The sequence below is a fragment of the Bactrocera tryoni genome, chromosome 3, assembly GCF_016617805.1.
Source record: "Bactrocera tryoni isolate S06 chromosome 3, CSIRO_BtryS06_freeze2, whole genome shotgun sequence".
Lineage (NCBI taxonomy): Eukaryota > Metazoa > Arthropoda > Insecta > Diptera > Tephritidae > Bactrocera > Bactrocera tryoni.
The window spans coordinates 13,210,023-13,282,111 of record NC_052501.1 but is presented as its reverse complement, the minus strand read 5'-3'; the positions used below and the strand labels follow the sequence as shown (position 1 = coordinate 13,282,111).

The 72,089-nt window shown below is 37.6% G+C and overlaps 4 protein-coding genes across 4 annotated transcripts; 3 read left to right on the top strand and 1 right to left on the bottom strand.

Moving 5' to 3' along the window:
• The first annotated feature begins 35,628 nt into the window (after nucleotides 1–35,628).
• LOC120773099 (odorant receptor 7a-like) lies at nucleotides 35,629–41,290 on the top strand. The gene is made up of 3 exons (XM_040102070.1): nucleotides 35,629–36,287; nucleotides 40,826–41,186; nucleotides 41,246–41,290. Exons 1-3 carry the CDS (start codon nucleotides 35,629–35,631, stop codon nucleotides 41,288–41,290), a joined length of 1,065 nt encoding a protein of 354 aa, XP_039958004.1.
• Nucleotides 41,291–43,402: 2,112 nt separating this feature from the next.
• Nucleotides 43,403–44,673, top strand: LOC120773098 (odorant receptor 2a-like). Its single transcript, XM_040102069.1, has 3 exons — nucleotides 43,403–44,151; nucleotides 44,214–44,565; nucleotides 44,620–44,673. The coding sequence occupies exons 1-3, from the start codon at nucleotides 43,403–43,405 to the stop codon at nucleotides 44,671–44,673; spliced, it is 1,155 nt and encodes a 384-aa protein (XP_039958003.1).
• A 2,312-nt stretch (nucleotides 44,674–46,985) lies between these two features.
• On the bottom strand, nucleotides 46,986–48,283 carry LOC120773096 (odorant receptor 33b-like). Its single transcript, XM_040102064.1, has 3 exons — nucleotides 47,532–48,283; nucleotides 47,103–47,463; nucleotides 46,986–47,039 (listed from the first exon to the last, which is right to left on the bottom strand). Exons 1-3 carry the CDS (start codon nucleotides 48,281–48,283, stop codon nucleotides 46,986–46,988), a joined length of 1,167 nt encoding a protein of 388 aa, XP_039957998.1.
• Nucleotides 48,284–50,264: 1,981 nt separating this feature from the next.
• On the top strand, nucleotides 50,265–60,848 carry LOC120773095 (odorant receptor 42a-like). The gene is made up of 3 exons (XM_040102063.1): nucleotides 50,265–51,025; nucleotides 51,084–51,207; nucleotides 60,801–60,848. The coding sequence occupies exons 1-3, from the start codon at nucleotides 50,265–50,267 to the stop codon at nucleotides 60,846–60,848; spliced, it is 933 nt and encodes a 310-aa protein (XP_039957997.1).
• The last annotated feature ends 11,241 nt before the right edge of the window (nucleotides 60,849–72,089 follow it).

The window sequence follows — 72,089 nt, the reverse complement described above, 5'->3', positions numbered from 1 at the left end:
CAAAGTGGCGTTCCATATTTCTCCTTTGAAGACTTACATGTGATTACCAGCGTCCAGGTCTATTTTTTTCTATGTAATTTTTCATGCGTTTATGTTTTTTCTTGTTTTGAATGATGACAGTTGTAATTTAGTTCGAACTCAGGGGACCGGCAAAGATCAGGTGCTGCTTTCGCTGTGGTTGCAAGCGTATGCATTGGAAACTCGATAAAAGATCAATATATCAAACTGTAAGCTGTAAGTAAATTTGAATCTCGGCAGATCCTATCAAACTTTCCGAATGTTCGAATATTATTTAGAAAGAAAATTGAAAATCCGATCGGTACAAGACTTGCCGAAGTCAAAGCTGGGATGACCTAAACAAACCTCTTCACGTTATACTCCAGCTCTTTCTGGATTATTGCTGGAAAGCTGAAGTCTCTACCAAATATCAGTTAGTAGCAATTACCAACATAATATTTCGATGATAATAATACACTCAGAGCCATTTCGATCTAAACAATTTACAACTTAGACTTCAGTAGAATAGGCCTAGACTGTAATTGCTCGAGATGAACAATGTCATTTACGATTGGGTATAGAAATACTTGTCTAATAAAACGATGATTGCAATCAAAAGACTAAATCTACATGGATAAGGTTAAATTTTTGGAAAAAATTGTATTTAAATGACATCCAAGAGATATGATAAACGGCGAAAAAAAATATACTGTCAAAACTTGCGACGCCTGCCACTATGTTTACGCCAATACGGCTCCTAAATATCTTGGTGTGAAAAAAGACTACGCCGAGTACCCGACACTGAGCTCCATTTATAGATTAGAGAAGCATAGAGAAGTATTTCAAAACAGAATTCCAAAAGGACCAAGATTTTTTCCTGCGATTTCTTCAAACCAAAATCGGAAAAGATAATTCTAGCAGCAGAAGGTATAGGCAACCAGAAAGTAAAATATTTCCTCGACAAATAAAAAAGGAAGCGACATAAGTATCGGAATAGCTTCGTATTCAGTAGAAAAAAGTCTCTTCAGCGCACAAAATTAAGCAAATTAAGTAAAATCAACTCATTGTCCATCAGAATGGAACCAAAGTTTCCAACCGTGAAAGTATACCATGATGTATTGATAATAGCTGACAAAAAGACAGGCCGCTTCTGAATTGGAGAAATCAAGAAGAAAGGAACATAGTTTGAAAGTCAACTGGGGAACAGAAGAAGTAATTTTTCGACTTGGTTTCAACCGCATTTCCTTCGCAAATGTATGTTATCACAACTTACTGAATTGCAACCTTTACAGAAAGGCGTTGTTACTACACTACTCCTGTTTTATCATATGATCAAATTTAACCCGGTATTAAAAATAAATACACTTACACATTGTTAATTTTCATTTTTCCTCAAAATTGTATCTTAAGCAATATAAACTTGGCAATGATTTATTCAAATTTCCTTATAAGGCTGGGATTACTTTAAATGCCTTCAGCGTACTATATTTTTTCGGTTCCCGATTGATCTCTCTGATGCCAACATGACAATTTTTAAGCACTGTTCCTTTAACTTTTTCGATGTTGTCGTCAATAACAGAAGTAAATGAAGGACTCGCGTGGAGCAAGTTTTCACTGACTTCAAGCCTTTCACCAAATTCTTTTAGCCACACAAAATCTTGACAATGCAGACACCCTAAAATTTGTCCTTAATATTTTCAACGATCTGGTTACCACAAATTCATTAGAGCCACAAAACTTCAAGCCATTTCTTTGTTCAATTTTATTCATGGTAAAAATCGCTTGACAAACCCTTCGCAAGATAAATCAACTTGGCAACTGTTAACATACTAATTGACCTATGGAGATCAAACACCGAGATCAAACACCGCAGTTAAAAACAGTCTTAAAAATCTATAAAAAAAATCTATCAGTTCGGTTTGCAGTTAATATGGGCCAAATAATGGGGAAATATTTTTTCATACAAGTATATGTGTATGCATTCTAACTTTTTTATTATTTAAAAATTTCATACTTGTTATCTACTCCAAATGTTTGATATCCGCTCCCGCATGACATCTTTATTAACCCGTCTCTTTAAGGCGCATCATTCATAATTTATGCTTCCTCGAAAGGTTGCAGCATCTACCAAATGAAACATTTTATCAGTTATTTTTATTCATGGTAACACCTGCAACATGCTGCTATGGAGTATAATAGTTTTGTACACACAACGGTTGTATATATCACCTAAAACTAATTGAGATAGATATTGGGTTATATGCTTATATAAATGATCTGATCAGGATGATGAGACGAGTTGAAATCCGGGTGATTTTGTGGCTGTGCGTTCGTTCAACCGTGAAAGCAATAACTTGGGTAAAAATTCAGTATGTGGGTCTAGTTAGTCTAAAAAAATTTCGAATTCGTAGATGGGCGTAATCGGATCACTGCCACGCCCATAAATCGCCATTAACTGAAAACATATAAAGTGCCATAACTAGGCACTAAATTAAGATATAAAATTGTAATTTGGTACAGAGTATCGTAGTAGCACGAGACATCTCTCGGCAAAATTTTTTGAAAAAGTGGCGTGCCTCCGCCCTCTAACAAGTTTAATGTTCATATGTATCTCCTAAACCACTTATGCTACAACAACCAAATTTGCTGAGTACAACTGAGTACCAACAGTGTGAAAATGGATGAAATGGGAAGATAGCCACACTCACTCCCCATATAACGGTACAGTTCAAAACCACTAAAAGCGGGATAAATCAATAACTAAGATGCCAAAGGCATCAAATTTTATCTCCGAAATGGTATGAGAAGACTTTATAGGAGCGGGTATGAAACTTGGAAAATGGGCCCACTTTTTGGTGAAATCTCATATCTCGGGACCCTCCCTACCGATTTAGACTAATTTTAGTTTGTGACATTTTCGGCCCTGGGTACCGAACATGTGGACCCCAGTAACTCTACTTGACCTTTTACCCCAAACATCGGTTAAGGTATGGGATATGGGTCAATTGAAATTCAGAGAGAATATTTTCCTGATAATAATATATTTGTGTATCAAAAGTGGGTTGAATCGGATCAATACATGCCTGATCTCCCTTATGCCAAATATAAAGATTGCTTAACTTCCGGCCAATATTTGAGTTATGAGAGGAACTTTATGAAATCCGAAAAATTTAATATAAAGTTTTGCCAGCACTTGAAAGAACTTCCTGGTCTTTGATCTTGCAAGAATAATGCACAGTTTCACCCGAACTTAGCCCTTCCCTACTTGTATTTCTTTTGTTTTTTGTTTTGTTTGTTCTCCCACCAACCATTCGCTAACCACAAATGCAAAGCATGCACAGTGAAGAGCTGATTAACATGGCAAAGCGGAAACTAACTCGCTTCCGTCGCAACTGAGCTGTGAGCAGTGTGAGTAGCTGCAAGTGGCAGCCAAAATGGGCAGTCATTGACTTTGTTGCAATTTCGCATGTAAATGAATAAAATAATATATGAGTGAGTGTGTGTGCATGCGGCTAGTTATGAGCTCGCAAAGTTATCAGTGGCGCTTTAGCGAATACATGTGGCATGCAGGTAGCCATCGGCAGCACATGCCCATGTGAGTCAATATTTTTGAAAATTGTGCGCGATTCAGAATAAAATGGCATGAAAATGAAATATTCAAAAGAGCAAATTATTTGAGATAAACTAAAAATTCATATTTTTTATACTTTTACAGAGCAATTTACCAGCGATTGCCGCTATGTTGCAGGATGTACTTACGTCTATCTCTTATCGCGCCACCCGCACAAGACACATACATGCGGCTTTAATGCAGCCGGAATTATGCGAACACAACACACACACACGTACGCATATAACTCAACCACACACACACACGCATGCCCGTACTTTACCACTACTTTTCCACATGTGTGCCTTGTGGCATGATTACAAAATAATAACTATGCAAATATAGCATCGCAAAGCAGACAAAAGTCGAAAATTGAGCGGTACGAGATGGAGCGCCGCTCATCTGCGCGTTATGTTGCATGAGTTCGGCGGTCAAAAGCCAGGCCAATGCCGCAATGGTCTACCGTTTTGGGCTAAACAAACAGCAAAGCGAAAAGTGAATAAGCGAGTTGTTGCATGAGTTGTTGCACGCTTTTTCTCGACCGCAGAGAATTGTCCTTTTCTGGTGGGGGTCGGCTGCCACGTGAGGCTAGTAAACAGTGGTCTGCCTGTGACCGGATATGCTGCAATTTTCGGGAGTTTAGTTGAGTTTTTCTTCTCCCAACTGCTTTTCTGGCTTGCTGCGCTCGGAACTTAGTTCTCATCGCTGAGTTATTTGAGCTTTTTTGATATTATTTGTGTTTTTCTTTTCATATAATATGAGCGTGTGTGTGTTTGGCCACTGAAGAGTTTAGTAGCTTCATTTGCAGACGAACCGCAACACATTGGCCATTGGCCATTGACCGCCTCCAGTGCAGACTTCTATCTGATCGGCCGCAGTACCACGCCATGCAGTTGGATTAATTTATGTAAGTAGCTGCGGCTTAGACCCTCAATGCGTTCCGTGGTAGTGTAGTTGGGCGCGTGGAGTTGTTGGCTATTCAGCCGCTATGATATCGCTAGCTGTCTGTGGCTGCCGCTGAAGATTGGCTGCCCGGTTTTGAGGTTTTTTGAGGCAAATAACATTAATTTTTTTCAGTCAAGTTCGTTGGCCACATTTACAGCAAATTAAAATTGTTATTAAATTATTTCAGTTCGCAAAAAAAATTCTAAAAGTGCAACACATGAATATTTCTCTTTGCGGCTTGGGCATATTGCATGTTTTCCTCAATTTATTTGCTGATGGAAGATTTAAATACAATTTCTTCTAATTCAGAACTTGAAAAGGGTAGTTGACCTTAAAAATAATCAGATAAATTTTTTTCAGAAAAATCTTTATAGGTTTTTTTCCTATTTCCAGAGTTGTTATTGTAGTTTATCTATCCAAGATTACATTGAGTGATATAATAAAAAGAAACATCTCACAAATAGAAAATTAATTTCTCCAATCCTCGGTCTCAAACATGTAAAAATGGCAAAACTTATGCACAAAAATCCCTTGTAGCAATAAAAAAAAATCCATCGATATTAGAAAACGTAGCACCTTCAAGTTGGTTTGTGCATTAGTTGTACTTATGTACTTGGTATTTTTCTGCAATAGAATACTATTCATCGACCTAACTAAACTTGACGGGCGGCGCTCATCAGCATGTGTGGTGCACTACGTTTCACTGCAGCAATGACACTTAACACCATCTTGCACATAGTGCTCGTAGACATCATTGGAAGGTGTTTGGCTGCGAAAGTTGGTATCAGATTCAGAGAATCTGGGTTCTTAAAAGTCACGTGTCTAGACACATGGATATCTTTACACACTTAAACTTCACTCAGATAGCCGGGCGGCGATACTAGCCTTGCTCTCATTAACAGTGTGTTATGGGTTGGTCGAGAAGTGTTTAACTTCGCTATCAATAGCATATAGTGTCTTTGTGATAAACCTGGTATGGGTACCCTAGAACCTCTTGTGTTCTACTACTAGATAGCTGGGCTGGCCAGCGATGGGATATCGGTACATGCGCTGTCGCAAAATCCTTTTAGCCTAAGATCGATCGCAAGAGACCTAGTGAGTTACGAGGCTGTTAGTAGGCCATTGCCATAGAAGCTGTTTAGAAGAAGATAAGGTATAAACAACTTAACGCTTCCTTCATGACTGCACGGGTTTGGGATGACAATACTTAGACACTTGAGAACGCATACTTTCAATTATCCCACCGAACTAGCGGGAGTGAATTTTAAACACGTGTTCAAATTTATATTGGCTCCTAACCGTTTTGCTAATTTATAACTAATCTTGAAGCATTTTCTGTAAAGCATCGTCGACAGATCCTGTCCTAGAGCAAGTCGCCAGGGAAACAATATAGCATCTTTTGAGCACTTGTCCAGCATTGGCAAGGCTACGCTGTAAGTATCAAGGGTACCCACGCTATTATACACGGAAAGTGGTATAGATAATGAGGCCGCAGAATCTGTTGAAATTTGTGTCAAGCACCGACATCCTAAAGGATGACTACTCCTCATGAACGTTGCTAGGTTCATCCTTCATCCGGTATCGCTAAGGACCAAAACTGGTCCATGCGTGGACCTTACCCAACCCTTATTCAAATTTTTAAAAACTAATTTGCTTATCATACGAGTATAAACAAATAAGTTGAGCCACCCAAATTTACGAAAGCTCTTTAACGCCCGCGTTAATCGAGCACATTTAGTAAATCAAAATTAAAGTAAAAAAGTTTGGTAAAAAAAATTAAAATCGAATGCAATTTGTTCTTTGTTAATGTAAATTGAATGCCATTATCCTGGCAAATCCTGTTCGGTTGACTGCCTGCATGGTGCGGTGACGATTGGCAGATTCTTCCGCTGGACGCACGAACGGCGGCGCGGCTATTTGGTTGCGTGGTTCACTGAGCGCCGACAAACAAATCGGAGCCTGTGCGCTCAGGCAGCGCTGGAGGGGTGTGGGTGTTGCGGCAGATAATTGTACATATACATATATATAGTATAGACTACAAGTAGGTATGCTAACTGTTTATATGCGTTTGCATTGGCATTTGCTATTGTTATTGCTGTCGTGGCGCCAATGTGGCTGCTGTTGCTGCAGACAAACAGATAGCAGCGCAAAAGGGCAGTATTGTTGCAGAAAAAATAAGGTGTGAGGGGACAATTCGATGGCGCTGCTATTGCATATATGCTCACAAATATATGTACATGTAATGTATGTGCATACTTATATACATGTAAATATGTATGTAAGAGACAGACAGCTGGCATTAAAATATGTTAGAGCTCAAGGCTTAAAGCAATCAAACGGAAAATAAATTTATTGTTGTTGTTGTTTTTTGACAATTGATATTTTTTTACAATTGCCACATGTGGCAAGTGCTTGAGGGTGTGAAAATATGCTAAATAAACACACACTTTTGTACATGCACACACACATTTTTCAAAAACTCACACACATACACACACAAACACAATCAAGCAAATGAAATGAAATAAAATTGCACGAAAATGGTTTGTGGCAAATTCATTTCCGGAAATGCGCATACAAATGAACGCCATTATGCGAACATTTATTTATGTATGTGTGTACCACACATGCCACTGCCACCGCTACTAATGCGCGCCACTTAATAAAGTGATTATGCCACAGCCTGCCTGCCGCAGCGTCTGCCGTCGGCTTGTCAGTCAGTCAGCCAATATGCAACAACAACAACAATAGCAAGGCATTTAATGAGCCATTAAGCACCGCAAGTCCACCACACCACGGGCAATCGAATGTTGGTTGTCATTAATTTTTTGTTTTAGCATTTTGTCAAATACACACACACATATACATGCAAACAAGTAAAAATTCAAGACTGCAACGAAAATGTGTAAAGCAAACTTTGCTACAGTCGCAAACATCTGGCAACTCTGCCAACATTTCAATCGCCTCAATGCCACAAATCCTTTTTACCACATACGGTTCTTCTATGAGCTTTGTGTCGTTGCATGCCACATTGTCATTGATCAATTAGCCGGCAGCTTTATGGGCAATAAGGCATTGCTCAACCCTGCAGCGCCGCCGCACTCACCTCAATGCTGCCGAAACCGAAAATCGTACAATGAAAATGCATTCGTCTAATTTGCTTTTTGCGGTTGCAGGCGTCTAATTCAGCCAATTCAGCTTTGGTTGCCTGCTAATTGTACATTTGCTGTCACATGTGGCTTAGTTAAGCTTTTAAGTGTTGCAGGTGGATTTGGGCGCATTTGTTGCTACTGTTGTTGCACTTTTACAAAAAGCCTGCCTTGTCTGTAGTTTGAACATATTGCGGTCGGTAGAATGAGGTCAGAATACTGATCATTTTTGAAGGCAAAAGGAACGAAAAGCTGTCGAGTTTGAAACCAAAGTAAAGTCATATTTAGAAACATCAAAGAAATGCCTCCTATAACTAAGTTTACCTCATACACAGTGTAACTAAATAGATTCCAAAAGAATACGATCATACATATATACATATGTATATTCTGATGGTCCTAGTTTTACAACTCAATAGCGTAAATAAGTTTGCCACAAAGTTTGCAGCATCCAGAAAAATACTTTGAAATCCCCACAGGTATTTATTAATAAATGATCGCCGTGATGTGCTGAGTAACTAAGCCATCTTTGGCCGTCGTTCTGCACACACACGGAATATTGAACTCAAGATCTTGAGATTGTAACTCATTTGCACTTATTTCTTTCTTACTTCGCTACAAATTATTGACTTTGATAATTCCAATTTCAAAGGATTACTTTACTTAACAAATGTGAAGAAAACATGTACGACTGTTGTGTTAAGAAGTAATATACAGGTATATGTGGTGTGCCTCGTGTACGAATTTTACAGCTTTTTTTTATCATTTTAGTAAATTGTGAAGATTTGACCCCTAAACTTCTTCGATAGAACATAAAAATTGCTACGTGTTAGCAGTAGTAAAATACTTTCGGTTTTAGTAACCAAAAATTAGCAAGAAGCAGCAGCTAACATCACAGTGGCAAAATGACTATAAACTAATCTTTTGTTTTTAGCATAATATATTTAAAATACAAATGTACAAGCGAGGAAAACTGAAATTTGATTTTTGAAAAAATACTTATACATTTATTATGTTGTCGCCTTCAAAATGCGGACTCGATCTCGAAACACTTCTCAAACTCGATTTTTGGGATAGCTATTAGCTCTTTCGGTGAATTTCATCTTAATTGTAAAATCGCGACCCCTTAAGGTTCACTTTATTTTTTTTTGGAAATATGTAAGGTCACATGGAATCATATCTGATGATTTTTACGAACAAGCAACGAGGTGAGAGCTTTTAACAAACGAAAATCGCATAACATCACCTTACTAATAAAAGCAATGAATATAGCTGGAAATTGTGTCGTGCTTCAGGGGCATATACCATATATTAGAGCGTTTTGATTTCTTTTTACAAAATTTCGTATGCGCGAAATCTTCTACAGACCATTGTGAACAACTTTGTCTTAGAGACTATAGGTCTCAAACTGGTTTCGATTCAGCGATTTTTAAGCCAAATTCTTATATTTTTTTGGTAGGGGCAGTATACAAAAACAAGTTGAAAAGAAATTTTTATGAATTATCATGACTAGAAAATGTTATACCAAAGTATATATAGCGAGGCACTACAAAAATAGACCGTTAGCAGAGTTAGTAGTCTTGACTTAAGAGCGAGTTTTTCAATAACAACGCTAAAAAAGTTTTTTTTTAATAAAACAAAAACGGTTTGAAATATCAATGAAATTCTTTATTCCTGTGAAAGTACATTTGATGCCATTGTGTCATGATGCCATGCTCTTATTGAAAAACCTTGTATTTATTCAAGATACAGTAGACCCTTCAAGGTTAGTGTTTTCAGACTTCTGATATCGTAAATACCGTATAGAGAGATTAACTAAGTGCTTTGAATAATTACATAATCATTGGAATATCAAAATGTGTGTAGCTCTATTTGTTCCTTTTAGCTCTACCACGATAAAAAATCGACGGTAAAACCTGGCCAAGGCTAAAAACTGGTACAAGCGGATTTTATATGGAATTAGTTAGACTCTAAATCAAGAATTTGAAAAGCAGAGATAAAAGTATTTAAGTGTATTTTTGTAAAAATATTGTAATACAAAATATTTCCTTTAAGAACTTTGTTCGGCCAGTTTGTATGGCAGATATATGCCATAGTGTTCCGATCCGGAGTTGCATTGTTATCTTAGACTATGACTCTTGCCAAATTTCGTAGAGCTATCTCGTTAAATGAGAAAGTTTGCCAAGCCAGCACTTTATACCGATCGTGCAGTTTGTATGACAGCTATATGCTTTAGTGGCCCGGTAGTGGCTAAGTCGACTGTCATTATCAAGATGATTTTCGAATTTGCATTAGTCGAGATCTGGAATCGAGTCGGCAATATCAAAAATGATTTCAAAGGTTGCGTAAAAAATGGCATTGATGCGATTCCCGAATTTAATGCACAGTTAATCAAAGTAAAGTCATTATTTTAGTGGAAAGAAATATATCTCAAGCTAACCTTTTGCTTAAATATGAAGAGAGAGTTTGAAAGATATTGAAGATGACAACCGCTTGCTCAGATTTGAGAAGTTTTATTCAGATATAAAAAGTTCTAGTCAAAATATCTGATTACTTTAAAGGCAATTTTCGAACAGGAAAAAACGTAATCAACACAGCACCACTACAAAATAAATCGAAAAGCGAACGCAGACCTTTCCAAATTTCGGTTGAAAACTTCACATGTTAGTACCTAAAAGCCACCATTTACAGTTATGGATGACAAATTGCGTATTTCATTAAATTACAGGCAAAAAACAAAAACCAAAAAAAAGCAAATATATATCTGCAGCGCCATGCTGCAGCGCCTCGCTTGCCATTAAGTCAGAATGTGGCACAGTGTGAGTTTATATTTGTGTAAGGAGACAATATGTGTGCACACACACATTTAAATGCACTTTGTATGCGTTGCAATCAAATAGCAGCTGCATGTTGCAACAACAACGGTACATTGCATTGTATTGCTGCACATTTGTGGCACAGCTTAATTATCCTGCATATTGTGTTGCGGTGGTTTGTTGCACACGTTGCTACAGCCAACATTGCCGGTCGCTCATTGCCGATGCGTTACCGTTACCAACGCATTGCACGCATCAGCGGCACAATGCAAGTGGCAAGTATGTTGTGCGTCTGTGTGTGTGTGGGTGTGTGTGGCGGTGACTGCCGCGTAGACAATGAAATAATTTCTGCGAATGTGACAAATTGAAATGGCAAACTCCAGTAGCATGGCAACTCTAAAGGTGAGTGGAGTGAAGGTGGAGGCGCTTGTGGAGTCGGAATCAACGCATGAATGTGTAATAAGCGAAGTTGCGCATACAAAATATGCAATTTCAATTATAATTTATTTCAAGTAGAAAAAAAGTTCTGTTTTGTTGAGATTAAACCAAATTTGTATTGCTTGGCAGAAATATAAGCTTGAATGTTTATGAAATCTAATGAAGTCAGAGGTTGAAAGGCCAAATGCCAAAAGTTATGGAAGTCCGCCAAGGATTTGCGCTTATAAATTCAAAAGGATTTCATTGCATATTTAATGCTAAGCCGCGGAAATTCACTTAAAAGCTTTTCGAATGCGTGTAGACAACAACAAGGGCTAAGCAATAAGCGGTAGCTTGAAGGCGGCCGAAAAAAGTTGAAGAAAAATACGCAAATCCCTTGGATTTTTATTTCAGGCGAGGCCGAGAATGGCTTCAGCAGATGCTAAGGAAACGCAAAAATGTGCTTGGCTGCGACAATGCAACAATAAGCAGGAAAGTTTCGAGTTCGTAACAGAATTAAGTATCTGGAGTTAATTCAAAAATATTTAAAACAAAAAAGAAATGAAGACTTCGGTTGTCAGAAATCTATAATGCCATTCACAGATACATTTCATATAGAATGGGCATAGGGTATTTCATACGAAAAAAATAATAGAGCATGAGGAGATCTATCTTGAATTTGATCAGCCAGGTTCTCAGATTTCAACATTATATTCGAAGATTGTAGCGCTATCTTGGACAATAGTCTAAGCCGAATTTCGTGAAGATATCTTGTCAAAAAGTAAAGTTTTTCACACAAGAACTTGATTTTGAACGCTTACTTTGTAGGGCAGCTATATGCTATAGTCGTCCGATCTGAACCGTTACTTTGCACATTATGCCGCTACTTTTAAATATATTTCATGCCGAACTTCGTGAAGATATCTCGTAAAATAAACAAATTTTTAATGCAATAACTTGATTCCGATCGGTCAGTTTGTATGGCAACTATATACTATAGTGGTCTGATCTGCACAATAAATTCAGATATTATAGCGTTGTCTTAGGAAATAATCTGTACAAAATTTCGTGGGGATATCTTTTCAAATGAAAAAGTCGTCCATACAAGCACTGGATTCCGATCGGTCAGTTTGTATGGCAAGTATAAACTAGAGCGATCCGATATCGATGTTTCGGGCAAATAAGTAGCTTCTTGCTTGATAAGATGTATGCCATTACTTTGTGTCAAATTTTATATACCTTATTCTGGGTTTAAAAATTTGTATAATATTATTATTCTAAAAATGAGCAAAACTTTCTCAATATTTCTGACCACCAAAGACTTGTCACTTAAAAACCGAATGCGCCTAAACAATCCCGGCCTTCAGTTACCGCAAGTTACTCACCACTTAGTATCACTTCCAAATCGCCACCACTTTTGTTCAACAAAGTGCGATTTCAAAGTATTTGGTCCGCCATGGCGGCTGAGCAACTTATTACTTAGGCACATAATGCAATGATACGCCTGGCTAAATTGTCCAAAGAAAAGGGAGTAACAAAGTCATGCAAGATAAGGAAATAAGCATAAGCGAGTGCAAGGAGGCGTGGGTGCGCATAAGCAGGACTTTCGTCTGTATTCCGCTGCCGTTGCAAGGTTAAGCGTAGTCTGCTTTTGGGGTGGTGCGTGTGTTTGGTTGCAGCACACGGTTCGTTTGACAATGTCTGCGGCTTTAGGACTTTCTTGATAAATTAAATAAAATCCTTGACTGCGTGAAGTTATAAATAATGACACAAATGGAAATGTTGCATGAGATAAAAGGGCTTTTGAAAATTTGGTGAATATTCAAGTTTAAATGATGTCGTGGAAAATAATGGCAGTTGTGAGCGTGTACACTTATGCAGACAAATACATATACACATATAATTTTTAGAATGTTACAATTGATTTTTAAGGGAATCGGTGATAAGTAACGGTAATTTCACAAGAAAACAAATTATAATGAAATTTCATGTTGGTAGTATTAGAAAATTTTTTTGTTTTATTTTTAGGAAAGACAAATCGAAGCTTTTATATTAATAAAGAATTACCTTGCAATAAGGCAATACATTGTACTAATTCTATTTTGACCAAAACATAGTAAGATTTCTTGATTCGTACAAATAATTCAAAAAAGGACGAGAACGCGTTGACGACGAACCACGTCCATAAAAAAAAACGAATTAAATAAATATAAAGAGTCGACGATTAAAAGTCAGAGATCTTACTGGCATCGTTGGAATATCGGAAGGATTACTGAAAATCATTCAGAATGATCATTTGGGCCTAAGAAAAGTGAAATATTTTTGAAAAACAGAGACGCGTTAATGCCTTGTTTCATAGGCTCTGACTATCATGATGTCATGAAACGTATTGTTACTGACGATGAGTCTTTTATCTATGCTTATGACCCTAAAACAGACGATAAAACGGTAAAATATCGTGGCAAAGCGGATCCGAAGCCGAAAAAAGCATGCTGAAGCAGGTCAAAAATCAAGATTTTTCTGTGTCTTTCGATTATTGAGGTGAGATGCACTATGAACTCCTTTCGACTGGCCAAACTGTTAACAAGGAATAATATTGTGTCGCAAACACAGTATTCGACTGACTTAGCACAGTGTGACTTTTGACTATTCAGCAAACTCAAAAGACCGATCCGAAGAAACCATTTTGAATGTGAATCGCTATGCGAATTGAAGACAATTCCTGAAATTGACTGTTACAAAGATAGGAACAAGTATATTGGATCCAAAGGGAATTTCTTTGAAGGGGACAATATAGATTTTAAAGAAAAAATATGAATTATAAAATTATGAATAAAGTCTTACTATTTTTTGCTTATAGTAGTAATTTTTAAAGCATATTTTTCCAACAGATGATTTTAGTATTTTGTATGTCGTGTTGCATAAACGTTAACGTTACCTTATATGGCATTAGAAAGACAATATTTTGGTCTTTGGAACCTTTTCAGATGACTTTGGCATACCTTGACTTCCAGCAAAGATTGGATAAAGGTGTGAACGTAAGTTTTATAAGAACGGTAATATTGATGTCAAAGATGGACTACGCTCTGGAAGACTAAATATCGAATAGTCGAAAAAATCGATGAAACAATAAAAAATTTAAAGAAGGATAACACGCAGTCTTGAGACAGACGGAATGTTTCTAGCTATGAAAATCAATAAAGTGCCTGATCATAATCACGAAATATCAGAGCTATCAAAAAACCATTTAGCGCACAAAGAAATGTGATGTAGAGATAATGAAGACCTTATCTTCTGTATCTTCTTTATTGGCGTGGACAGCGCTTACGCGGTTACAGGCGGAAGATGCTCTATTATCCGGTGCTGTTGTGTCCATTTCATTGGAGTTTTTTTTTACGTGGCGGGTGTCAAACCCAGCGCACAACACTGGAGAGGGATGATTCGCTTTTCTACTTTAGCTCACTTTCAAATGGATGTTTTTTGGTAATCCAAAGAATAATCTAAGACTGGAAGTCGTGAGCTGCTTAAGCAATACATAGAAGAATCGTTTCCTCTACTCGCAAGTGAATTGCGCTCAGAGAGCTTTCCTCGCTTGCGTGAACTTCTACACATGGCTCCATCCTTAATCTAGGGCAAACAAATAATATCATAGGTCTACATTTAAGCAAATAGACCGATCTGAAGTCATAAGCTCTGCAAAGACACCCTTTCCCCAATTTCAACGGATTGGAAGCGATTCGACTTGCTCCGAACAGCTCAAAACTCTTCATCGTTCGACGAGGATCTGGTGATCCAACTTTAAGAGTTTATGGGTAACACAAAGAGGAATATCTGTCCAAGTGAGATTAATCGATTTTGGATCAACCCTACCATTAAGTTGGTGATCTTCCCATAAAATGAATTTTTTAAATATTGAAAGAAATATTGGGTAGTCGAAAAAGTTTTTCGTATTTTGTCAATAGATGTCGTTGCAGTCGTACAAGTTGTGTATCTCCAGCTCAATCAATCACATTGTGTCACTCAATTATTTAAAAAAACGAAATTCGGGGAAGTTGAAAGCGAAAGTTACAGCTGTTCAAAAATTAATGAAAATAATGAAGAAATTCGCTTTATTTTGAAATTTTTGTAAAAAAAAAGCAAAAATGCCACACAAGCCAATAATGAAATTTGCGAAGTTTACTAAGACGATGCTGTATCAGTTCGTGTAGCGCAAAAATGGTTCACTCGCTTTCGTTCTGGATATTTCAGTATGAAAGTTTCACTTAATTTGATTAGAAATACGAAAAGACTTTTTCAACTAACCAATATTTATAAATTATATCTTATGAGCATTAAACGACTACTGATCTGAGAGGAGATTTTCTTGCAAAAATTATATACTCAACTAGTGAGCCAGGAAATGGATTTGGTGTACCAAAATTGGATTATTACGTCATACGTTGATCATAATAAATTAGAAGCCACTTGTGAAAACGGCAGACTCCCTACCACTTTGAGATTTATGGAGTAGTTTGTAACAACAGATGCGCGGCTAAATCTTTCACTCTCAAAATATAGCAACAGATGTAACTCCAGAAAGCTGAAGAAGAAGCAAACTTGCCTATATTTGGCAAATTACGCCTGGTTAAGACTCAATTTAAGGAGAATGTGAAGAAAAAAATCAATTAAATCACGAAAAGCACAATTGTTTGCCAAAATTATAGAGAAAAAATTGTTTATTCATTATAGTTGAAAATATTCTCTGTATTTCTAGGTTACCAATATATAAAGAAACACAAATTTTATGAAAATTCCATTTAAAAGCTGCAAGCCAATACCTTTTTCAGCGAATGCTTGACGCCGTGCTTATGCAAAATATTTCGCATTCTCCACTACTCAACTGGCCGCTGGCCGCTACACTACTCAACTGTCATATTACTAGCAACTGAAGAGCTACAGTCAAATGAGGAAAGAAGAGAAGAAGCAGAAAAGCAAAAGACTTGCGGGCCAACAGTCAACGGCAGCATCGCTCAGTTGGCAACAGAATGAAAGCTTATGATTTATTAAAATTTCGCATTTCCTGGCAGTAAACCGCACTTCAGCAACCCAACTCGACAAACCGTTATGCCGCGCACGCCCCGCAACAACACGCGTAACGAGACGGTGGAGGGAAAAGGGAGCATATTGCTCGCAATAAAGAGACACAAAGTAAATATGAAATAATAATACAAAAAAACACAACAAAAAAAAATTATGCATAATGCCGGAAGCGAAAATATAAATAGGCGCATAACTGTACACCAACAAACACACACATACATGTGTAAGAGCAACTGTTGCATATTGCCTACTTTTAGGGTGTGTCGGTATGAAAAGAATTGAGGAGCACAGCAAATGAGCGGAAAAAAGTGAAAAAATAAAATAGAAATAATAATAAAAGACGCCAAATAGTGAAGCACAAAACGATTAGAAAGAAATAAAAACAAAAACAAACATACTTGAGAGCAATATTAAAAAACGGTTTTATATGAAAAAGTGCTAGCGTGTGCAACATGCAAGAAAAGTTGCTCGCGGCCACGTTGGCAACATTAGAAGTCATTATAAAAAATGTACAGCTGCAACAACAACAACTCTATATTTGCACGTATACACATATACATTTTCTAGTGTTGCACATATAGTGGCGCACTTATAGTGTTGCACATAGAAACATAATATTGGACTGTATGTTGCATGTTGTACGCTTCCAGCTTGTTGTAAAAAATCTCAACAGATCATGTTTTCTGTTTCGCTGGAATTGCTATAAGCGCCGCTTAAAACTACTGAGCAAATTTTAATATGGAATACTAAGTGCTTTTAATGTGAAATCTCTGCATTTTATTTGCAGGAATTTCGATATTTTTAAAGCATTAATCTCGCTCTTAATGCTGAGCTCGGAAAAGCTGCTTAGATTGTGCATTTCGGATTTGGCTTTAATGCCGTCACTTTTCGCGCAGGTAATGCATTTTTTCTTTCTACAGCTCTTAACAGCGCTAACGTTGTCTTAAACATGTCAGCATTTAGGTGGCAGTACACTGTAAAAAATAGCAATTCTTCGTGGATTGAATTTATAAAAATTTCAAAAAAAAGTACACTTACAATTACGCGATATTGGGAAATTTTTTGAAATCAAGACGAAATTTCTTTATAAACGGTTTTTCTAAAAGTAATCGCTCGTTGATAAGTATTTTTGAGTTTTAAGCTAACTTGCATTCCTATAATACGGTTGAGAAGTGCAGCTATGCAATACTTAAGTGAATGAAAATAATATTAAACCTTTATTTTTATTTTTTATGGTAAAGGAAGCATCGATAAATGGAGTGCTGAACTTTAACCTAACTAACAACCAACTCTAGATTCCCAAGCGGAACCACTGGTTAAGTATTACTTTGTGGGAGGGACAGGACATTTAAGGAGGAGAGGGGGTGGTTGTTGACACCTCTAGTATCGTCAAAAAAGGTAAGTTTCCCACTTTTATTATGGGAGAATAAAAACCGATCACATCCTAATTTTTGCTTATATAGTCGAAGGTATTATTGAACTACAAAATAAAAATTATTTTATGTAAAAAAAGACAAAATGGCGGAAATATCAAAGATCACGTTGATTGACATTTTTTGCGGTCGTCAACTTACTTACTAAGCTACTTGTCTGAAATGTAGAAATTTTTTTTTAATCAAGAAGGTTATATGCTGCATAGTAGAGGGGTTTTGACAATTTCGATTTTATTCCTTGTTTTTCGCCACGAAAATAGTTAAACCACTGTCAAAATCACATTTTTCTCGGAAAAGCGCTCTATCGCGCACTTGAGTAAAAAATTGTTTATAAAATACGCTTTAGTTCAAGTAAAGCGAGTGTCGGTTAAATAACTCGCTCGCAATTTGACGGCCGGATAGAAAAAGTTCGAGGAAACGAGCCTCAAAGTTTTGTTACGTATACAGCCGCTACATGAAGTGCGTTGGTTTTGTGGCCTATTTCTTCGAAAATATTCGGAGTATACCGATGAAACTTCGAGAATATTTTTTTGAATATGTTTTCAATAAATTAGAGAGACAAAAATAATGTTTTCAATTTTTTGAGAATTCTTCTCTATTGTGCGGACTGACGGATTCCTAATTTGTTGAAAAATTTTCAGTTTTATCATTATGGAAGCTGACGCTTCGGTAACAGCGTATTTCATCCACGGCTTTGACTAAATGTGCCCATTTTACCGTTTTGAGAGTATAAGAGAGCTTTATCTTAATTTTTATCAGTTTGCACGGCAGTTATTAGCCAAAATGTCTCGGCTAAACAATATATTTAGGGATTCTATACGTGAAGATCCCGCGTCAAATGAAGCTATTTCCACACAAAGACTTGATTATAATCGGTATGCTATAGGTATAACTAATTAACTCTGCATATATGTAGTATAATGATGCGTTGTCAGCGACTTCAACAAATAAGCAGCTTCTTGGAGAGAAAAAAGCGTGTCAAAATACCGTTCGATATCTCAAAACCTTAGAAACGAATAACAATGATACAGATAGATATATCGACAGACAGACGTGTAAAATTTAAAGTTCATAAAGTTTCTCTTTCTTAGTCAATTTCGGGAATATTGAACTCATTCTCAATTTTTTTTAATATGATTGAGAAGTTCAGATATGCAATGCTTAGACGAATGAGACTGTAAATTTACAGTGCTGGTCTCCTGTTATATGAAAGCAAAATTAATATACTTTCGGAGCTGATACTCTATGCTAAAGTAAGATTATTTTTTCCATTGGAAGTTTGTTTCAGGAAAACTTTGCCATGATGACAATTTAGCCGGATAAAAGCTTTGCTTCTTCTTCAATTACTTAGTGCCTATTTTAGTGAGAATGGCAATCCATATTAGCCTTGATACAGTGAGGCAACGAAGAGAGAATGATGAGAGAACTAGCTTCAAGTCCAACAGTGTGTATCTGCCGTTAAATTTTTTTTAACATAGACTATTATATAAACAAAAAGGAACAAAGGTAAAAGGTTGCGAAGAGGAAACTCTGTACTTCGACTAACCTCGAGTTAAATTTTTACTTTTGGACACTAGATTTATGCCTAAATGCCCTTATAATGAGTACAAAGCAACATATAAATACTTTCTCAAGCCATCAAAAATTTTTAAAAATGTTCTCGCAGTGTATGACCTGCAACCTCACACCATTATTACCGTCCGGTTGAGATTTAACTTTGCTTGTTGACGTATTCGCTCTCTCCCATTCCAAGTACTCTATTTATATCTCATATTTACGATGAATTTCGAGCAACACTGCAACAACATACATCCAGCCAAAGAGCACCTATTTGCAGCACCGTTTATCCTCTCATTACGGAGCTGCTCTGATTTTTATCTTGCTTAGTAACTGTCACTGTGCACTTAAAAAAGCGAGTACGATCCACGCACAGGCGTTAGTATGAAAATACAAAAACAACAGCAATACGAATGTTGCAAAAATAATGGGGAAAATGGTGGCACGTCATTTCAATGTTTAGATTTTTTCCCAGAAAGCGTTGAAGCTCAAAGAGAAATTCATAATAATAATAATTTTTTCCTCCTCAGGCCAAAAGTGTTTTGTCAACGCACTTACACACCCATGCACACAAACATTCAGCTGATCCCCACCCAGCTCGTACACTTTTAGCCGCTGCATTCGTCAGCTGCTCAGCTTGTCATCAGCTTGTTTGTTTTTACCTTCGTACTCCTGTTTCTTGTTGGACCCATACTGGCTTTTGTATGTTGCTTTTGTTGTTGTTGCTTTTATTTTTATTCCAGCTTAAATGACATTTTCCTTAGGAATTCTAAAGTCTGTCGACTTTTCATGCACTTTAACCCTGCCTCAGGTTCACCGGCTTACGCCCCTTTGCAATTTGACAGGCATTGCAGCATAAAATCTTCGCCTGATTCCTGTTGCAATTTAGATTATCCGGTTTTTTGTTTGCATTTATGCTTGTTTGTCTTGCTGTACACAAATACGTTAGTATGTGTGTATGCGTCCATGTTCATTTATTAATGAATTTTTGCAGTATTTTACAAGTAAGAGTGGATATACAAGAGATGACGAGAAGTGTTACATGTTATTCTGAATGCATTGATACACAAGTCCGAGATCTCAAAGGCGGTATTCTTTTGCTTTTGGTGTTTATCTTTCTTTGATGATCATTATTTGTTCTTTTACTCTCACTTTCATACTTTGGAGAAGTGAGCCAACTTAATATACTGTGGAGTTTATTCAAATTCCTGTATTTATATTCCCACCCCCGATTAAGCTTCAATCCACTGAAGTAAGGAATTTAAACTTCGAGAAACACCAACAACTTGAGTCGTGTGCGCAAAGGTGTGAACTCAGACCATCCACTAAGTGTTCGTTTAATTGCCCAGATGTTAAATTTATCAAAATCTGTGGTTCATGACATTGTAACGGAGCACGGTGCACTTGCGCGAAGATGGTCCCAAAAGTGCGCACTGAAGCCAAATTTTAAAATGCGTGAAAGTGACCCCCAATTTTTGAATATCGTAATCACAGATGACGAGTCATAGACCTTTGATAATGATCCCGAGGCATCTTCCGAGTAGCACACGCCGGCAGAGGGGATCAAAGCAGTATGCACCTCGGCTCTCAAGGCTATTCCGGCGAATGCCTTTCGTGACGCCTGCAATGCTTGTAAATCGCGTTGGCAGCGCTGCATCAGCGCAGAAGGTGGCTATTTTGAAAATTTTTAAAGAATCGTAACGATTGATTCAATAAAATTTTTTAAATCGACTCAGTCCTATTACTTTCCGGACAAACCCTGTATATTCTAATCTTTACCGGTGGTCTGTGGACACCGCATTCAAGTCGAACTACTACGATAAACTCTGTTAAAGATTCTGCCAGCTCTCTAGATACTAAAATACCCTAAACACATCGTGTTGGCATCATATAGATAGAAGCGGGCTCCATCATCTCCTATGGATCGACTGGTATGAGGTATATCGATGCTTGACTCGTGCCAAAGCGCCTGACTCTTTTTTTGCAAAATGGTGTCGAGTAGTGGTCGCAAAAGGGGTGCTTGAAAACGCTGCTGAGGACCATATATTCAGTCTACGCAGCAGTACAGGTGACGAGACGTGGACTTATGTGTATAACATCGGAACTATCAACAATCTAGCGAATGGCGCGCCAAAAATACCCGAAACCGAACAAACCAAAATACACTGAAGGCAGTAAAGGAAGTAAAGGCCAAACAAGCCAAGACTTATGAAGGTATATGAAAACTTAGATTAATCGTTAGCGTGATTGTTTTGGCTAAAAAAGTGTCAATTTTGAAGGCGGTTATAAAGATTTGTATTTAAATAACGGAAAATATAATTTTTTGCCAGTGTAAGTCAAATTGGGTAAAACGGGATCAGAGAAGAACTAGATGAATAATTTCTCATCACCAACAATTGTCTCGTAGAATATCTGCATCTTTTTATTCAAAATTTTTTGTTCAGTCTGAGTCTTGCTAAAAGTTCGGGAATATTTTATCTCGCTAAGATAACAGTACTTAAGCGTAGTATTAAGTTTTTCCGCCAATTCCGCTTCCATTCAGGCTTTTGAGCAAAACATCACGTGTGTCATTCGCCAGTTACTAGTTGAAATGCTCGAACGAGTCATTGAAAACTGAACTCAACGGATGAAGCATCTGAGACATAGCCGCGGACAACATTTAATCTTCAAAAAGTAAATATCAAAGGATGTTCTTTCGAATGATAATAAACATTTCTATTAAACTTGAGGTTTCCGTGTTTTTTCTTTAAAAAATTGGGGAACCTCGAAATGGATCACCTTTAAGTTCGGCTAGCCGCTACCATAAAGATATTCATCTTACTTCAAATTGGGAAAGACCAAAACCTTCAGAATAGTACACTATTCACCATAAAAAATCCGGTGCCTCTGTACTCACCTAGAGAAGACATAGGAGGACACTCAGTATTCTCAAGCAGTTTAATGGAGCAAATTGATTTCGCATATAAATATTTCTCGACAAATTGGTGATTTTCTCAAAACCAATAGGTACTACATACATACATACTATATATATATGTGTGCGTGTGGGCTTTATACATCCAATGATCATCTGTGTGCTCATCCTGGTGCTCACCAAAGCACTCATCAATGCAATCAACACAAAATTTTATTACTCGATCAACCAAAATGCAATTTACGTCACAGTGGTCATTCGTGTTTTCGTATTTAATCCACCAAAACAATTTGGACAAATTAAAATTGCAACACACACAAAACCAATTGCGACAGAACGAACTATAACAACAACAACAGCGAAAAATCAAAACGGAATTGGGTTGTGATTGCCACAAAAAGCAAACAGAAAGAAATCCGAAAAATTTTAGTACAAAATACAAAATTGTTTGGAATATGAATGTTGCCATTTGCAGCTGCAATTGTGTGTGTGTGTTTGTGCTGGCATTTGTGAGTGTTATTATGATGTTGCGCTGGACTGCTGCACAGTGTCGGCGATAATCTGTTTCCAATCAAGTCATTACATTCCATTAAAATGGTCGCTCGCAAGCACAAACACACACACAGCGCAACATAACATACAAACATATGGCACAAACACATACAAGCAAGCGCAGCTGTGTGTTTGTAGAGACGTAGCCGCAACATAGTTAGACTCGCTGGACGATAGCTGTACAATTTAATTTCCGTGCGACGCGAAAAACTCACACACACATACATACATATATACCTGCAACCGGTAGACAGCACATGCAACTTACCGCACATTGCACGTTTGTGCGCTTATAAGCATTTGGGCGGGCGAAAGTGAGGCGTGAGGCAAGCGAGTGCGCCAAAAACTGTACCGAGGTCCATTTTTGTTGCTGCTGTTATTGTCGTTACGGCCACACAGACTGCTGCAACTTCATCAGATAGTGGTATGGCAGACAAAAAGAGTAACAACAACAACTATGCAAGCACTGCTAGCGACGAAGACAATAAAAATAATAACAACGGTGAAAAATAACTCGACGCGACCGTAAAAGTGCAACTCAATTTGAGTTCCCGAAGGGTGAGAGGGTGCGCGGAAATGGAGCAGCGGAAGCATGCCGGCCAGGCAAAGCAGCCAAAACGCAGCGTGGCAGTGGCAAAGCAAAACAAAGCGCTGTAAAATTTCATGAAATGCCACAACAGCGCTGCTAAAAGGCCAGCGAAGCAGAAGCGAAGCCAAAATGCGAAGAAAAACAATAACTAAAAGGACAATAAATCCGATGAGCGAACGAGTTAAGGAAGACAGCAGCGGTGGCGACCGCGGTACGTGTGTGGCAGCAGCAGTTTTTCCATAAAATTTTAATTAAAAAGGGGACACCATGAAGCGCCAACACACACACATACGCATACAAACAAGGTGATGTATGTAAGGAAGAGCAGCGGCGAGATAAGGGCACTCACGCTCAAAAATGCATAGAAAAAACAGCATTACATTGGATCTAGGCGCATATGTGAGTGTGTGCGTGCTTGTTAGCCCCGCCAGTTCACACTGTAAATGGTATGTATGTGTATGCATCCATGTGATTATTACTTTTTTGTGACTACGTGCAAATATTTGCGCCAAACAGTTAACCAAGCGTGGCAAGTCACAATGCGAAAGCCTTGATAACAATTTTTTTCAAGTGAGTGTGTGTGTTTGTGCGATTTGTAAAAAAACAGAGTCGTTAACTTGGAAACGTGGCTTCTGCTAATGACCAACACTGGAACAGCTGTGAACAAAACCCTCTGGCAACCTCGTAGTACCTCCTTTTTTCGCACTCAAGGACTTTGGGCACAAGCGACACTGTAACTTTGTGTTACAATCAGCGTAGTCCAGAAAAATTTACATCCTTTCTTCGCGCGGAAGTGTTACAACACCTGTGGTGTAAACGTAGAGTGTGAAAGCAGAGAGACGATTCTTTCAATTATTAAAAGTGATCAAAATCAACCGAAGCAAATGTGCGGCTTTGAGTTAATATTTAAATAGTCAAAGTCTTTAACCGAAATGGATTTAAATATAATACAAAAACAAAAAAAACTTAACTTCGGCAGAAACGAAGCTATAATACCCTTCACAGGTCCTTTTTTTATAGCTCAAAAGGGTTTATATAAGAGCTTTTTTATTTTGATCGATAAGTTTATATAGCAGCTATAATGGTCCGGTATTGAGAAATGAGCAAATGTGTAAAATTTTAAGACGATAAGGGTCTAGTTCACATATATGCAAAACAAGAGATGAACGTGGCTAAACCGATTCAGCCTTTGACTTCTGCTTTTGTATGTGTTCTAACATTTGGACAAACTTCATATACCCTATTCAGGCTGCAAATACAATTTTTGTGGTTACCATAACATCACACATATTCATATACGCGTAACAGAAAAAAAAACTTTATCTTAGGTTGCACATAAGCAATAATATCCTTCACAAATATAAAAGTTTGCTAAAAGAACTTGATTTTGACAGGTCAGTTTGCATGGCAACTATATGCTATAGTGACTCGATTTGTATACTTTTTTGGAGTTCTCATTATTGCCTTAGATAATAGCATGTGCCAAGTTTGCTGAACATATCTCGTCAATTGAAGAAACTATCTATTCAAGTATTTGAAACCAAACGTTCAGTTTGTAAGGCAACTACATATGTATTCCGTGAAATGAGCAACTGATTGGTGAGGAAAGAACTTATATAAAATTTCAGGACGATATCCCAAACACTAAAGGACAAAATCGCATATAGTCAAACACACAATCGAACGTGGCTAAATCGACACAACTCGCCACGCTACTCGTTTATACATTAAAATATATTGGGTGGTCGAAAAAGTCTTTTCATATTTCTAATCAAACTTCAACTTATTTTTTTTATGTTTATAAAAAATTTTAATGCACGAAATATGTACCATTTGGATCCATCACTTTTTGCCATTTTTCCACTAGAGACATTATTCCATCAGTGTAAAACTATTCTGGTTTCTCTGCGAAAAGCTACGACAAGTAATTTTCATTGAAGCCAACCTTAGTCCATTAAGGGAGTTCTGCATTTACCGAAACAAATGGTAGTCTGATGCCGAGTCATCACAGATGTGTGTGATCTAGCGTTGTCCTGATGGAAAACGAAACCCTTTCTGTTGATCAGTTCTGGAGGTTTTATTTTCGATTGCTTGCTTCAATCTCATCACTTGTTGACAGTAAAATGTAGAATCAATCGTTTGACCAGGCTGCAGCAGCTCATAGTGGAAGATTCCTTTCCAATCACACCAAACACTCAGGTTATGCTCGAGGCGTCAATCCTGGCTTTGCAACTATTTGTTTAGCTTCATCACGGACCATAATTTTTTTTAGCACATTACTGTCGTATTTGATCCTCTTTTCGTCTCCTGACACCATTCACTTCAGAAATGGTTTGATTTCATTTCGTTTCAGCAAAGAATCGCAGATATTAATTCTGTCCATTAAATCTTTCACAGACAATTCATGTGGTACTCAAACATCGAGCTCCTTTTTATTGTCAGCCTTTTTTAACCGTTGATGGTGAATGTTAAGTTCTTTAGCGATGTTATACTTATGTGACGGTCCTGGTCAATCTTTTCCTTCATTTCATCGACTTTCTTTCACATCGAAATTTCCCGAACGAAAGCGAGCGAACCATTGTTGTAATACACGAACTGAAACAGCGTCGTATACTTCACAAATTTCATTGATGGCTTGTGTGGCATTTTTCCCTTTTTGATACAAAAACTTCAAAATATGGAGAATTTCTTCATTATTTTCATTCATTTTTGAACAGCTGTAATTTTTTTTCAACTTCCCGAATTTAGTTTTTTTTGGAATAAATGAAGCTTAAAATTTCACCTTTCCAACATTATATGGGACGATTGGTAGCACTGCAACGACATCTATGGACAAAATACGAAAAAACTTTTTCGACAACCAAATATATGGTATACTTCATAAGGTTTTTGATTTTTGTTTTTTCGTGTTACAAATTTCGTGGAAAAATATACCCTATTTAGGGTATAATAATACATATTATTATATACGGATTTACGCTAAATGACGCTTACAGTTCAATATGCATAAATTTTGTGTTTATTAACCGATTTAGTGTGGAGTTTTACCTGTTTCTGTTATATAATGCTCTTTCCGAAAATATTACAATATTGTTTTGGTTTATAGAGATTTCAAAACAATCTTTCATTCCTGTTTATTATTAGTATATTCGCTAGGGTGAGATACATACTTTCAGAAACCAATACATACAAATTAGTATTCAAGGAAATCTGATTTGAGTATTAAAATTTTGTAGTTAGTTTTTAGATATGTAAAGAGATATTTATATTTTAGCAAAGGACTATATTTAAAGTAATTATATCCAAAAATCGATTTATATTTTAGCTTGTTTACGGTATCACGGTCAAATTAAAAATGTTCTCCGAAAATTTCATGCGTCAAGGCGTTTTGGAGATATGAGCGTATTTAAGTTAGTATAATGTGCTGCCAAAAGGTGTTTTCATAGTCGGTGACCAAAATTTCTCTGATACGTTCAGACCGTTCGGATTGGAGTTTCATATTTATATTTACAGGTAATGGTCGAAGGAATAAGATTTGGACAATAATTTCGATTTTTCAACAGGCACTCTACGCTTTAAGTTTTTTACTACAAACTTTTTTATAGAAACCTCAGTTTTACCAAAAATCAAAATTTTGACTAGTTGTTCCAGCATTACCTGTATTCATCTATAGTATTACTATTAATTCGGTTTCAGTATTTCAAACAATGTTAAGCTGAAGATATGTGTTCATCGCCAAACATCTTTTTTTAGAGGATTGACGCGGTGATTTAAAAATAACTTATAAGAAAACCATTTCCAATTTTGCTTCGAGCTTACACTCCATTAGTTTTTTGTTCTTTTAATGTATTAATTTCTGCTATTCTCTGGATATTCCATATTTTCCACATATATGTATATATACAATACGGTCGCTTGCTTATGCAATCAACTGCGTTTTCCATTTGTTTGTTCCATATTTCACTCGCATTGTTGCTTTCTATTTTCGATTACAGCGAGTGTCATATGTTACGGATTTAGCAATAAAAGTCATAAATTTTCAATATGAACTGCATTCATTTATGCAGAGCATTTCACTAAAAAAGAGGACAATTTCCGAGTGAACTGAAATTTATGAAAATGGCGCAGAAAATGAAAAAAGCTTAGACTTTTTACAATTAAATTGCAATCGACGCTCGTATGTTATGACTTTTTATGAAAATATTATCAAATAGTTGAAAAGTAGTTCTGACTTCTTTTTGTATTTATCTGTATATTGTAATCGACTGTAATGAAGCATGAGGTGGAGTGCAAATAAGATTTTATTACTAAATTTTGAATTTTTTTAAAATTATGAATGCTATCATTTGATTTTTATTTCGAAAGAGGTTTCATCTCCTCTGTCACTTAATTTTCTTGAAATCCGAACAAAAAAAGTCGTTGAGGGCAGATGGGCAGAAGAAGTACATATCTTCTCAAACCCAAGAAAAGTCGGGTACTATCTTCAGTGAAGCAGTAGTGACACATTATATAGTCTGTAAACTAAATCTATCACATTCTACCCGAAAACCAATTTCAGGATAGCTTTTATATGCTGCCACTTTTTAAGTAGAGGCTCTAAATACGATAAGGAAATATCCCACGTCTGTCGGGTCTACGTAACCAAAACGGACCCAGATCTTTATCCGGACCTGGACTGTGAACACGGCACCATGCCTCGAAATTACCTCAGAAATTTTTTTTTTCTCTAAATATATATTATCCAAAAATCATATAGTTCTAAGTTGAAATATGAAGAATTTTGCATTTATTTTTATTTTGCCAATCGCTGGAGATTATTAAATTTTTTTATGTCATAATTTGTGGTTAACGCAATTTTATATATTAAAAAGTTGGAAAAATAAATTTATATAGTATAAATGTTAATAATCGAATATGTATTACAACAAAAGAACGCCTAAAATCTTTAAAAGTTAAAAGGTTAAAACACACATGCACACTAGCTTTAATTTAAATATTTTTCTTTCTTCAAAAACGAACTGCTACGGCGAGATACTATTGAGTCGTTGCATGGGTATCATATGTTATTTCTTTAGTCCTTGTATGTTCATCATCCGTTGTCCAATTGCAAATGAGTTTCAATTATTTATTCAAAACACATCTACGTCTTCTGCGCCTGCTGTGATGGGCATAATTTACGCTTATGTCGTCACAGTCAAACCGAATTGTTAATTCTGCTTCCAGCTTCTCGACTTTTGTTTTATTCGTTGTAAGGAGATCATCTTTAGTTTCTACAGTCCTTGCATGGGCATCACCAGTAATTTTTAGAGTGCTTAGATTCGTATCATCCGCTGGATTTTTAATATTCGTTTGAATATCAACCATATACAGTTTCAGCACGTTCGGCGTTTTAGGATCAAAGGAGGCGCTAGTAAACAAATCCTTGCGTACCCAGATTTTCGCCATCTTCTTATGAAATAGTTTTCTCAGAAGAATTTCTAATTTTTGAAGAGCTTCAGTCGCTTAAACAGATAATGTTCAACTGATGAAAAAGTGAACTGACGGATCCTTTTATACTCTAAAAGACGCTATCGCGCTAGGCAGGTATTAATCCCTTTTTTTTAATTAGCGATACCGGTTTTTACCTAAGTGTGATTAGTTTTGCATTGTTTGAAATAATTACCTGCAATATTACTTAAATGCTTAGCTTTCAAAAATTTTTACCTGACCTTCATCACTTTCCAATGAAAGGTTTAAATTAATAAATATTGAAACTTAGGTGATAATTAGTAGTGCACATAGAATAAGGACATGAAAGATGAATTAACTCATAAAAAATTAGTTTTCAAACATTTGTGCATTTTTATTGCCAGAATTTAGTCACATTTTTTGTGTGGCGTGCTCAAGGCTGTCGAGCCTACGCAATTATAAAATACCAGTTTTTACAATCAGGCTTTCGGTTGCATTCGTCACAATTATTTGTGGAAGGTTTTCTTCGCTACGACTGCCAAAAAAAAATATTTAAAAAATAACCTATAGTCTCCTTTAGGCAGTTTTAGACAGGCTTATGGTCAAATCATTGCAGATAGGTCATATCTAAGATCTAGTGAAAGGAAATCAATAAGCTTTGCAAATTGCTGCAATTTTGTAAAATTTTTCGATAATGTCACTTTTGTACATACTAGACGTCTTTGTTTAAACCTGGAACAATCAATTTCTACCAGCAACTTTTGAGGCGAATCTTTCACCGGCAAACTCCTTCGCCTTAGTCAGAAAAAAAGGAAGCAATCACTTTGTATCACATTTGTATTTCAGAATACGCCAACTAAGCTTTCGAGAATTTTGGCGCGTCACTGTGAACTGCGCGACGTGTATGAACTGTCGTTATTATAAGGGAAACATTTCCTCTTTATTGGCCAGAGCTGCAAGCAAGAATATTACCTTCAGTGTCCCATTGCTTATAATACTGGTCCGAGTTAAGAGCTTGGTCGTAGGAGAGCAGCTCATAATGGATGATTCCCTAGCGATTTCACCACACATAACGAAACCGTTTTAACCGTGATTCCTGGCTTGGCTATCGCTTGCGCCGGCTCACTGCGATTCGACTACTTCCGTTTTCGTTTGATGTGTCGTGAACCACTTTTCATCAATAGTAATCATCAGCTTCGGAAATGGATTCAGCAGAGTTTCAAAAATGTTAGACGTTATCTGGTGTGACACTCATATTTTTTGTTATATTATACACATCATCCTAAATTTCATATTTAGACTGATTGAAAAGATGTGCAATGTTTAGTTTCTAGAAAATTAAAACAGCGCTTAAATGACTATTCTATCTATTATTTTGTTGATATTTTCGAAACTTGGCGGTATTGAGGTTGACACTTCTTTCATGCCAAAATCATCGGAACACAATCGAAGATAGGAAAACTTAAGAGGTCAATTGAACATTCCTAAAGGGCGATAACCTGATTATAGCGATCCTCCAACTTTTCGATACCATTTTTGTACATAGTACGACTTGTCCTTTGGGCCAAAATGGGCCTCACTTTAGACGATCGTCTCTTCATTTGAACAAAATTTCTTCACAGCGAGCATTATTTTGAGATGTGAGAGCAGGAAATAGCCGCGGGGGGTCAGATTTGGAAAATAAGGTCGATGCAAAAGCAATTCAAAGCCCAACTCATGAACTTTTGCCATCGTTTTCACTGACTTGTGACACGGTGCATTGTCTTGGTGAAACAGCACTTTATTTTTCTTCAAATAATGGTCGCTGTTGATGGTCCCTCTTTTTTCAAAATAGTTAATAAAAATTATTCCATACGCATTCCTATAAAGAGAGGTGTTTTTCAGCACTTTGAGACGGGTTCTCCGTGCACTTCAAAGTGAAATTATTGAGCCCTGATTCATCCGTGGTTATAAGGCTTGAATATCTTCAAACTCGGTTCCCAAAACATCAACTCGTCGTTGTTTTTGGTCATCTTATCATCTTACGGTAATTCAAAATTATTTTGTGGACTTTTTGATGTCGTACTTTTTTTGGACCTCCACTGCGTTCACCGTCTTTCGTGCACATTTTACCACCTCTAAACTTAGCTTACCAGTCATTGAAGGTTCATTTTTCTGGAGGATTTTTGAAGGTATGCACTCACAAGTGCTTAAGTTTTTACCTCCCAGACCCGGGACAGTCATGAAGGAAGGGTCGAGTTCTTTCGACCTCGTCATCTTCCATACAGCGTCTGGTAAGATTGCCAGCCTTACAGCATGGGCGTCAATAGAGCAATGGCCTATTAAAACCTCCACGACTAGGGAGAGGCTAGCCATGCTGAGAACAAAGAGATCACTAAATCTCTTGCGATCGATCTTGGGACAGCGCAAGTACGGATGGTGGGTGCTGGTGTAGCGCCGTCTACTTTTCAATTGACCTGCTATCTTTCTAATAACATATAGCATTACTTAAATCATATTTTGGAAAAGTAATGGATATTTTTTGCCAGACCTTATATATCCGATAACTGATATATAGGCGTATATAATTTACCTAAACCTAAAACCCATACTAAATATGCACATTCATATGTGTCTGCCACAACTCAAGCGGTAAGCACTCCACTCTAAAATCGGTAACTCAATAGCGACTTACCTATTTGTCCAGCACTCAGCACAACGCAATGTCCGCTTTGTATTTAGAACAAGCAGCGAGGATGAGTGCACGCACACACGCCGACACAAAGCCGTGTATATGTGTGGGTATTGTGTCTGCGACGTTTGTGTTGCGCGTAAACCTGTTGTCTCAGCACTTCTCAAATCGATGCCTACTAAATAAGTACAGTTATGTATGTAGTAACAAAGGCAAAGCAATCAACAACTGCACTCTGGCCGTCAACGAGACATGTACGGGTGTACGCTTGCGTGTGTGAGTGCGCATTCTACGCTGATGACTCCATTAGGCGTCTCCGCAAGCCGACAGCTTCATTTCCATTTCAGTTCAATTGTCGTTGTGCAAATGCAATTACGCGCCCATAATTGAGGCCTCAACCTATGCGACACAGCGCGCCGCACAACTCACCTCACCATACCATATTTCACCACACCGTGAGCCGCACTCAACTCAATCGAACTTCACTTAACTGTACCGGTTCTGCGCTTTGGTTGTGTCTGCTTGTGGGTGTATTAACGGTATTGTGTACTGCGTCCACTTGCTGGCCGGCCCTTGTTGTTATTGTTATGTGGCAATTGCATTGCCAGCAGAATTTCCAGCGTAATGAAGCGTGGCGCTTAAATGAGTTAAGTTGCCGTAGTCGTTCAGTCCCGTGCTTACCTTTTCTTTGCTTTTCTCGTTTTGTTGGCATAGTTCAGAGCAACTCTTCGTCTCCGCTTAAGCCAGCACCACCTTTGCCACCTTCCCATTCTCTGGTTTTGCTCTTACACCTGCATTTTTTTGTAACTGTTCGCAATTACTTTTAACCGTTTCTCTCAACTCACACAGCGCTTTTCTTGTTTGGTCTCTCGTAATGCCGTAATAAATTCGATTTGATCTCCGTTCATCGTTTTGGCGCTTTTACATTTCCACTTGTTCTTCTTTTTTTTACTATTATTTTTGGGATTTGCTTTTGTAGACTTTCCCTGGATATTATGACGACGGTGTAATTTCTTTCTTACGCCATTTGTGTTGCTTGCCTCCGTTGGAAGGTGCAACATTTTCCTGCGCTCTAATTGAGTTTTTGCAATAATTTCGCCATTTTTGCTGATTTCTGTTTTACTGTTATTGTGGCTATTGTATTGCTTATTGCATTTGCTTGCTTATGTCCTTTTTATGTACCCGTGTTTAGTATGGCAATAGGGTATTTTAAACCCGTTCTTGAAGTAATTGTTTATAATGGCGGCGTGTTTTTTAATTTAATGGAAATATTTTCGAGTCCATTTTCTAAATACCAATCTGCATTGAATAGCTTTTATAACTATATAGAAATTGTTCCACGAATTGTAAGTTCAAATAGCAACCATTTCTATCACATGCAGACAACTTGCGAGATGTTTCCTTCTATAGGTCATAAAGAAATGTGGACTTCCGAACGTAGAGTAAAATATTTTTAAATAATTCTCCCAAGTTTGATACAGTTTCTTATCCAAGATACTAAATCTTTGATTTCTAGATTTGAAAACCAAATTAATGTTGATGTAGCGGCAGAAAATATACCTCAAATGGTTTTGAGAAACGAGTGAGCGGCCGAGTTTGCAGTGCTGGAATCTACAAAATTCTCGCTCTGGTTACGGAAACCCATCCGTACTGTACTAGAATCGACACAAATTTTGGAAAAATACACTTCATAGTTGAGCATTGCGTGGTGCAAAATTAGAACATAGAAAGATTAACTTACAATCTTGATTGTCAAGCACTACATGCGGCCGTCGAAATTTAGAATTTGTTATTAAGTAGAAATTTGATGCTCATGAGGTTTGGGAAAGACCTTCGACAACAAGTCCCGGACGACCACAATCAACCTAGAGAATTAGTATTGGGGGAGCTAACTGATATCAAGGTAATTTGGAAAAGTCTGAGTTAAAAAGCGAATGAAAAAACAACAAAATACGTAAACTATAAGGGCATTTCTTATGCCATAAAAGGGTAAAAAAGCTCTTTATCTTGATTGTGATCAGTCAATTTGCATGAAAGCTTAATGTTTTAGTGTTCCGATATCAGCGATTCCGAATTCCGGAACAGTGCAAAATTTCTGATCAATTTCGCAAAAGTTGTCTCTGTGGTCGCGTATATATAGACAGCCAAATACCCAAACCTGGATAAATCGAAACAGCTCGTTATATTGATCATTTATATATATATATGTACATACTTTACAGCATCTCCAATTTTTCCGTTAGGGTGTTACATACCTCGTAGCAGACTTAATTTACCTTTCTGAGGAATACAAAAGTTTCTTGACTGTAGATGGAAGATTCAGGCTGCTATTACTTCAAAAAAGTCTTTGAAATCAATGAAGGACTCCTCCCCATTTCGCTTTAAGTAGTGAAATAGAGCCAACAACTTTTTTCGAATCCACAAAAACTTGATTTTCTTTCCTGATGTGACAGCCGAAGTAAATGCCAATTTTGATAATTAAAAAAAACTGCTGTATCTATTATTTTAAAAAATTCATGGTTTATATAAATGTGTTTCGAAAATACACAGTGAAATTTCTTAAAAGAAAATTTGTATATGTACATATATCTTTTAAGTTATACGAGATCTCCGCCAATGCTAGAAAAACGACCTCCACTGTTGCAATAATTCCAGGCTTCTCCGTAGATCAAACCTAATTCAAAACATGTTTTAAGTTAAATTTTACACAAAATATTAGTTTGGCTTGCCGGAATTCGAATTTTTATCAGTACAGAATCAGATCGATAAGTTATTGCATGCGTAATTATATACAGAACAGGCAAAAAACGATGCTCGGAATATTTGTGTTCGAGTTATCACTTCAGAAAATTCAAAAAGTGCGGTTTCGAGAAAACCACGATTGAACTGGACAACTACCCTAGAAATGGTTGTAACTCAAAATCTATTTGAGATATCAATTTGAAATTTTAGTATGTTATTCATTGTGCAGGACTATTCTTAACTGCTGCTATAGCAGCTGCTTAAGTCGGTACACCTCAGTAGTGCGTTGCGATTTTTGCAATGAATATAAATATCGAACAAAAAATTTGTCTTAAATTCTGTATTTACAACCAAATTTCGTGTGTGGGATCACTACGAATGTCGGAAAAGTCTTACAGTGATACAGTGATTCAGTTTTATCACAAACACAATCTTACGAATGGTACAAAGCCTTCAAAGACGGTCGAGAGATCGTTGAAAACACGCTTCGTTCTCGAAGACCTTCGACCTCTTCAACTGTTGAAAATACTAAAAAAAAGTGAAGGATATGGTGCCTGAAAATCATCAGGCAAGTATTAGAGAGCATTATATCTGCCAATGTCCATGTCTGTTTATGAGTTCGACATGCAAACAGATCAACATTCAACAGAATGGATCTCGCTTCCAGTCTATCAAAGAGATAAAAAAAAAATCGCTGAAGGAAATGAAGGTCATGCCAAAAAGTGCTTATAAAAAATGTTTCGAGGACTGGAAAAATTGTGGGCGTAAGTGTATTATATCTGGTGGGGATTACTTTGAAGGCGATAAAATAATTATTGAGGAATAATTAAATATTTTGCATTTTATTTACAATTTCCAGATACTCCTTTGTCAGAATATATGAGCTATCGAAATATGAAAACCGTTATTAATTCAAAATTTTACAGATTAAAAAACAATAGATATATTCATTATGGTTCCAAAATTTGGTTCCGCACGCGACTAGTGCCTTCCTTACTAAACATTTTATTTTCATTCCCGCTATTGTGTTTCCTATTGCATTTGACTGTTGCCCCAACCTGTTTTTGTTTTATTATTGCATTTGCGATTTATTTTTTTATTTCCACTGTTGTATTTTACCGTTATTTTTTTGTGTGTTTCCAGCTCGTTGCACAAGTCAGACATTTGTTGGAATTGAATTGTTGCACGCGCAACATACGCCGCCTGCGCGCCACCGGGTGGCACATAGACGACCGCACACCACGTTGCAGGACAGTGGCCAACGTCATTTGTGCGCTTAATCAATGAACTTGTCTATAATCAAGTCGATAATAAATTGCCGCCGCGGCATGGACAGCCGCAAAGCAAGAGCAAAAATAGGAATTATAACGGTAAAATTAAAACAAAAAAACATAACAGTAATTATTGTCTGCAAAGTTTTTTGAAAAACTCAAGCAACTTTCGTTTTAAGCAGTTGTGTGCAGAGGCGGACATTTTTCACAGCTCAAAGCGTTTTATAAAAGCGCCGCATTTGCAATGATTTAGTTTAGTTGCGCATACGCCACGTCCGACACTTTAGATAACTTAATAGCTGATTCATTTTATTACATATATGTGCCGTTAGTCGCTCCAGCATGTCTGTACAACCGCAAAAACAATCACAACAACAACAACAACTTGACTCCGCTCACGCCTTCCGTTATCTCTGGCTGAATTGGCGTTTGATTGGCATGCATCCGACACGTCACCATCGCTTGCCTTACTACATCTACTCCGCCTGCATTAACATCTCACTTGGCGTATTTCTGCCTGCCACAATGATTGCTAAATTGTTTTTCATTGAAAATTTGTCACAACTTATTGGCCTGCTCTATTTGGGCGTCACCCTGACCATGGCCACGGCCAAGCAGTGGTCGCTCTGGTTGCATCGTCCGAAACTGCTGGCCGTGAACTATTATCTGGCCAAGTTGGATGTGCGTTGCATGCGGCATGCAGTGGATCGCCAGCACATACTCACCGCCATACGTATCTGCCATCTCTACTACGCCGGCTATATGTTTGTGTATGAGTTGAGTAGCAGCGGTTTTGCTTATATTGGTTTCTCGCTGCGTCAACTGGTCTACGACGGCTGGTTTCCTCAGCTCTATGCAGATGCGGCGCAAAATTTGACTGTGACACTGATTTATCAGAATTTTGCGGTAATGACATTTTTCGTGCTGCAGAATGTCAACAACGATATGTATCCGCAATGCTATTTGGCCGTGATGATCGGACATTTGCGTGCGCTGACTGCGCGCATCAGTCGCATTGGCAAGGACGGCGTGCTGAGTGTGGAGGAGAATATTGCAGAGTTGGTTGATTGTATAGAGGATCATAAGAACTTGCTGGGGTGAGTTGTTGAATAGTAAATTTCAAAATTTAAGCATGCAGATACAAAAAATTTTAGTATTTGGATATTTGTGTCATACTTCAAGGGTTATGAAAAATGTAATCTATTCATTAAATTCTACTTTGTTTTCGTTTCAAGAAATTGGTAATTTTGACTAACTGTAACATCGGATTCTTAGCTTATTTCTACAACCATCATCCCAAGAAAATTTAAAAATGGTGATTTATATAACTGTTAAATCAGGTGGTAACATCATAAGCTCCAAACTTCATTAAAATGAAAATATCATTAATTTCTTACAACTTTTTTTAATTTTTCTGTTCTTATGGAAAATTTTGTATTGGTGGCAACTCTGTTGCTAATTTTATCAATATCAAAACAACCGAAAACTTTTACTATTGGAAACGTTAATAACTATTTATTTGCCAAAAATATTTTTATGTGAAGGTGGCAACTCTCCAAACTCAATTCGCTTTTAAGATTATCAACATAGCTTCTGTTGGATTTAAGTTTGTAAAGTAACTTTTTAAAAAACTTAAAATTATTTTTACATTAAGATGGCAACTCTGCAAACAATTTCGCAATTTGAAGATAATTAAGACTGCTTTAAATTGCTTTAACTTTCCAAAGTAACTTTTCTTGTTAACCATCAGTTAAAGATTTTGAACTTATAATTTAAATCAGATGGCAACGCCAAAAAGCTTTATTTTTAAAACCATATTATCTTATATGTATATAATTAAATTTCTAAAGTAACTTTTCGTTTCAACCATCAGTGCAAAAAAAAATTAAAATTATAATATGAATCAGCTGGCAACCTCAAACACTTTTAAAATCATATTGTCATAAATATAATGTTTACCATATAATTTGAATATGAAATAAAATATTAATAATATGAAATTTATTTTAGCTGGCAACGTTGTTTATAATTTTATTAAATATATTTTTAATTTAATTCAATTTACAAATTCAATGTTACAAATTTTTAACTTTATTAATTTATCAAAAATACTTTTTAAGGGAAGCGGCAACTCTGCAGAAGTATTATTTTTTTAGAACTGTTAAGTTTCAAAGATTTTATAAAATAAATTGACATTGCTAGCCATAAATTCTGGAAAATTTAAAAATAATATCTAAATCAAATCATATGGCAACGTCACAAAGACTTATTTTTTTCATATTTTTTAAGCACACGTTTTATGCAATTTTTTTTTATTTTATTTATTTTAAAATTATTAAGTATTATAAAAAATTTTAATGTATGGCAACCCTATTTTTATTATTTTTAAAATTATGTAAAATTTTCTTAATTTATTTATCTTCAAATTATGAAATAATATGCAATTTTTGAATGTATGGCAACCCTAGTTACCATGTTTTTAAAATAAAACCAATCGCAAGTGTTTCCAGTCTTGTATATACCCTCAATTTTTCAGCAAAATACTCGAACTTATTTACCAACAACTTTTATTTTCATTCAGGTGACAACTAACCTCAGCATATGCTTTTCAAGATTGTAAAGATATTAATATCGGGCTTTTCTTGGGTATTCGAAGTATTGATTTTCACTAAATTTGTATATTTAAGGACTTCTTTATGGTATAAAGGAGCAGAAAAGAGAGAATAAAATAAGTTGTGGGAGAGCCATTCGCTAGATTGCTGCACTTCTTCTTCTTAATTGGCGTAGACACCGCTTACGCGATTATAGCCGAGTTAACAACAGCGCGCCAGTCGTTTCTTCTTTTGGCTACGTGGCGCCAATTGTTGGTGGTGTTTACGCTGGTTCCAAGATAGACGAAATTATCTACAACTTCATAGTTATGACTATCAACAGTGACGTGAGAGCCAAGTCGCAAGTGCGACGACTGTTTGTTTGATGACAAGAGATATTTCGTTTTGCCCTCGTTCACTGCCAGACCCATTTTCTGTGCTTCCTTGTCCAGCCTGGAGAAAGCAGAACTAACGGCGCGGGTGTTAAGGCCGATGACATCAATATGATCGGCATACGCCAGCAGCTGTACACTCTTATAGAAGATGTTACCTTCTCTATTTAGTTAAATTGCTGCACAGTTCGATATAAACCAGTAACTTTGCACTCCATAAGTTATGGATCCTCAGCTACGTTGGCAAATCTTTAGACCTCGACAACGTTTTTGCAAAAGATTCAGGTTAGCATTGTGACGCTTCTTACCCAAAACATTAACCAAAACTCTTTAATTCATTCCAAAAGAAATGTTGAGACCTCTGCTATTTTCATAATGTCAGCAAGAAAATTTCTAAGTTCTGCTTATTTAACTTTTTTGATGTTATCATCATGGAAAGACGTGGATTGATGACTCGCAGAGGCAATTTTCGAAGACTTCATAACTGCTATAGAATGCTTTGTATCACTTAAGCCTTTGTGTAAATGATAAAATGGACTCACCAAAACACTTCTGCAATATTTTCAACAATTCCGTAAACCTAATTCTATTGAAAATAGAAAATTTCAAGAAACTTGTTATTCTTCCATTTTTCTTAAAAAAGTGCCAAACACACAAAATGACATGTGGAGAATAAACTTCTCTGAAGCCTAAGAAAAGACCGTACCAATATAGGAACAATTTTTTCATCGCTTAGCCTGGCGCAGGCAATTTAAAAGGGCCAGGCCTGTACAAATTTGAACTGATCGTTAAGCGGAGGGTATATTTTTTCAAACTTTAAAAATAAAACTTATTTGCCAATGGGGAAAAAAATAACCCAGTAATAAAACACACACATCGAGAAAAAAATAGAATGTGAAAAAATAAGAATTTTCAAAAGAAGCCAAGTAATCTCCAGAATATCTTTTATTCTTCATATCTATTGATTTAGCTCTGCGTCAACACCAAAGCCAATGCAACACTTATTTATATAATACGAATTTTGACTGAAAAAATGGATTTCACTCAGCTTTTCCACAAAGAGCACTACTTCCATTGGTGAACTTAGTCTCATACGTGAACAAGACTTTAAAATTCAACCATTTTTATCTACACCGAATATCCTAGGGAAACTGAAAAAAATTCCTGTCAAGTAGAAGCTTTGAGCTTGAAAAACTGTTGATAAAAATAGAAAAATCGATAAATTATTTTATGACCAAAAATTTAAGTTTATTAAACAGGCTTTATATTACAAGCTAATATTGATAATCTCGTCTACTTTTTACTACTTTAGTCCGGAAGTTTTAAGAAACTTTCAAACTGTCCCACTATGCTTTTGTTGCTTTTCGCTCATAAAAAATCAATTCGCTTGCAGAAAACCAATTTCGAAAATTCGGAAATTTGTTTTATTTTTCGCAGACGCGAAAGTCCCAAATACAACCACGCACAACTCGCTTAACTCTCGCAACCATAAACCGTTAGTTATAAGTGAATTAGCATGCTCGCGTGGGAGCAGCCGAAAGTCGATAACACAAATCACTAAAGCAAATTCTATAGAGCATTTTGGTATTTATTGAAAATTCCAGCAACCAAAGAATGCGGCAAGTACGGGTTGCATGCCACAAACTAGCAGAATACCTGCAATACCAGTAGCATCGTTACAAATAAAGTACGAATTAAGCGTGAATGTCATGCATGAAACTTTTAAGTAAAATGAAAAATAACAACAACAAAAACAACAAAATTAGCAGCAACAATATTACAAACAATACACTAAATCACCGCACAACTAAAGACGGCACCGCAACACTAAGAGTATTGTGGTTGCCAATGAAACCGCTACCTAAAAACAACAACAAAAACAATCCAGTATTTCGAAAATCGCTCATTGATGCTGCCACGACAACTGTTAGTTGCGCAGTTAGCTCATTTCACTGGCTGTTGTCTTCATCGGCGTCCACCTTAATTGCATGTTGCACGAGCGGGCGCCTGTGGCACGCTGCAGGTCTCACGCGAAATAACAGAAAACTTTTCGGCTGCAGAGGTACTTAGCATATCATCAGCATTTGTATCAGGTACCCACAAAACTTTTAACGGCGCTTTTAAGCGCATTTTAGTCTTTTTTAGCACGTCGCATGGCATCAACGCAAACTACAGCAACAACAACAATAAACTACTTTTCACCTACAAATAACAGCGTTGCAGTGTGTGGCAAAAGTTTCCGAATATTTGTTGTCACAAGATATTGTTGCTGCTGCTAACAAAACTTGTACTAAACTAAGCGCCCGAAAGTATCAACTCAACTCCCAAAGATCGCTAAGACACACAGGTCTGATGAGCAAGCCGCATTGCATGCCGGCAACGCTATGGATAGACATGTTGAGGGCAAACACACACATATGTACATAAAATATTTAAAGTACACGCACACAAGTACAACCACATACTCACACGCATTTATTATGAAAATGTTTAAAAAATCAGCTTTACCTGAAACTACAGGGTGTTACACAAATTTTCAATTAAAAAATATTTTTTTTTTTAAATAAAATAATAATAAAAAAGTGTGTTTGCAACCAAACAATTTTTTGTTTCATTTTCAATATAAAAAATTTTCATCTCTCCTCTTTACAGCTACTTCGCCTGCATACGTCCGGTTATTTCGCGCACAATTTTCATGCAATTCGGCATCACCGCCTTCGTTCTCTGCCTGACCGCCGTCAATTATGTCGCCTTCGAGCGCGATGCTGCACAAATGCTCATCGCTGCCACATATATTTTCGCCGTGCTCATCGAAGCGCTGCCCTGCTGTTGGTACGTGAATTCGCTCATGGAGGAGTGTGCTCAACTCACCACAGCGCTGTACGATTGCCAGTGGTATGATCAGAATAGAAAATTCCGCAAAATGCTCATAATTTTTATGCAACGCTCACAGCGCACAATGGTGCTCACGGCTGGCGATTTGGTGCCGATCACACTGCAGACATTCTTAAATGTGAGTTTTTTGAAAGAGAATTTGTACGAAACTATTCATTTATGTTATCTTCCTTCCAGATCATAAAATTTTCGTTCTCGATGTATACGATACTGAAGGGTTAAAGCGAATATATGTCATGGCGTATACGTAACCTTTTGTGAAACAATGAAAAATGGTTTATTTATGGAACTCAAAATTGCAAATAATTATGTTTTATTGAAACAAAAATCCAAGTCAAACTTTTTTCTTATTACAGAAGACCCTTTAACGCTTATTTTCCCACCCTCTTTCATTTCAAAAGTTTTCAGACATGTCACGTTTGTCTATCCATGTTGTCGCCACAACTGAAAATTAACGCCTTTCATAACGTGCGTGTCGCATCCTCATACCATAATTATTACAAAAACCATATTTCAAAATTTCTTTGCTGTTTACAACACATTCGGTGTTACTTTTTGAGTTTTCCTTGATCTGAGTTTCTAATCGAAAACTTATATTTTTAATTATATGCTGTCACTCTTTGAATATACATATATATAGCATGTCTTTACAAAGGCGAGAAGGTGTGACTTAATCGTGAGTATTACGTGCTGCCATATATAAGTGTTTGTTTATGTGAATCGGTAGCAATCTTGAATATTTTTTTTGTTGTCATTTATGAGATTCATTAAATGGGGCATAGTGGAAAATGTGGACTTTTCTAATATTATTTCTATTCGTATTTCTAATCAAATTTCAACGATTTTTGTTTTATATTTATGCTAATAAACAAATAAACAAATATGTTTATGTCCAGACTGGACAAGGAAGCAAAGCAAATGGGTCTGACAGTAAACGAGGTCAAGACGAAATATCTCTTGTCATCAAACAAACAGTCGTCGCACTCGCGCCTTGATGAGTCGACGTTACGAGTTTTCGAGAGAAGACATTTGCGCCTTGGCCACGGCGAATATCGCATTTGATGGAACGATAAACTGTACGAGATATACGACGACATCGACATATTTCAGCGAATTAAAAGACAGCGGCTACGCTAGCTAGGTCTTGTTTTCCGAATAGACGAAAACACTCCATCTCTGAAAGTATTCGACGCAGTACCCGCCGGGGGAAGCAGAGGAAGAGGAAGACCTCCACTCCGTTGGAAGGACCAAGTTGAGAAGGACCTGGCTTCGCTTCGAATATATAATTGGCGCCACGTAGCGAAAAGAAGAAACTACTGGCGCGCTGTTGTTAACTCGGCAGTAATCGCGTAAGCGGTGTCTACGCCAATAAAAAAGAAGAAGAAATATTTAGCCAATTGGATCATGTCCAGTAAGAACTCCTACAATTGCGGAAAGATGAATGAAGCCAATTAATGCAGATGATGAACTTTACTAAAATCAAGTAACTCAGTAGATTTCTTGCATTCTACTATAGGCCAGAAAGACCTCGAAGTCGCACCATAGATGGTCTTTAACCAACGAGGGCTAAGCGCACGCGAACTTCATAGGTCTTGTGTTCAAACGAGTTATCTGTTCTCACTCCGATGTGAAACTGAGTTTATGCTATGGCTAGTGAGGCTATCCACTTCTTAACTAACTTTTCAGCGCACAGTTGGCTACCTAAATTACCTCTCCGCTGTCGGAGTGAATGCCTACCTTTTTAAAATAGAGAGCTCCTTAGAGAAATCTTACCCACCAACCTTCCATCCTAGCTCTTCTAGCTTCACGTTCACATATCTGTCATCTATATGTGAGGAGAAAAAACCAGCCAAAAGTAGCTTCTGTTACCCAGTGATCCAATTTGTCAGGAAAGAATTTCAGCGTACCTCATTTTATACCCCGTCATATGGTATACCCAGCATATATATGAGTCTTAGAAATATAATATAATATTGATAATAAATATGATTACTTAAATTTTCAATTTTTAATTTACCATAAATTTAATTTTCACTTGTAGAATATTCTTAATAAGTCAATTCAATGGAGTGTTTGCATCTCACATAACGCTGTGTTCATTAAGCAGTCTTACCTTTTCTCACCAACACCTGTTCGCTAACAGTCGCACGCCACAAAAAAAAAACAAAAATTGTAATTAGTACAACACAAATAAGTTTCAGTCATGTGCTAATCACTTCATTCAAGCTTCGAGCCTTCGTATAAATACCCGCCACAGAGAAATTTTACTTTGTTATTAATAAATAGCCGCAATAATTGGACATACTTCGCATTTGACCAGCTTGGAAAATCAAAATGACCAATCAACCACATTCAGCTACGCGCTTGGACTCTAGCGATGCGCTACGCTACATCTGGCTATTTTGGCGCATTACGGGTATTCACCCGACCGAAAAGTATCGCTGTATGTACTGGCTTTACTCCCTGCTGCTGAACTTCACCACTACGGTGCTGATTATATCATTTTACGTCGTCACGTTCTTCATAAGCAGCGATCTGATCGAAATTCTAACGAACCTTAGCGTGATGGTGCCACTGATCTACAGTTCAACCAAGCACTTCGTCGTCGCCTATCACATACGAGGCGAATTGCCGAAAGCGGCGCTGCATTTAGAAGCGCTGGACCGACGTGTGGAGCTTGAGCCGACGGCATGCGCGAACTTGAAACGCTTAGTGCAACGCTGCCGGAAAATATACCTTGTGGCTTTGGCAGGCATTGCCGTCTGCTTGGCGCTTTACGCTGTGGTCGGTATTTCGCGACACAAATTACCCTTTGAGGGTTGGCTACCGTTCGATTGGGAGCACTCGCTTAGCGCTTACATATTGGCGTGCGCCTTTCAGCTGTTCTGTCTGAGCGTACAGTGTATCTGTGCGCTGTGCAACGACATCTATCCGATTGTGTATTTGTTGCTGTTGGTGGCTCATTTGCGCATCTTGAACGCACGCATCGCTCGGATCGGTGGCGTGTGCATGGAGCAACGCAACGAAGTGGCGATTTATCAACAGCTTACGGCCTGTGTGCGTGATCACTGGGAGTGCCTAAAGTGAGTTTGTGTGTGCTTTTTCGTTACATCCTTATTCTTGAGTTCCCATTCAGTTTCTATAGGTGCATCAGTCCAGCAATAGCTGCGACAATCTTCATTCAATTCATCAGCACCGCGCTTGCGCTCTGCACCGCCGCTGTGGCTTTCGTGAATGCCGATTCTATTGGCGAGCAGTTGATAAAATTTCTGCCTTACATCTTGGTGGTGCTCTGTGAAAGCGCGCCATGCTGTTGGCTTATGGACGAAGCTGCCCTTGAAATGTTCAAGTTGACAAATGCGCTCTTCTCTTGCTGTTGGTATGAACAGAACTTACCGTTTCGCCGCTCGTTGATTATTTTCATGGAACGCTCACAGAAGATCGAGCAAATATTGGCTGGTAATATCGCTCCGATTTCGCTGCTTACTTTTATTAAGGTAAGTTTGTTGTCTCATTTTTAAAGAAAGACTTAACTCTTCTTTTTTTTGCAGATTATACAATTTGCTTTCTCCTTGTTCACACTTCTCAATCAATTCAAGAAATAAATTAGCTCCAGCCGTTATGGGTGTTTTATGGTGTGCAACTCTTGCTAGTTTTAATGCAAATAAAATTTTCTTACTGTATTTCTTTTGGGTTTCTTCAATTTAGTTTCATAGCCAAGTTCGGTAAGATTTCTTTATTTCCACAAAAAACGAAATTTTTTAAACTTCTAAAGCTAAATTTCATCGATGGATCAATTTAAGTTGGTTTAGTTAGGTAAAATTTAAGGTGATCTTTCCAATACAGAGCAGAGAAGACTAAAGCTGACAGCATGAGGGTAGTTCAACGGCATCATTACTTAAGTGAGTCGGTGCCGGTCATGAGGACTCTAACGCACCCCGGCGAGAGCATAGACAGAGTAGATGAGCTGTTAACTATTGAAACTAGACTCAAGACTGCATAAGAAGAAATCAGCATGCTTTGAAGGTATATGAAGAAATCGAATTTAAAACCCTGGCGATGTGTAGTAAGCCTGATATTCCCTGTAGACAGGGGCGGATTCAAAGGGTGGAAATGGGGACAATGCTCATCGCAATCGGTTGCAAGAACAACACGCAGGAAGACACTACACATGCGGACACCAGCAACTAACAACAGAACTGGTTTATCGCGCTCAACATCTCCATTTCGCAACAACATTTGAACGTTGGCCGGGACCACTTCTTGATTATTTTAATCTAACCCTTATATCAAAAAGCTTTTCACCACAATATATCGAAACACAAATTATAACCGGAAAAGAGTTTCAGCGTGCGCCATTTTGTACCCTCTCACATACTCCAGGAAAATCAATCCATGTTTAGAAATTCACGCAAGTGAAGAAAGTTTTCTGAGCGGCATTCACTTGGTTGTGTTTAGAAAAGATTTTTTTAGATTCCGCCGCCGAGTCTTGGCATTCACTCTGCTAGATGAACGTCGAGCCACAATCCGCATCAAAGCGAAGTTCTTCAATATATCGCTGATTTGCGCCCAAGCTCCGACGGAAGAGAAGGACGATGCGACCTAAGATGTCTTATAAGAGCACTTTGAGTCAGGTCATGTCGTCCGAATTGATGGAAACACTCCACCGCCGGGGGAAGCAGGAGAAGGGGGAGAGGTCTTGGAAAGACCAGATAGAGAAGGACTGGCGCGCTGTTGTAAATTTGCCAATAAGAAAGAATTATATGTACCCAGCATACATGAGCCTTAGAATAAAACACGTGCTGGCATGGATGTTCTGTGTACAATGGCACTATGGTCTGGTCCGTTGAAATTTTCTGTTTTTTATCATAAACCCACTTTGCTAAGGGTTCCCACCTCTTCCTTATAGCTCCCCTACCACAGTATAAGACAACTAAAGCCTTACTTAGTCTCTCAATGAAAATTTATATCAAAGATAAGCCACAGGCACTTCAGACAAACATCTTTCCAGATAATAGTGTGTTCGTTTGTCAAAAATGGGTTAAATCGTGTCAAGACTTCCCTTAGCTACCACATACCTAATATAAAGATGTTCGAACTTCCAGGTTACTTTATACTTTTCACTTGATTGTTGTAATTGCTTATTGATTTTTATGCAAGAAATCAGCGTCCAAGGGAATGGTGAATCGAGTCTAGTACAAATATGCGGATAGTATAACTTTCAAAATTAAAATAGAGTCAGCAAAAATACAAAATTTCTGTTGACATGTGAAATAATTTGGCACTCCAAATAAATCAACTGAACGTGTACATCAAATCATTCAATAACATTTGATTATGAGAAAAAACTGTGTAAAGCGGCAGCCGCGAGCTCAATTTTGACCAAAAACAATGATGAGTTGATGATTTGGAGCAGTGCTTGGAAATGTGCAAGCGTAATAAACTTGAGTTCTTGCGTCGATATACATATGACAACGGATGAAACATGGCTCCATCACTTCACTCGGAGTCCAAGCGACAGACATCCGAGTGAACTGCAGATGATGAATCCGCTCCAATTAAGTGATATTATTGGACCTTTTGAAGGACGAATTTATCGCGAAACGACTTTGTTGAGAGCTGATGTACCGAATTGAACCCAAAAATTATATCGATCTGTATCATTGACATTCTTCATACCCAAAACATTAACTGACATGTGTAGATTCGATCCATAGAACTGTTGGGATGCTCTGCTATGTCTCTGATGCCAATACAATGATTTTAAAAGATCTTGAACTGGTCGATTATATTGTAAGGAATATTTTTTTTATTTTTGAAAGGTTTGATCAGTTTCACCCAATACATTTTTAAATATCCATACATTGAATTCAATTTCTTATTTGATTAAGTATAATTAATATATTTTTCTATTAAATTAAGAATTCAACTGGTTTAACAATGTAAACAATGAAAATGCAAACTTAATTATCTGAAATAAAAGTAAGCATAATTAGAAGATGAACATCAAAATCTAGAAAATCCAGCAACTCACATTTGTAAAAGTCTCCAAAGAGACAGGGATTAAATTGCCCGCTAATACCGGTTGAGCTATTTGCGAACGTTGCATGAAGATAATCAGAGCATTGCGGAATTTCAAATTCTGTTCGTACCAACGACACGAGAACATGGCATTGGTCAATCTGCGCATTTCAAACAAAACCTCGTCCATGAACCAACAACACGGCGCCACTTCGATAATTATGGCACCAAAAATAATTAGGAATTTTATTACATGAGAGAAACTGAAATTTCCACCGACAAAAGCAATAGCCGGCATGCTGAGACCCAAACCGGTGCTGAGAAACTGTATAAAGTAAATGCCAGAGAGCGTTGGACGTAAGCTGTTGTAGTAGCTGCAAGGCAGTTAGATAAACCACATGATATGCATATACTGGGAACAAAGTCACAACTCTTCACCCACCTCATGCACTCTTTATGATATTCCACACAAGCGACCAGCTCCCGATAGCTCTCCGCATCACTCGCCGCACCAGCGCTACCCACACGTTCAATGCGTCCATTCAAGACACGCAAGTGCGCCACCAACAAAATTAAATACGTAACCGCATAGGTATCACAACAAACAGCAGTCGTCGTTTCTATACCCAACCCGATCAATTGTATGGCACAAGCGCCCACATAAGCGGCCTCCGAACGCGTCCAATCGAACGGTACCCAACCTTCGAAGGGTAATTTATGGCGAAAAACTTCCAGTACACCATAGGAGAGTAAGGCAAACCAGAAGCTAACAAAACTTACGAAAAATACCAAGTGACAATTCTTCACCATCTTCTGCATATAAGCACGATCCTCCGAACGCGTCTCCGCGAGCCTATCTAATGCTTTCAATTGTGCTAAGGCTTTCGGCAGATCTTCACGTATATAATAAACTATAACGACATGCTTGCCGAAAGTGTAAAGTATCGGCACAGCAACACTGATATTGGCTAGTTTCTGACTCAAATCCATGGGTGTGAAGAACGAGCCGATATAAAGCATCGGATAAATTACTCCACAATACAAATTGAGTAGAATGAGATAAACCCAGTTGAGCCGGCGTTCATATAAATCGCGATGCATACCAAAGAGTCGCCAGCACGACCAAATATATTTAAAGGCTTCGGTGGTGTCCAGCGTAGTTGTCGCGTGTAACGGTTTGTGTTTGTTTGTCATTTTGGTTATTTCACTCTCCGACAAGTGTCTACTAGTGGCTTTTTACCTTAAAAAACTCTATCTGAGCTGTTGAAACCCAACTCTTGCACTATTTAAGTCAAAGAACAATTGGTTAATTAACACATTTTGTGTGCCCTAGGAAAGTAGTTGAGCTAATTTACACGTGTTTGCGTGAGAAAAGAGAATTTTAAATTTGAGATGTAATATGTATAAATTATTCAATAGTGGGAAAGGCATATGTAGTTCGTGGTTTCAGTGCTTTGAAATGCTATTGCTTCAGTCGATATTTGAAAGCTCGCTTTCTCTTGGTGAAGAGTGATCCGCCTTTGGCAGTTGGTCGTTAGCTGATAACTTTCGGACTCATTCGTATAAATCAATAACTCATCATTGCGGTTGTCATGTTCTCTTAGACGTGTTTCGAAGCACCGCTATCATATTTTGTTAACATTTCTCTCGACTAATTGACACGAGCTTTTGTATTAAGTTCATCAACGCAGCCTTGATGAGTTAATCCATGTAAAAGAGTGTAAAATATAAAATAGTTCTAATCTATCGTTCTAATTTCATTCTTTGGTAGAGAAGAATATTTTTAGTTACTGTGACTTTCCAGTGTGCAGCACTAGGGTACCCAAATCCCGAAATATAAATAACAACCTGATTACTACTAACCCCCCACAAGAAGGGGTGGCTGGTGGAATTTCTTGCCTATGCTTATTATGTGATCAATACCTCTAGTATTGTGTGGATAATACAGTAATTAACAGTTACGTAAGATGTCATTAATGAAGTACACTTTTTAAATATATGCCTTGCTTTAATTATAAGCTGCTTTACTAAATATTTGATGTGTCTGTGACGTCAGTAAATTAAAAACCATATTATTATAAATAGAAAATGAAAGAACAGTGGTCAGATTAGTAAGATTTTGTCATGAGAAATTTCTTTAAACTAAAAAATAGTTGTAATAACACCAAACTGACGACGAAGAGTCAGAAGCTGTTGGCGACAAACGAAAGAAGTTGAACTAGAGGCACGTTCTACCTCTATCGTTTGTCGCCAACAGCTTCTGACTCCTGTCCTCAGTTCGGAGATGCCGTCACACACCAGCCACGGTTCCTGGATCAGGACGACATCGGTTTCGTCTATTTTTAGACGAAGCTGTAAATTGGCGGAGGCCGCCTTTGCATGTTGGAGGTCAATCTGGAGGAATCTCATCCTTCAAAGTCTCCTCCAAGAGCGCCAGCGCAGCGGTCACGTCGTGCTCGACCGTCACCTCCTTAAAGAGCTGTTCGAGACTGTAAGTGGAGTCGCCCCCAGAACTCGCGAAGTCGGAGAGACTCGGGTCGTTCTTCATGGTCGTTTAACCGTCTCCATCCATCACGCCCCGTTCGAAACCATAGCTTTTGGCTCAATCTCACTCGGAGAAGAAGATTCAGCTGCCAACCAGAAGCGAGCTCTAGGGCTCGTGGCTTACAGAACGATGAATATATAACCGGCTTAACGAACTTCCTATTTAGAGTCAGAGTTTTAGATTTTAGATCTCAAATGCATGTCTAAATGTAACCTTACTCATAAAGATGAGTACCTCGGAACTACATCATGGATCAAAGTTGATTTTTGTAGAACGCGTTGAGAGGATACAAGCTCTCAACTTGTAAGCGATCAAAATTGTTGTGACTCGACAGCTTACTTCAAGACATTTGAAATGCGATAAGATCTATTTAGATTTCTACTATCTTAGCAATGTTTAACTGGAGTTTGTTCATTTTTAAACACTGTATATCTTAATTAAGATTTGTAAGACCTTGACCATTGTGATTATTAATCTTTTTGTAGAACTTTTTAGTTACGTCCGACGGACAACTTCAAAGAGCTGTGTCGATATAAAAGACGGAAGTCAAGTTGTTTACTGCTACAAGTTATTAGAAGCAGTTAAGATAAGCGCTTTGAAATCAAAATGAAATCCACAAAAGGAAGAAAAATGCCGGCCAACGAAGAAGAAGGAAAACTTGCCACATCTGCAACAAAAATTAGCTCCATCGATGCAGTCAACTACATCTGGCGCTGGTGGCGCTACCTCGGCATGCACCCACCTAAGCGCTATCGTTGGCTCTACTTAGCCCTTTCCTTCCTGGTCAATTTCTTTACGGGTGTTATCTTTCCATCGGTGTATCTGGCATCGTTCGTCATGCCAATCGGCGTCGACGATAAACTCGCCAATCTCAGCGTCGTACTGCCGTTATTCTACACTGCCGGCAAGCAGATCATCATGTTCTATTACATACAAACGGATTTACCAAAGGCCGCACAACATTTACACGCACTGGATAGACAAGTGGAGCAACGGTCCGAAGATATCGCTTACCTGAGACGTATCATGCGCTACTGTGTGTGGAGCTTTTTGACGGTTTTTATAGGCTTCTGGACATCTCTGATGGTCTACGGTCTGCTTAGCATCATGCGTCACAGACTACCCTTCGAGGGCTGGATGCCTTTCGACTGGCAGCACTCACTGTCTTTATATTTTCTCGCAGGCGTCATTGAACTATTCGCGGTGGGTGTGTTACTGACGAACGCCATCTGCTGCGATACCTACACTGTGGCGTATCTGGCTTTGTTGGTGGCGCATTTGCGTATCTTAAATTCACGCATCGCACACTTGGGCAGCTGTGCGGAACAAAGTGAGGCGCATCATTACCAGCAACTGGTGGCGTGTGTGGAAGGACATCGAGAATGTATGAGGTAGTAGGAATACCGCCATATTGGTTCGTAATGCTAATGCTTCAGGTAAAACTTTCAGTTATTACAAATGCATACGCGGCTCGATTTCCGGCACCGTCTTCGTTCAGTTGGTGAGTACCGCTTTGGGTCTGAGCGTGCCGGCAGTTACCTTTGTTGGCGGCGATTATACTACGTCACAAATGGTGAAATTTTTGATTTTCTTCGTTGCTGTTATTATTGAAGTGGCGCCATCTTGTTGGCTTATGGACGAGGCCTTAATGGAGATGAGTAAATTGACTAATTCCATGTTTTCTTGCCATTGGCATCGGCTAGACATGAAATTTCGCCGTTCTTTGATTGTTTTCATGCAAATCACGCAGAAGGTCGAACCTTTACTGGCTGGAAATATTGTACCTGTCTCCTTGGAAACTTTCACAAATGTAAGTTTAATGGTGGTTCAAATGTATTTTTATTTGAGAATAATATTTGGTTTTCTTTCAGATACTTAAATTTGCATTTTCTTTATTCACGCTTTTAAATCAACTAAAATCTCAAGGTTAATACTGGGGGAAGCTGTTCTTGCCTATATTTACATATATATAGACAAACTATTTTTAAAATATTTCGTGTTTAAAAATCGAAGAATATAAAAATTTTAAATTATTGACCACAGTGAGGAATACTACTTAGTCAATTTTGCAAAGTCTCCTTACTTATAATTGAGGATAATGATGAATTAACTTCGTTTGATGGTAGCCAGAGTTTCTTTTACATATGCTGTGAGTCCCACTGGAACATACAGGATAAGTCATCCGAGTCAAGTAAATAAAATTCCAGAGTCGGTCAACATCATTATATAACGCTCGCTATCGCTTCATTTCCAAAGTAAAAAGGCCTGATGATGCCGTTAAATCACAATCCGCACCAAACGGTATATTTTTGAGGTTATAATTGCGATTCCTGAACCACTCAAGGCTTTGTCTCACTCCAATAAGGACAATTTTGTTTGTTGACGAAGCCATTAAGTCAGTAATGAGCCTCATCTGAGAAGATAATATTTTCTATGAATGTGGATTTGTGAATTTGGGACAATTTACAAGTCTTATACCATAGTGAAATGCCAAACCTTACTGAAAATAATGACAAAATTTTACACCAATCCAATGTGTGATTGAGAGTAGTCCGCAAGTTTGAGTTTTGTCTATGCTAGAAACCACATATTCATACTCTTTTAACTGAAAATGTCAGCAATACAAGGAGAAAGTTAAATAACGTATTACAAACCAAGGAAAGTTTCATTAGTTAGTTAATGCTGAGTTCCCGCTATTTGAGTATAATTGTCGCAGGAACTCTATCCTCGAATAAGAGCTAATTTCAACTTGGGCCATAACGTCAAATATTATAAAATCTTTGGGACATATTGAATAATCCTCCTGCTCCGCCAGCCAGTACAATGAATTTGGATTTTCTCTAGAAGAAACCAGAGGGTATGTTAAATCAAAAGCTTACGCTAATCAAACAGCAATGCTCGAGGAGCTCAAAAACAACATTCAGCGTAGTATAGCAGAAATTTTAGTCAAAATACTGAGCTGGGTAATCGAAAATTACGTGGTACTTAGTGGTACCGTAGTGGTCACTTGGCCACTTGGTTGAAAGAACCTCTGGACCATATTATCGGTAGTTTACAGTCAGCCTTATCCTTTCAGTATAAGTTGTGATGCCATCACGATAATATAACTTTTGAATCCTTCATCTTAAATACCATACCAAGATTTAAAGTACAAGCCCAGCGAGCAATACCTGTGCCGGTCAGTTTAGTCAAATCCATTAACATGTTATTTAATATTATCTGAGCTATGATAAGAACCACGAAAAAAGAGCACATTGCATCAACGAGACTTAATTGCACCCGAATCACAAGGAAGTCAAAAAATTTCTGAATTTGAAATTTTAAGTTTTCGTATCCATGCATGTTTGGGCTTATCAAAATTTTAGAAAAAATAAAGAAAGAAAAGCGAAATGTAAACTTCGCCAGCGACAACATAAATTATCGCCGAAATGCTGATTGTGCAGCATTAATGACTTGCAGTCAAGCGTAGACGGCCACGGCAGCGGGAGAGAGGTGAACGCCGAAAATTTATGCTCTTACAAGGAGAGACACAAATTTATGCGAGAAACACACAAAAAATGTGAGATTGAGCAGTTACAGTTACAGTTATGCGCTGTAGCTAGCAGACGACTACACTTCAGCGAACCAAAATGGACAAAAACTTAATATGCCATAGTTAATTGCATTGTGTGTGTGCGTGTGTGCGTGTAGAGAATACTGCTAGCTGGCATGTCAGCAGCTAACATACACGCAAACAGCCAAACAAGCACACGACACAAATACATACACAAGCTCAGTGACCCATCTTCTACGACCTTAGCTAAATGCTTGCATATCTTAGTAACTGGAGTCCTTCAACTCGCCTGCTCGGTTGTCCTTTCGTTCGCCCATTGGTTGCGCGTTGGTTCGTTGGCTTTTTGTTTTTGCCATTTCAAGCGTGAATGCCAGCTACCAAACCCAGCGCCTCGGCTGCGTTGCACACCCGGACAGCGTGTGCTTATCATCTTAGCTGCACTTTATTGTTGTTGTTGCTTAGTTGGTGTAGTGCTTGTGTGCGCGCGTCCCCTGCGCTGCTCCTCTGGGCCAACCGTGTGTACAGTCTCTATGTATGTGTGTATGTTTGGGTGTGTGGTAGATTTCCATTTCAATTTTACAGCAGATCCATCATGCTTAATGGCCCTGGTCACATGAATATCTTTGGTTTTCTGCTTGCCTGCACCGCTGCCGCTGTGGTTTGGCAGCGCTCACTGCCCCTGCACTGCCGCAGCATCGCCACCAAGAGGCGCGTCCTTTGGTACGCCGAGCGCCTTGGCATTGTTGGCATCCTGCGTTGCCGACCATCCGCTGCTTGCCATTGAAGTGCTTCAGCCTCTCTCTCAGCCGACAAGCTACCTTAATATGTTAATTTATGAGCGGCTGCGCTGTGGTAATTTGCTTGCATGCTATTTAGAAATGTTGGTGGGGCTCATTGGCGGAAATGGCAACGTTGATGGCGTTATAATTGCCGAAAATTCGTATATTAAAGCGGAATGGAATCACCATGCCCATTCGGTTTGATTTGCTCCGTTTGCGCAAAATTCAGTTTGGATATGGCTGAGTATGTGTGTGTTTGCATGCAAATTAATGCACATTAGGCTGACGGTGCGTATGAGTGACATTAAGTAACATGAAAATGTTTGATTTGACTGCTGGAAAATGTTAGTGGGGAATAATTAATGCACAGTCTTAAAGCTATATACTTATATACTTATATGTATAAATAATCGCCGTAACACTTATTTATGATTTAAGTTTGTACCAGAAAATCATGAATAATGCCCTCAAATCCGAATACTAATCATTTTTTGCAATCAGGAAGTCGGCAAACCGCTAATCCGCGGGTGGTTAGAAGCAATACAGCCATAAAAACTGCCAGCAAACGTATTTGCATCCACCCAGAAGAAAGAAAGTATGTATGTGAAGGGAATATATGGGCAAAAAATAGTAAGACTTTTTAATTTAAATTCCACTAGAAAACTTTCTCCTTGATTTTTTTATAGGTTGGTATAACTGCTAGTGACAGCTATGCTAAATGTCACATCAAAATAATCATTAGTGTTTAGTAGAACCTGTCTTTCTGAAGTGCATCAAGTGCATTCGGTGAATTGTACGATGAATGAAATTACTCAAGAAAGAGGTTTCATTAAATTTTGTGAATAAAATTTCTGTTGCCGCAACGTTCAGGTTGTTGGAAAAGATCTTCGGTGACAATAATTTGTCGCGAGTAAGTGTTTTGATTGGTACAAGTTATTCAAAAAGAGTCGAGAACGCGTTGACGATGAACCAGGTGCAGCAGGTGGATATCAACATCAACTGATAATCAACACGTCAATGAAATAAAGGTGTCGGTGCTTGAGACTCAACGACTAACAGTCAGAGATCTTAATTGCATCTTTGGGATATCGGAAAAATCACCGAAAACCATTTTGAAAGATCATTGTGGCATAAGAAACGTGAAAATGCGACTGGTTCCAGAATCACAATTTTTTGCGTAAAACAGTGTCGCGTTAACGTCTGTAAAATAATGCTTTCCGCCTACCAGAATGTCATGAAGCGTATTACTACTGGCGCTGAGTCACGACATAGATTTTGACAAATAAACTAAGAATTTTAAAATTATGAAGAAAGTCTTACTATTTTTTGCTCATATAAATCGATCAATGTCAAAACTTTTGCCAGATAATCTTCAACTAAACACCCACCAACAGTTAACTGGCCGTCTTCTGAAAACACTCTCAAAGCAAATTAGGCTCAATTGATACAAGCCACTTCTTCACTGGAACGCGACCAACGGCCATGAAAGTAGTATTATTTTTACAGCTGAGAAAAAATTCACTGCTGAAAAACTTTTTAATGAGAAAACGAACAACATCTACGCAAAAAATTCGATATACGAAAAAAGTAGTATTCCAACGTATTTCGACGTCGCCGCCATCCACCTACCTACCTTTAATGGTTTGGTAGAAATGTAAAAACACTGGCATGATAGCAGTTTAGTAATAGCCTCTTCAATGGAAGCATTCGATTTTTCATCAAGATTCTGCTCCAGCACACAAAGCACAAAATGCCCAATAGTGGCAAAAAGCAATATTTCTGGTTTCACACATGCGGAGGACTGGTCGTCTGGAAGTCCAGATGTGATTTCATTAGACTACAGATAAGAGTTAGAGAAAATAGCATATCAAATACCCCACCGATATTGGGAGAATCCTAGGAAATCTTTGTTTTAAAGAGCGTCGTCAATAGCAACAGAAACCAATATGACTCACACTATTTTAATCAGTTTTGAAAAATTTAAATACCTAAAAATTCAGATTTTGTCACCACTCAAGTGATGAAGAATGAATAAACCGATTCCAAAGCGTGTAAAGCTGTTACCTTCAGGATTATATGGACTATACATGCGGTCGCATTGAACATTTTTATCGGATATCTGGAAATGAGAATTATTCTTTCCCCAAGTCTTCGTTTTTGTTCTCACATCTCAAGCAAATGTTATCTATAAATAAATTTAGCGGCAATGAAGAACAAAAGTCGATTCTCTCGAAAAAAAATTGCTATAGAATGCAGCTGTAATCGATGTATCACCCCTGATATCTACTATGTTGAACAATAAAGTACATTTTTTCGAACAAAAATTAATTTTTCTGTAATGAGGTATGAACTTTCCAGACCGCCTATTGTGCCTACTAAACATTTAAGACTATTTAAAAAAGAGATATGGCTCTGAAACGAAACAATCCCACTTAGTTTTCAATGCACCTTCTTATCATCTCCATCTGACTTCAGCGCGAGGTTCATACCATAACCATTGTTTAAATTATATAGTCTTTGATTTCTAGAAAAAATGAAGGTTTCTAAAAGATTAATCTTGATTCTTTAAGCCATTAGAAAGGGTACAGCAAGGATTTGGTTTAAATTTACTAATAACATCTACACAGATGGATACAAAATGCACAACGGAGTGAGAGCCAGAATCTTTTGCCTAGAGCTGGATCTCAGGCGACCCGTAAAGTTTCCGGATTACTAGAAAATTCTAGGCGGAAGTATTTGCAGTTGTAAAAGCGGCCGACATAGCTAAGAGAGAGTGGAACATAAAATATAATACATGTAAATATTGTATATATGTTGATAGCCAGGCAGCAATTATGGCATTAAACTCACATCGCATTCTATCAGAGAATGTTCTTAGAAGCAGTAAATGTAGCGGCTGCATATATACTAAATTTGAACGATGCAGCTGATGAGAGTACCAAAAGTGCCAACCGTTTGCCTACCTAACAAGTACAGGAAATATGGAAGTCACTTAGAACGATATACAACAAAATTTACGAAAGCACTGACAGGCGGATCAAGGTGAGTTGGAACGTCTTAAGTGCATGCGGTATCGCCAAGATCATACGCGAAAGATCCTTAAGAAAACTCGCTTGCTTTTTACTCACAAGGTCTACTGTCATCACATGCAAGTCGAATGAACATAAGTGATAAACATTCATGCAGAAAGTGCAGAGAAGTTAACATGAGAGAGAAAGGAACACCCCTTATGCTTTTGTTCAGCACTATCTAGAAATCGACTCAAGCATATAGGAGTTTCGAAATTCGATGGACCGGACAAACGTAGACATCAAGTAGCTCTTAAAGTTCGCAAAAAACTTAGAGATTTTGTGTGACGAATTCTCCACCTCAAACTAAACTGCCGTCATACAAACTCAAGGGTCGGTATCTTCACGAAATTTAGTAAAGATATAGATTATTGTTTCCGGTACAGCTAGAATTATCGAAAATATTGTTTAGATTATACCACTATAGCTGCCATATATACAAGGTCTGTCGCAAAAGAAACAGGACTGTTAAAAAAAAACAACAAAAAATTAATATTTTTCAAAAGTTATATTTTTTTATTCAAAGTAGTTTCCTTGTGCTTCGATACAGCGTTTAGCCCGGTCAATTAGCATTTCAAATGAGTGTTTAAGGTCATTTTTCGGAATGCTCTTGAGAATATCGGTCGTTGCCTTTTGGATAGCTGAAATGTCCTGAAACCGGTGTCCTTTGATGGGCAAATGATGTTTTTCAAATAGGTAAAAATTACAGGGTAACAGATCAGGTGAGTAGGGTGAGTGATTAATGGTTAATATGGAGTTTTTTGTCAGAAAATCAGTGGCAAGCGTAGACCGATGACACGGCGCATTACCGTGCAACAGGCGCCAGGACCCTGCCTCACGGTATTGTGGTGAAGCACGACGAATGCGTGACAAAAGATGCTTCATAACACCAAGGTAAAACACAGCATTAATCGTTTGGCCAGGTGGGACGAACTCTCGGTGTACAATAGCCTCGGAATCGTAAAAACAAATCAGCGTTGTCTTTATTTTTGACCTCTTAAGACGACTTTTTTTCGGTGATGGCTCGTCTGGATGCTTCCATTCAGCACTTTGACGTTTGGTTTCATTATCATATTGAAAGCACCACGTTTCATCACCAGTCACAATCGAATATTTGTAGTTTATGTCCTTTCTCGACTCTTTAATCAAATCCTTACAATGTTGGATTCGTAGCAATTTTTGCTCTTCAGTCAATTTGTGCGGAACAAACTTGGAGCACTCCTTCCGTAGACCCAATTTATCTAACAAAATGCGATGAATGGAGTCTTTGGTGATATTTAACTCCATTTCCATGTAACGCAAAGAAGATCTCAGCTCATTCTTAATAAATTCCTGCACCTTTTTCAATATTGTTTTGGGTAATCACTGATTTTGGCCGGCCCGACTTCTGATCGTCACAGAGGTCCTCACGACCTTCTGGGAATCGCTTAAACCACTCATGCACATTACTACGGGATAGGCACTGATCACCATAAACTTTTTTCATCATTTGAAATGTTTGAGTAAACGTTTTCCCAAGTTTAAAACAAAATTTAATATTTTCTCTTTGTTCAAAATGCATTTTACGACCGATGACCAAAGGTGCTGTCACTTTTTGATCGATAACAATGATTGTAGTTATCCAATTTTCTTAAAATTTTTACGAAATGTCAACAAGACATCAAACTTTTTATTTCATATACCCACCAATAGGTGGCGCCACCAGAAACAGTTATATTTAAAAAGTTTTGTTTCTTTTGCGACAGACCTTGTATTTACTGTTCAAAATCAAGACAAATATCTTTTTGTACCCTCTATTGTTATAAAAAAATTCGCTTGAGGAGAGCTTCGGTGCAGTCGAAGTTAATATGTTGTATTTATTGTCAACTCAGTTTTCATTCAAACAAAAATCGGTAACATTGCACTTTCTCATAAGATTTGACCTTTCTAAATAAATAAACAAATATTTCCTTTCTCTACACTCAGCTTTAGTTTTTACAATACAATTTATTTTCACTAAATAATGTATGTAGTAGATTGTTATATGAAGAAAAAACTCAGAAAAAATTGCCCTAACCTCCAAAATAGAAAACAAGCCCGAAAGAAGCCATCACAAACTTTTCGTATGTAAACATGACTTTGCGGCCCTTTTAGAGTGCAACCAATAAAAGCACATAAAGCTGCACAAATTTGCACATGCCGCACTCCACGCTCTTAACCTCCCGCCCTGCTGCGAATTGCGGCAGCACCAGGCGGAAGAATGTGTGTATCAAAGAGCAGGAAAGCGACGATGACATGAATTTTACAGCAACTGAGCTACAATTGAGCACAAGGCCGTGCACTCGCACGATGCTGTGAGCGCAGCCAGAGACATGCAAATAGGACTGCACTTAAGTGTAAGTGTGTTTGTGTGTGTGCGTGAGTGTTGTGTAGACAGAGGAGTTAAAAGTTGCGGTCAAAATGGCCAAATGGGCACTGAATGTCAAATCGTGTTGTCTGTGCCCCGGTCAAAATTGTTAGAATAACCAATTTCAGTCATGTACCGTTAGTCTATATAGATGCACTTAGCACTGCCTCTGCTCCCTGCTGAGTGATGACTGATGGCAGGGAAGGCGGACGCATTTACATAGCGGCACTAACAATGAGTGACACATTTAAAATTAGAAAAAGAAAAACAGAAACAGAAACAACAACAAAAGTGCACTCTACCGTTAGTTGTGAAGCTCGGTGATGTTTGTTGGGAATAGGTGATCTTTGGCTTAACATTGTTGTACACTAAATAAACATTGCAGCGCTCGGGTGCCTAAATGTATGCAATGAGTTACGCCAACACGTTTAAAAGCCGATTGAGAAGACATTTCGTGCCCCATGCAGCACTCTAGTATATACAATTACAATGACAACGGTTGTAGCGGCAACAGCAAAATTGAAATGACAGTTGAAGTGGCCTGAGGTGCAGAGCTGTAACGCATTGGCAGCCAAAGTGAAGCTCAAGTCAAACATTCGGCCAACCAGACAAACAGAATTCGGTTGCATGCAACTTTTGGTGGCAAAGCGTGCTTTGGAAGTTAGCAGTGTGTGTGGTTGTTGCTGGAGACGAGTGACAGAGTTTCTCTATTGCAGTGTTGGCTAGTTTTTGACAGCAGGCACACTCACTCACACACACACACACACACACATGCGTAGAAAAAGTATGGATAATCGTTGCAACTCCCTTTCTATTTGAGTTGAATGGCGCATAGCGATACTTTTATGCTAGTGGGTGTCCATACGCACACACACACACACACCTACCCACCAACCACTCGAGTGTCGTTGATACCCAACAAAGCCTTCGTGTTTGCGCAAGCTGGACATTTTCGATATTGAGAACACTGATTGAAAAGTTATTAAGTGCATGATTAGTTTGTTGTTGCCACAACTGCCATTTTTAGCTCATTGTTGTTGTAGCTATGGCGACTAATGCTGTGTTTTGCCAGTTTGTGCACTTTAGCCACTTGTTGTTGTTAACTTTTTCCCGAAATTGTTTTACTTTCCTCTGGGAAAGGTAAAGTTTGTTTATTATGCAGCTCAGCTTACGTAGAGTTTTCGTTCAGTTTTAGTGGTTTATGGGCGCCCTAATTGTAGTTCCGTCAAAATTTAAGGAGATAATGTCACTTCGGTTAGTACAGACTGACATGAGAGGGACAGTGAAGACAAAATCGGTGTGAGATTCGTTGTACAGCAACAATGCGCATTTATGCCGAAGTTCTTCAACATATCGCTGATTTGCACCCACGCCCCATAGGAAGAGAAGGACGATGCGACCAAAGATGTGTTCTATGAGAAATTGTAGCGCACCTATGTGAGCTGCCCCCTCGTGCTTGACGACTATAACGCCAGGGTGAGCAACTGGAGGACGGCAATTCAAGCTCCTTACATACAATTGGTTTTCGGAAAAAATCGCCTGTCTACCTCGCAATCGACCAAAATACATGCGACATGAGATAGGCGGATAACAGAAGGTTGCAAAATCCGAGCCTACTTTGGTAGAACCCCCAGAAATGATCTAATGACAGGTGCCCAGATCATACTGAAATTATGGAGGGAACATTTCTTCAGCCCGCTGAATGACTGTGAAAGCATAACACCAGGAGACAGTGAACCAAATTCCCCAATCGATGAAGCAAACGTTCCATTGCTCCACCAAAAAGAAGCAATTACCCACCTCAAGGAAACCAAAGCGTCGAGAGCCGATGGATTTCCGCCCAAGCTATTCAAATACGGTGGCGAAGAATTGATAAGTAGTAAGCATCATTTAGAATAGGTTTTTTTTTGCTTAAGATAAAAAATAATCTAAAAATGTTTCCTTGCAGACAAATTTTTTTTTTCTAAATGCAAGTAGATTGATTTTACAACATAAACTTGATAGATCAGATTTTTGTTAACCCTAATGTTTACATATGAAACAGCTGCCGGAAATAGACAATATATTCTCGTAGCTTAACATTAGATGTTGTTACATAACAGCTGGACAAATGTGGCAACAATTTCCTATAGCACTTTATACTCAATTGTTTATACATACAAGTAGATGAAGGGATAGCCACAAAAATTATCAAGAGAAATCAAAGATATTTAACTGCACCCCAGAGAAATTTTTTAATGCTTCCTCCACTCGCCGTTAAGGTTGCCGGATATACTTGTACATGTTTTTTGTAAGTCTATTTCCTCAATATTATCGATATACATATATGTATTAAATATATATAATTGTATGTAGGTATGTATGTATGTGTGTTTCTTTGCACATATTCTCTGGTGTTTATTTCGTTGAAGAAACAGTTGCAGTTCAATGCCAGGCTGCCTTCGATTGAGGATTTACAGTGTTGCCGAGTTTATTATGCCAACTGCAACAACAAGCAACAATGACATAAAGGTAGCATAGTGTATGTGTTTTTTGTTGCAACTGGATTTGCGCTGTGATCGACAATACTGTTGCAGTGGCGCTTAGTCGGCTAAAGTAATAACATTTTTATTGTGTAAGAATAAAGAATACCTATGTATGCCCCGATATATATAGTATATTATAGATGCACATATTACACCTACGAAGGAAAATGTATGTGACACCAACATACACTCTCGTGCCTTCTTCATGCCTTTCTGCATTACAAAAACAGCACTCGGAGTGTTTTTATATTATTTTTGAAATATTTTTCGTATTGTTTTTACTTCAAGTGCCGTAATTGCTTGCCATGCATTGATTGTCGACTGCCAGGATTTCGACATTGTAAGCGGATTCTTGTGCTGAATGTGCAGCATGAGTTGACTAATTGCTCTCGATGCAAGGCTTCATTCATAAGTGAGTATAAAGTGTTCGTATGTGTTCCTTTGCTGTTCTCGATCTCCCCTTTTCTGCTCGCACTTCCCGGCTGCATGCCATCACAGACTTTGCTACTGTCTTTATTGCATCGAATTCACTTAAAATAATTAAAACATTTGACGGCAAATCTTGTTGTTGTATCTACATTCAATTTTGATTTGTTGTTGTAATTTATTTTGATTTACAGATTTTCATATTATTTGAAATTTCTTTCTATTTGCTCAAATCTGACATAGATTTTTGCTGAGATTATAACTTGCTGTAGGATTTTGAATCGATTTTGGATTATTAATGGAGTAATTCAATTACTTTCTTTTAGAGCACATAAGCTGTTGGTAATTGGATTTAATTAGAAAGCTGAAAACAAACGTGCAGTGTAACTCATCAATTGGTAATTTCACTGTAACGCTAGGTTCACATCAAATTGGCAACTACATAATTGGCATACTATTTCCCAATATTCCATTTTGGCAATTTTTCAATTGTTTTTCGAAACCATTATGAAATGTGAACATCGAATTTTTGAACATACACTTCAAATAAGATAAAGAACGTTTGAGCTCCACTAAATTTGGTGAAATTTGAACCTAGTTACAATATAAAATATAATAATGTGACTAAAACTTCCATAAAATTCGAAAGCTATTGGAAATTTTAATCTCGTACAGTTTACATTAAAATCTTTTTTGATTTGTAAGTAAAAATAGTTGATATTGCCCCTTAACTAGATCAAGCCTATTGCGTAGCACACATGAAAAGCAATCATGTTGTTACCAAGTAAGTTCTTATCAGAGAATTGAGTAAATATATTGTATACTATAGGAAAGTAGGTAGCCTTAGAATGTGAAATTAAAAAGAATATCTCAAGCTTATAAAAATAAAGCACAGCAACCTCCCTAAGCAAGTAATGCTCACGTAGGATCGCCTTAGTATCATATGAGGAGCTGTTGAAGGTTTGTGAATGAGCTGAAAATTAAGTGCCTACAATTCAAATTTATGTAAGGTGCCTTTCCTAATGATTTCAAGTTTTTAAGAGTTTTAAACTTTAACCATTCAGAAATGTTGAAGGTTTTGACAAATAAAGCAGGTATGAACAAAAATGTTTCTGTCATCCAATAGCAAAACAAAATGGTTGAGAAAAAACGCAGTCATTGCTTCTGTAAGCTCCCGGTTGCCTGAAATATACGCAAGTGTTGAAGGGATCATTGAATGGTTTCACAGAAACACTAGTACAATAGGGGAGAGAGAGGTATGCATATAAAACAGTTATTGCGAAAAAAAACTGGATACTGAGCGTAAATATTAGCCCAACTCTCTCGTGGGCTTAGTCAGCTGGTCTCTAAAAATACTTAAAAAGTAAAATGTACTGGAACATTTAAATCCTATTGCGTAAAGGTCATAGAAATTCCAGTAACAATTAGATTTTTGCTGAACTGTCAAGAAAGTTTTAGTATCAGGAACTGGAGGTATTGCGCAATGTTGACTTTTCAAAACATTTAAAAGCAGCCGGATATAATCAAAAGCAGATAAATTGGATGCCATATGAACTAAGGATTAGAGACGTTGAAAGACGATTTTGCACATCAGAAATGTTTCTCGAACGCTTGGTATTTTCAGCATTAATTGGCAGTGTGGAATGGAAACCCAAACTACCTTGGTAGAGTTTGAGACTCAACTAAAACATCTGCCGTACTTTGGGTCCGCCATCCGGTTGCAATGCAAGTCCACATTCAACTAGCAAAGTGTCAGTTCTTTCCGCATTCGGATATTAAGCACAACCACTTCGATAATCTCCGAGGGGCCAGTCCGCATGAACAGGTTGGAGCAAACTTTAAGGGCTTTTGCTCCCCGTGATACCAGAATTAAGTCTACGGACAAACTTCGTAGCCGAAACGACTACCAGTTCCGACTAACACACACACAGCTAACATCTAAACGCTCATCAGTCCAGCTAATCTCCATACCACCCAGATCCCTAATGCCTGACCCTACTTATCAGATAGGTAGGTGTCTCTAGTACAAAAATGCATCCAGCGGCCCATGCCCTATAAGCAGAGAACCCAGACTCTAACAGAATATGAAGTCTGGGTTCCCTCAACAAATCCAACGTCCCGAAAGTACTCATAAGCCACTTGACTTAGGGCTATTGTCCCAACGATCTTGCCACCTACACCTAACCCTATCATCTAGAAGCCTTCTGCTGCCTAGATATCAATCCCTCCCCACATCATCATCGGAAATCTAGTCATTCCGCAGTAATTAAGCCCCTCTTAACCTGAATGCCTGAATGCAATAGCGCGCTGTATGACAATCAGGGGGCGCGCTGTATGACAGAGGGGGCGCACCTAAAAAGCCTGCATAGCATCCGTTGAGACAGTGCTGCTTCCCACCAAACAGCACAGGCACAGGCCACAAACAAGCGATGATATATGGTGTATCTTGCTACAGTAAGAAGTCCAACTCTAAATGCAAGAATTTAGATGTAAAACCTGATCAATCAGCCAGTTTAACGGCAAGACCAAATAACTTTGACGCTAAGACTATGCACTCAAATTGAAGCGAGCAATAGCCAAAATTCTCTCGGTATTTGTGACTACATACAAGACAATTATTTTCTATTATGACTAGACCTGGTCTCATGTTGCAAAACTTTTAAAATTATTTTGAAAACAGCGGCTGAGAAGTTTTACCTTCGCCATCTCAAAGTCCAAACCTTGCCTTGTCTAAGTAACATAAGGAACGCCGGCACATGGAATACACTTCTCATCAAAACAGGATATTAAAAATGGGCTTGATTCGTTCTCTGTCGCACAGCTGACGTAGTTTTTCTTCTTTGGAGATACGATCCACAAATGAGAGTATGGGAGAGTGATGGGAAAGTGTTATAACTTTCGATGGGCAACACCTTGAGTAGTAGCATTGTAAATATTATTCTTGAAAAAAGGTGCAAAGTTTGAAGAACCTTGCACGAATTATAATCTAATAGTAAAGTATAAATTTCTTAATGTATATATTTTTTTAAAATACAAACAAATATGTATAATTAATGGATGTACTTACCAAATATATATGTATGTTTATAATTCACGAACCTCAACTACTCCTAGAATTCCACACACATTTTAGCTTTAGAACACTGCGAGTAACTGCAAAGAGAGTGAGAGCAAACACGAGACAATTATGACCAGTGCGACTTGCTGACAAAGATTTATAACATGGATGATGTTGGCCGCTAGCAATGACTGCCAAAAAAGACAACTACAACACGCAGACAGTAATATACCGAGATAACGGTAATGGCAATGCAAATATAGTCATTAAGTCAAATAAATTATGATCGAAGAGAGATGAAGTGAGTTGTAGAGCATTATGTAAGAAATGCACGGATATATATTTATTACCGAATGGCAATAAAGAATGGGAAATAAGAATGTCAATATTTATACGTATTAGGGAGTTTGTTATTTCTTAAATAGAACCTTCCTTTAGCGAAAATCACTTGAAGTTTCAATTTTTGTTCAAATAAAAATATTTCTATTAAATCGCATTATTTTTCAAAAAAAAGTAACATCACTTTTCATAAGCTTATAAGCGAATTAAAAACCACAAGTTTATAATAGAAATCACTCAAATTGAAAAAAAAATTGAGTTTTGGTTATAAAGTGGTTATATACGGGTTATGTATTGTTTATATAATGGTTATATATTGGTTATATGTTGGTTATATCAGACAGTGAAAGCTGAAAGTTTTATGCTATATGTTTGTAATTTGATGTAGTGAATCGCAAGCATTAAAAAGTCAATTTCAATTTTTTTGATGATACGTTAATTTGTATTTTTGATGTATTTCACATGGAATTTTTCGATCTTTTTGCAAAAAAATTTTTATCGTCAAAAAAAGTTCTTATAATTATATTCTAATACAAAATATCCGCTCTACAAAAAATTTCATAAATATTTTTTTCATAAAAATATTTATTTTAAAGTTATACGCAATTAAATTATGCTTTATTTGTACCGTATTCATATAGTACACCATGTCGTATGAGCGACACCGAATACATAAATCATTTGTATGAACACGCAGGTCATTTGAAGTATAACTTTAACTGCATATAACGTTGAAAGGAGTGTTTTTATGATAAAAATCATTTTTTTACAGTTCAAGTTTTTCTATTAGATTATCTTTTTCTCGAAGTTGTAAATTTAGCCGTTTAATATCAAAATGTCAGAAAGAAATATGTAAAAGTTAGTAGACCTTCTTTAAGTTGCATCTATATTTTACGGCAAAAACTGAAACTTCAGGTGTCGTTTTCTAACAAAAAAAAACCAAATTTGGGAAATGACGCACACCCTAATATATATATTAGGTATATCTTTGTATGTACTTGTCTATCCACACCACACAAACACTGAGGTACTTAATAATATTGCCGTTGCAACAACTGCAACTGTCAAGTTAATGTGACAATAACTGCATACAATCGTCAACAAGCAAACAGCAAACAATTTAAAATACAGTTATGCGCATTATAGTCGTGTCACCAGGAGCGCCGACTTGAGGTTGCGAAAATGTTCATGATTTTGTTGCAGTCAAATATTATTGCGACAGTTATGATTACTACCACATTTATTGCTAGTGTTGTTGTTGCATTAGCTGCTGTAACGCAGTAATAAATGTAAGATTTGTACACAACTACCGCGTGGCAATCACTTGTCAGTGCTGCTTCTGAGTAAGAAGGAGCGGTGCTTGAAAGTAAGAGATGCCTTTGTTGTGCTTGTAAGTGTTTGCTTTTAGTTGGTGTGGCAACTACGCACCTCCATACATCCGGCCACAATGCAATAATTATGACAACTGCATTTGTTGCCGAAGTCGGGACAACATCGAAGACGTGTTCAAGTGCCTCGAAGACCTCTGACTTGGCACGTAACTATTTACACACATTCTATGACACACGTGGACTTATGACAGGGCATACACCACCCTGCAAATGTATGTATGAGTGGTTTACACTTGACACACTCAAGACGATTGTGTTTAACCACATTTGCATAGGTGTGTATATAGATGAGTGTAGAGTAGGCAAATATGTATATGCCGCAATGCACTTCTGAATAATTAAAGCCCCTTTATGGTTTTACCTGATGGCAATGCTAAGCTGTTTGGAACTTCAAGCGATTGAATTGATTTTGAAACACAAATACATTGATGTGCATATTTATATAAAAATATAAAAAAATAATAATAAAAAAATACAAAAATAAAGGAGGTAAAGGAAGAAACTAGTTAGGAACTACTTTCGAATTTATATACGGTAGAAAAACTTTCTAGTCGTCGGGTAAAAGCGAAAATATGATATAGTAAAAATCGACATCTACATAGAACTGGGTAGGTATAGTACGAGTTGGAGTTTTCTGTTCGGAGCTATCCATCAAATCCAGTTTCAAGCTGTAGCGTCTTTCAATCGGAGGTCAGAAGGTGTACTGCTTCTAAATGCAGCTTCCTTCAGCAAGGTGTGTATTCTCTCTGATAGCGAGCGGACATGCTGTTTTTGAGTTTGCTGACTCAAATTAGCAAGACCTCGTTAGCAACAACTTTTAGCTTCTTTTATTATAGATTTGTACCTATTCCCGGTCACAGAGGAATCGTCTGATGAGCTAGCTATGGATGTCATACTTACCCTAATTTCGTTCTATTGGAATCAAGTCAGTTTTCCGATGTCCTTTTGCTTTCTATTTCTGTATCTACCTTATAAACCTTTAGCGAGCTCGGCAAGCGCTCATCAACAACCAAAACTTGTGCAACTGCGATATGCTTCTGGCTCATAGTGAAATGTTAGAGGTCGTCCGAACTAAATGTTCTTCGCAAAGTCATCTCGTCGCAATGATAACGGTTGATCAAAGTAGGGGTAGCCTTTTTTGACAGCCATTTGACAGATCACACGTAAAACGTATCAAGATGTCATGTTATTTTTGCTCAGTATTTTTGACATTTCATCATGAAAAGACTTACGCCGAAAAAACGATTACAAATCTTTCAACTTTATTACAAAAATTGATGTTTTGTAAAGACTGTGTTTCTCTCGCTTTGCTCAACTTATGGTCAACATAATAGGCCTACTGAGCGTACTATTCGCAAAACCACCACCCATCTTGAGAATCAGCTTTCATTATTGGCTAATATTCGACCGACTAGTCCACGTCCAGCACGCAGTGAATAAAGTATAGCAGCCGAAGCTGAGAGTGTATACGAAGACCGTAGAGAGTTTATTCGGCGTCGTTCGCATTTTACGTCGAGATCTTAAAGTGAAGGTGCATAAAATACAGTTTAAAAAATAACTGTAGCCGCTCGACATTCCCAAGCGACATCGCTTCACTCTATGAGCTCTTGAATAGTTCAAGTAAGATCTGATGTTTTCGAGCCAAATTGTCTTCGGTGATGAGGCCCATTTCTGGATCAATTGGTATGTAAACATGCAAAACTGTCGCAGTTGGGAAGACGAACAGCCTGAAAAGATTCAATAGTTTTCATTTCATCCAGAAAAAAACAACGTTTTGGTGTGATTTATGGGCCGTGGGAATCATCGGTCCAAATTTCCTCAATAATGACAACGGTGAAAACGTAACCTTTATCGCGTCATAATAACCGACTATTTAATGCCTGAAATTGAAGCTCATGATCTCGACGACACTTGATTTCGACAAGACGGCGCCACTTCCCACACTTCTCAAAAATCATTGGATTTATTCTCAATACTCAACACTTCATGTTTTGGAACGGTCGATTGGTCACCGAGATCGTGTCATCACACTTCTAAATATCTTCCTGTGGAGATATGTAAAGTCTAAAGTCTATGCGGACAGTCCACTCGCCAGTTATCAGTCGAAATGCTCCGTCACCGAAACTTGGACTCAACATTTGAAAGAGATAATCTTCAAAAACGAAATGCCAAAAAGTGTTCTTTTAAATGTTAGTAAACATTCCCCATTAAATTTGAAGCTTCTGTGTTTTTCCCAAAAAAATAAGGAAACTTCGAAATGGATGACCTTTTAAGTGTTCTGACTTTGCACTGTCCAATAGGTTCACACGCGGTGCGGACCTATCGAAACAGATATTTTTTTTTAATATCGTAATAGAAGGATAAATACACTGAACAAATACTATACGAAGATAGAGAGAGAGAGCAAGCAGAACCAAAAACAGTTTAAAGTATTTTTCATTTGATAAGATTAATGAAATTTCTACTTCAAACCTCTGCTGTCAAAAAATTAAACTGTGTTGAAAATAAAAATAAATAAAAATGAATTTTGTATCCATTTTACTATTAAATTACACCCAAATATATACATATTAGTATTAAATTCCTAGAAGTTCACATTTACTTCATAAAAGTATTTCCATGTACACAGTTATAGCATTATCCTTTGAATTTGCATTTTATTTTCGAATTAATTTCGCACATTTCTACAGAACTCAAGTTTCATTACATAATTACAATGAATTGTCAATTAAATTGAATATCGTACGTATAAAAGCGAATTGTCTCAAAATATTTACATTCAAGTAATGTTGACACGCTTTAGTGCTTTTAAATGGTTGTGTGGCATGCGGCAAGTAGTGTGCGGCAAATGACATGCGGTTCGAAGAAGCAGCATTTTCAACAGCAAATTTCGTTCAAGGCCAAAGCTGTCAAGCGAATGATGTCGATAATAAACAAAGACTAGTGCTCGCAATCCATTTTGTGGTTTCAATGCTGCAATTGGCCTTGGGCTCTTTAAAGGTTTCGCATATTTTTGCAACTCCGGACAAGCATTCAATTAAAATTACAAGTGTAAAGGCATTTTATATAAAGAGTGTCAACAAGCACTTAAGTTTGTGTGTACCGATAAATGAATGTATAGGTTACAATATAGACAATGAAGTAAAGCTTCAAACCACACAAGTAAATAAAACTCAAGTTTGTCATAAATAATATACATGTGATTAATTAAATTATTGTTTAGGCTGTTGAGGGGAATCGGAAATTATGTAATGCAATTTTGGCAGAAATTTTTTTTATGTAATATTTCAACTGGCAATCGGTAGTGGATAAATCAGGTTTGCTACTGCAGATCTCTTCATATATCATTGTACTGATATTTTTTGGAAATATTTTAGGTCTTCAGTAAAATTATTTTTCTTTCTTCTATCAAATCTCGATACTTTTATGCTCAGAAGACTTCAGGAGCTTTCTCTTCTCTCAAAGATACCTCATTTTACTTTTATTTTTTAATGATAAAGGAGCCTAGCTCCTTATTGATAGTCTGTCCCTCCGAAAGAAATTTATGATGCTCCAAACCACGATTATCGGAAAAAAACAATGAGCAATACCTTGATTTTTGAGGGGCTTTGGGTGTGGTTTTTTTTTTTGGTCTCACCTCGTTTTTTTCTACATTCTGATGATTGTTGACTTGTTTTCATGTCAAACTTATAAACATATGTCTCATCGCCAGTTATAATGCCCTTCATGAATGTGGGATTGGAATTCGCCCGATCAAGCATGTCCAAAGAGTGCAGTTTATGGCACCCTTTTAAAAAAACTCAACTTTACCGGGACGAGTCCAGCAAGAACACGTTTAATACCCAAAATTTTCACCAAAGTCATTCGAACGGACTCGCGAGAGATGTCGGATTCTCTTGTCATCCCTCTAACATTGGCCCGATGATTTTCAAGCACCATATCCTTCACCTTATATTTTCACCAGTCGAAGACGTTAGGACCCGTCCATGCTTTACTGTAGCTGACATATAGATAATACTACTGCTACCATCTATATGATTTCTATTAGTTAGATTATAACTATTAATTAATGAGATATAGCATTTTTGTGAAACAGCTTCTGTTAGTTTACAAAAAAATGGAGGCAAATACTGTTGAGATTTGCTAAATTGGAAAGAGGAGAAATGAGCACCGACGACAATGACGCCTTAAAGAGGCGAAAGCTCTGTGCAAAGTGGGTTCATAATAAGTTCATAATCCAACAAAAACAACAAATAAATGATTCTGAGAAGTGTTTGAATGCTCTTTAATCGGAATAAAACCGAATTTTTGAGTCGATGTGTAACAATAGAAACATGGCTCCATCATTTCCCACTGGAGTCCAATCGACAGTCATTCTAGTCGTAAAAAAAAGCCTGATGAACCGGTTCTCAAGCGTGGAAAGACGAAAAAGACGGCTGGCAAGGTTATGACATCAGTCTTTTGGGATGCAGTGGCGGATTTGAGTCTGGACTTGGATCTGCCAAGCATATTGCCACTAAAATTTAACCTGCTCTCCTGCATTATATCAACATAACCTCACTTAATCTTACCTAAACAGCGCTTGAACATTTTGCCAGCTTTTTGGAGACCGAAAGCCTTGCAATTTCTTACAAGGCTACTAAAACAGCAAGATGTCTCAGCCTACAAAAGTATTAAAATGCGCTTAAATACTAAGTAAATCTCGTTTGTTATGCAATTAAATATCAGGCTTTGCAAGAGCTGGACTTGCAAGGATGACAAGCAAAACTAGATTGCATTTATTCCGCCCACACATACGCATGCACATACATATGATATGTACATATGTCTGCATAATTTATGATCATTCTTTTAAGCTTACGGTTCAAGTTATACACGCTCATCTATTTTAAACAAAAGAAACTGCTAAAATTTAAATTAAATTGTCAAA

Excerpts from the sequence above, each read along its gene's own strand:
- LOC120773099 (XM_040102070.1), top strand. The coding sequence starts at position 35,629 with ATGCATCCGACACGTCACCATCGCTTGCCTTACTACATCTACTCCGCC. Across the intron at positions 36,288-40,825 it reads GATCATAAGAACTTGCTGGG|CTACTTCGCCTGCATACGTC; the intron begins GTGAGTTGTTGA and ends TCCTCTTTACAG. Across the intron at positions 41,187-41,245 it reads CACTGCAGACATTCTTAAAT|ATCATAAAATTTTCGTTCTC; the intron begins GTGAGTTTTTTG and ends TCTTCCTTCCAG.
- LOC120773098 (XM_040102069.1), top strand. The coding sequence starts at position 43,403 with ATGACCAATCAACCACATTCAGCTACGCGCTTGGACTCTAGCGATGCG. Across the intron at positions 44,152-44,213 it reads GATCACTGGGAGTGCCTAAA|GTGCATCAGTCCAGCAATAG; the intron begins GTGAGTTTGTGT and ends CAGTTTCTATAG. Across the intron at positions 44,566-44,619 it reads CGCTGCTTACTTTTATTAAG|ATTATACAATTTGCTTTCTC; the intron begins GTAAGTTTGTTG and ends TTTTTTTTGCAG.
- LOC120773096 (XM_040102064.1), bottom strand. The coding sequence starts at position 48,283 with ATGACAAACAAACACAAACCGTTACACGCGACAACTACGCTGGACACC. Across the intron at positions 47,464-47,531 it reads TATCATAAAGAGTGCATGAG|CTACTACAACAGCTTACGTC; the intron begins GTGGGTGAAGAG and ends ACTGCCTTGCAG. Across the intron at positions 47,040-47,102 it reads CTTTGGAGACTTTTACAAAT|ATAATTAAGTTTGCATTTTC; the intron begins GTGAGTTGCTGG and ends CTTTTATTTCAG.
- LOC120773095 (XM_040102063.1), top strand. The coding sequence starts at position 50,265 with ATGCCGGCCAACGAAGAAGAAGGAAAACTTGCCACATCTGCAACAAAA. Across the intron at positions 51,026-51,083 it reads GGACATCGAGAATGTATGAG|TTATTACAAATGCATACGCG; the intron begins GTAGTAGGAATA and ends TAAAACTTTCAG. Across the intron at positions 51,208-60,800 it reads ATTATACTACGTCACAAATG|GAAGAGAAGGACGATGCGAC; the intron begins GTGAAATTTTTG and ends CACGCCCCATAG.